The sequence below is a fragment of the Grus americana genome, chromosome Z, assembly GCF_028858705.1.
Source record: "Grus americana isolate bGruAme1 chromosome Z, bGruAme1.mat, whole genome shotgun sequence".
Lineage (NCBI taxonomy): Eukaryota > Metazoa > Chordata > Aves > Gruiformes > Gruidae > Grus > Grus americana.
The window spans coordinates 44,228,482-44,300,570 of NC_072891.1; the positions used below are offsets into that span (position 1 = coordinate 44,228,482).

The 72,089-nt window shown below is 38.8% G+C and overlaps 1 long non-coding RNA gene across 3 annotated transcripts; it reads right to left on the minus strand.

The window, feature by feature from the left end:
* Positions 1-29,218: 29,218 nt before the first annotated feature.
* Positions 29,219-51,517, minus strand: LOC129199426 (uncharacterized). Of its 3 annotated transcripts, none has more exons than XR_008574663.1 (6): positions 51,391-51,517; positions 48,257-48,451; positions 45,800-45,856; positions 42,451-45,025; positions 41,645-41,713; positions 29,219-29,713 (listed from the first exon to the last, which is right to left on the minus strand). It is a non-coding gene; the product is annotated as an uncharacterized LOC129199426 (long non-coding RNA). The 3 variants fall into 3 exon arrangements; XR_008574664.1 differs by lacking the exon at positions 29,219-29,713 and adding an exon at positions 31,192-34,590; XR_008574665.1 differs by lacking the exon at positions 29,219-29,713 and adding an exon at positions 38,262-39,381.
* Between the last annotated feature and the right edge of the window lie 20,572 nt (positions 51,518-72,089).

Sequence of the window (72,089 nt, forward strand, 5' to 3'; positions counted from 1 at the left end):
TTTATGAAAAGCGTATTTAGAGAACAGAAAACTTGTGTGAAATGTCTCACAAAGCAGCCTTGGCTCTCTTGTGTCTGTGTACTTTTCCATTCAGTCATATGATCATTTGTTTAAAATATTGCTGATTCTATTACATTTCTTTTTTAAAAATTTAATCTTATGTTTTATTGAAGCAATAACTCCAGTATGAAGTTAAACAGGGAGCCTAGATGAGGTCTGATAAAAATAATAAGATTGAACATCCCTCTGCCAAAAAAAGGAGTTTCTAATCTTTTGCATTTAATGAATTTAGTCTTACAAAGCTGAAGTAAGAGAAGGCCATCCACCTTTTGTAAAATAATTCTGATTCATATCTCTATGCCCAATTAGAGATTGGATGCTCTTTATTTTACACCACATATCAAGCAAATTGGGTTAACATAGCTTTCCCTTCTGAATCTACTGACTTTAACAAAAAATATTAATAGCAACAACACTTCTTGACCACTTTTGCCCTATCAGCTGTAGAGTACACAACAAGCAGTAGCTGGGCAGTATTATTTTCTATCCATCACAGTGCAAAAAGCTCTGATAAATTGCAACAATAAAGGCTTCAAGCATTACAATCAATACTTAATGGAATAATGTAAATCCAGCTTGTGTATGACTTGGGGATTGTGTTCTCTTGCAAAGAGCAAAAGATTGATGCACAGCAGCAGAAGTGCATCTTTTTTTCCCCGCAGTCAGAGCTATAAGAGAGACACAAAAATGTGCTAAAGTTGCTTTGCTTGTATTGTGGAGTTATTACTATTTTTTTTTTCAGTCTGGTTTAAAAGGAGCCGGAGAGACATTGTGTCTCCCAGGGCTCTGTAAAAACCAAGTTAATGGTATTCTCAGTCTTTAGACACATTTACACATCCTCCATCTGCCTGGGAAGAAAAAAAAAAAACAGATTTCAATAACAAAAATTGTACAGATCTGCCTTCAGGCAACAGAAAATGCATGTGATAAGGGAATAGCCATGAAGTGCAAAGGAGTATTTAGGTCTTAGCGCTTATTGACTGGAGACTGTAAAGGAGATATGAAGGATGTGTGAAAAATCCTAAATAAAAGAGCTAGAATAACATATAATGTGGATAAGAAAATGTGCTTGAAAGGAATGCAACTGTCACTAAAGAATATGGTAAGAGGAGGAGGTGGGATGGGAGAAATGAATGACAAGAATGAAGATAAGCAGTATTCTGCATCCAGAGTTTGGTTCAGGAAACATACTGTACTCTGCAATTCAGTCACTTGGGTACATTACATCAATTCAAACAACACTCAAAATGCAGAAATTCTACTTTCCTCTCTCCTTCTCTTTGTCTCTATTGAGTTGCATTTTCACTTCAGATGAGGTCAGGCCCACAATCAGTTTGAAAAGATAAAGAGAAGGAACATTCAAACTCAAGGGGCAGTGGAAATGTCAGAAATAGCAAATAGAAATCATATTTTTAATATCCACTCTACTCATTCAAAGAACATTACTAATTAGAAAACCCATTTGACAAATATTGCATCTGCAGAGCACACAGCATTTGTTTTCAAAATTAAACAATGCAGCAGGAAGGAGAAACACACTAACAAAGACTCAGTCTTAACCTGTATTTTTGGATGCACATAGATTTACTGGAAATATGTTCAGCCATATATGATCATATATCAGGCCCAAAGCCTCTTGGAAGGTTTGGGCAAAGTTGCTGCTTCTTTTTTTTTTTTTTTCTCCTTTTGCTGTTCAAATTATGAGAAATGTCATTTTTCCACTTAGATGTATAGAGACAATTGTAGAGGGATCTTATGTAAGGTCTAGTTTCCTGCTCCCACAGGAAACATTAGAATAATACCTTTCTTCAACTTCTAAAGTACATGGTGAAAACAGATTTTTTTTTTTTTTTGTCCTCACTATCGCCACAGGTAACTTGATAACATTAACCTTAGCAGCCACCTAATTCCTTGCATACAATTTATTCACTGACTGCTTATACTAATTAGTTTTTATGCCAATGAAGACCTTTAGCTGACCTTTAGCTTAGTGGGAGTTTCCTCCTAGGTGTTTGCCCTCAAAATGTTTTTATGGGTAGTGATCATGCCCATTTTAAGCTAAACAAGTCAGAGCATTCAAGTTTCCTTTCCAAAGGCACTATCTTTATTCTAGAAGTCTTTCTATATACCCATTTCTGTACAAGTCATCTTTCTGGAAGAGCGAGCTAAAACTGTCACTCCCATATTCCAGACAATATGGTCAGAAATTCTGCACTGGGATATTAAAAGAGAAAAGAAAAAAAAAGTCAGAACACCCTGGAAACTTCTGTTCTTTGCTGATTCATAGATCCAAGTCTTAACTGTGCGTCAAAGAATAAATTAAATTTTGTAACTTAAACCCAGAAAGCCCTAAAGTCGGAGTTTTATTTGAGCTGAGTGCTGCTACTCAGGAATGAGATCTAGGAGAAAAATCAATACTTCCATGAAAATTTTAGTTCAGTCCTCAGTAGCAGGAAAAAAGTAAATAAAATGTTAGGAATTATTAAAAAAGTGGTAAGGAAATAACAAAACACAACAAAACAAAAAAAACCCCACCAGAACACAAAATTGACCCACTGTATAAATCCATGGCATGTCTGCCTCTTGAATACCATGGGGTACTAAACTTTCCATCTCAAAAAGTGAATAGAAGAACTGGAAAAGGTTCAAAGGCAGCAACAGAGCTAATCAAAGCCTGCAGCACTGAAGAACAATTAAGTAGGCTTATACTCGTCAGCCTGAAAAAGATGCATATGAGAAAGGCTGTGGTAAATTTTTATAAAAACATGGGTGGCAGAAAGACAATGGAGATGGAACCACTGGTAAAGCAACAGGGGTAAAATTTCCTTCTGCCTGGAAGGCTGGAGAAAGGTCACGTCCTGCAGGGGATATAACATACATACACCACTCCACGCTACGCGTTTCTCCCCTTCCCCTGGATGTGTGGCTATGTGTAAAGTGAAATAGGATACAGCAAAGCAATCCAGAGTCTGTAGAGACAAAGTTATGCAAAATCATTCTTTTACTACCAATGCCATAAGCAGCCAAGGCATTAGCTGCAGGTCAGCCCCTTCCTCCTGATCACACATACACACCGCTACAGGAGCTTCACGGAGATGAACTTAATTCTGCCCACAGACATCTGTCTAGTATGTTTCCAATGTCTGAAAACAACAGTGCGGTTAACATAGTCATAGAAAATAAATTTTAAAATATCTCATAAATATCTGACAAGAAGTATCTCAGAGAGTCCTATGGCCTAAGATCTCTTGTCATATTTGTCCTTTCTTCCCAGAAAAGGTTGAAGAAAAGATCATTTTCAAGTGTTAACCCTGCCATATTATTCAGCAATGGTGTTGACACATGGCCTCCTCCAGTTGCTGACCTAATTTAACAAAGAGTCATCTCATGGGACAGCCTTTTAGTGGCTCTGAGGACAGAGCATAAGAAAGAGATGAGGGACAAAAATCTGCCATATGCTGTAACATATGTACAATAACATCCAATACTTGCACTGCAATGAATTTATGTCAACATCACGCTCTCCAATTTAAGCATACCATGATAAATCCCAAACTAAGTTTTACCCAAAGAACAGCCACATTTAAATAAAATAAAAACAGGAGAGTTGTCCAATACTATTATTCTTCATAAAACCTAGCAACACACCTAAGTATCATATTTTAAATTTAAACTCTGACTGTTTTCTGTTACAAATGACATTAACAATGTTATAACATCTGACAGAATAAACTACACCAGGTAACATGCCCCATATCTCTTTGTATGACTTTTGGACAGGGTAAAGGGCCTAAATTATTATTATTTACCACTTGTACTCAAAGACTTCTTCTAGCCTGGAGATACATTGCTTTCTTTATGTTATAAATAGCAGGCAAATTATGTTCCTACACAAAAGAATTTACAATCTTTGACTATTCAAAGACTTTACATGTGCTTAAAATAAAGTTCAAGAGGTTCAACTGACTTCACTAAAACTGCAGATGTTCTCAATGTTAAGTTTCTAAAAAGATCTTTGTGGGAGTAGGGCCTAAGATCTCGGTCCTGCACTGATCTTCTGGGTTTGTGTCTTTAGATCATTAATCACTCTACAAAATCATGCTACAAATGTGTACAGCATGAAGTGAGAATATATTTTAACCTATCTGGAAATGAAATGACATCTTTTATATGTTTTATGGAAATACTTTAAAAGGAAATTTCTGAAACTGCTCCTTGTAGCTGAGTTTTTGTCAGGATTTTGAGAACTCTTAGAAGTCAACAGTCTTGCTTTGTAACAATACAAAATAAAATCAAACAAAAAGCCCAGTATACCAATTTAAAAAACAAACAAACAAACAAACAAACAAACAACTTTCTCAATTTGATGTGTTCAATGATCAGGGTAAAAGAAAGGTAAATACAGCAGCCAAGAATTCAATGGAAAACAGTTCCAGAAGGCTGAGTTTTATTTATATAGCCATGACTATTAGTACCATATGAAGTCATACTGAAATTGTAGTAGGCTAGCCATTTATTAGAGATCAATCTCCATAAGTAGGTGTTACTCAGAGAGGATTTAGAATAATGTAACTTTCAAGATTAGGCAACTGGGTTGAGGCACGTGTACGAGCACAACATCAGAGTGGAAGGTGTGGGATGGAGAGTGATAAGAGGAGTGAGAAGCTGATTGCTTCTTTATGCCCCTGTTGATGATTATTATTTTTCCTGCCATATCCCTTCATTTCATTCCTCAAATACAGCATGAGTGTAGTTATACCAATATAAATGTGATTTCACCAATGCTACACCAGGTAGCAACCTGCAGAAATAAGAGCAAAATCTGTCCTTCAACATCTAACTTAGAGCAACTCACACTTATTTTTCCGGCTATAACGTACGCCTTCTTACCACTGAATTTGTACTGCTGTTTGTTGTATCTCATAAAATAAAATACATATTTCTTTGCATTTCTACATATTTGAGAAACTGCTGACAGTTCTATTTCTTTGTCACCACAAATGTGCAACAAAAATCATTTTGTGCATAATGTACAGAGATGTGTACACATTTCAAAGCCTGCTGCATATATAGCAAATTGAAAAGTAGTGGCACGTGCTACAAAACAGAGAAAAGAGCAGGGGCTCCAATATCTTAATTACCAAGCCTAGTGTAGCTCTATGCTCACTCTGTGCCTCATTGTCCCTAACTGTAGGCTGCATTTTCTTTTATATTTACATTATATAAGTATATAATAATATAAATTATATATTTTAAAATGTATATATAATATACATCATATGTTTATATTAATATTTATAAAACCTCTGGTTTGGTGAGGATTAGTTAATTCTTTCACAATGTTATGAAAGTGCTGAGTACTCTTACTAAGGGTTCTTGATAGGATAATGCAACACATTTGTCCATCAGGGTCTTCTCCTTCACATGGATGTAACATAGTGTAAACTACCCATATGTTATAGCATATGGCAGAATTCCAGAATCTCTTCATATACCTTATTCTTCATTCTCAATGTAAACAAATGGCTCTTTCACAGGGGAATACTGAGTTAAATTGGGCCACAGACTGAATGATTTTGGTTTTTGCTAGAGCAGATTAATGAGAGTCAACTGAAAAACCAAGATGGACTACAACTTCTTTTTCAACCCTAAAGGAAAAAAAAGATAACAATTTAAAATACAGTCATGCTATAGAGGGTATATGCATTTAGGTGTTTTTTAGTAGATTTTTCGAGATTTTCTCCGTCTTCTTCCTATCAAACCAATAACATTCACTGAGCTGTAGACGGTAAATTCTTTCTTATTCTAGCTTTTTTTTTTTTTTTTTCCCCCTCAAATCCTTTTAGGAACTGGGCTTTATGGCGCATTCTAGAATGTTCAGTTTCAAAATTACCTTCAAAATTACCTTAGATTTACCAAATAAACCTCTGTGCCCAGCATTAGAAATGCATTCAAACTTTCAAGTTCAGCTTCATCCCATTTTAAAGGAAAACCAGAAATGCTTCATCCTAGGTAGCTTGTGCTCCTGTATACTGCTGCACCATAAAATCACAGAAATATACCAAAAACTCTATTACTATTTCATAAAGAGAAATACTGGAGACTGGAAAAACTATGAGAGCAAATGAAAGTTAAATCTTGATTTGTGGTAGGGAATTACCTGGCTGCTGTCACAATGGCATCTAATATTTTCATACTTGTCATAAAGGGTGGGCAGTAAAATCTTGATTGTATTTTTATATGAAGTGAGAATAGCACACAGGTCAGATGAAGAACTGATTTAAGTAATAGCAAGCCTTGATTTATACACAGTGCATAGTTTTGAATTCCCAGACATACAATCCTATGGAAACTACAAATTCAGTAGGCTGCTCTCCTGACCAGATGTCTATTCTACAATCAGTTGTACATCTTTACGGCAAATGGTAGAGTTCTGGTTCAAGAAAAAATGTGCAGACAATGTGAGCAACACCTGTACAGAGAGAAATCAAAAGCTCTGCTCATTTTGCTGACCTGTTTAGGCCAGCTCTTCGTGCTAAAGTTAGTGTAGTTAAAGAACAGCTAAAACATTTACACCAGGCTGCAGGTCCTCCAGGGAGCTAAAATTCAAACAAAAATTGGAAATGGCATCACAGAAAAAGGACTTTTTTATAGTTTTAATTTATTTTTGCTTCAGCTGTACGTCAACAAATTTGATGACACAACTCCAGTGGATCAAGTGAGATTTCAGAATGTGATAGGACAGAGCAGGGCAAAAGCACTCAGGTTAACAAATAAAGATACTATAAACTTGAAAAGATTAAATACTTGGATTAACTTAAGTAAGCTTAAGTATAATTGACTTTTATATATAAAATAACTTTCAAGCCATGTGAGACCATTTTACAGTGCACTTGTAACCAGTAATACCTCCTTCAAGCTAAATAATGTGTGATACAATTGTACTATTTCTTTCAGAAAGCTATCGTGTCTTAATTTCAGACCAGAAAGAATCCACTAGAAGAATGCTGTTTTATTATTCAAAAAATCATTACACTTATTGAAAATTCACACCTCACATCCGGTGTGGTTCTGTTTAGTATTTTCTTCCATTTATTAGACTCATTATGGCCACTTTCTGAAAGAAGGTAGAGGAGTTACATTACCTTATACCTTTCTCCATGTAAGTAATTAGAAACTATTATTAAATTACCTCTCAGTTGTCATTTGATTAATTAAAACATAGAACTGTATAATACTTTCTGTTGTTGTTCCTTGCATCTTTCTTGTGATTTTGTGCTAAATCATTTCAAAGTTTCCATATCCTTTCCTTAGCATGATTAAAAAAAAAAAAAAAAAGTCAAATTCCAGTTACTTTAGCCTCTGAAAAACACAGTATCAGGCACCACAGTGTATCACAGTAGTAAATTATTATAGAAAATAGGTTCATGATAATCTAGTCATGTGCATCCTCATTTTACTGTAGATTTTACTTTATTGTATGTATACAGTAAGAGTGTAACCAATATACTGCTTACGGAATGGAGCCATTACTAAGTGCTTGGTGTACCAAGAATGCACCAATCACGTTTTCTTTCATGTTACTCTGGACTAAATACTTGAGGTATTTACTTTTTTTTTTTTTTTTTTTAAAAAAAAGCTGTGTTATAACAGCTTAAGATCTTCTTAAGCTGTCACTGAAAAGAGTTTTCCACTGCTGAAAGTAAGTTAATCGGAGTTTATCTCCAGGTGTGAAAAAGTGTCCCAGAAATTAAGTATTTAACAAGTTGGAAGACCTAAAGCAATGCAAACCTAACTATAAACTTTTCAATAGTGACTTGCTCTGATTGACAGCCACTGTCAAAACCAGCAGCATAATCATAGCCTAAATCTTCAGGAGTCAGACTTGGAGAGTACATAGAATGAAAAACAAAGACATGTTTGTAATAGGTTTATATATAGCTAGGTATGCCTGTGATTTACTCAGCCACTGACATGTTTGATTTGAGTTAGGCAGATGAATTGGGATGAAACAACTGAGGCTTTCCCCCATGCTTCAGTCAGATTGAAGCAAAGTTAAATCTTCCTCAAATGCAAAATAGTTCATTAACTCTTTTGTTCAGTTTGCATTACAACTTCCCAAATAAACTACTACTGAAATATTATGAGGACAGCCAACAGCAGCCTAATTCTCATTAGCATCAAAAGTTCCGCCCCTGCCCAAGCCTTTTTGATCTGCACAGTTAAGCTGGAAATCTTGAGAAAAACTTTACTTGTAGATATCCATGTCTCCACAGCCAAGCAGAAAAAAAAACAACAAAAAACCCCCAAAAAACCCACAACACCAAAATGAACAAAATAAAACAAAAAGAAAAACAAAAACCAAAAAAAAACCCCACAGGTAAAACTGAAAGAAACTAGCAGCTCAACAGTATCTTTCAAAACTGATGGTTTGAGATTCACTGTGTAAAGATCTGAGCTCCTCTCACTACTAGGGGACAGTGCATTTGACGCTTGTAGCTTTCCACATAAAATCCAAGTCAAAATGGTGTATTTCATGCACACACGCACACAGATGATTCTTTGTGGCTTGCACAAATGCAATTTTACTGCACAGGTGACATACATCCCAGATTCATGATGCAAGCCACGTAGAGTCCTATTAGTATGTCCACCTAACCTGAGTGTTTTGCACAAGCAACTTATGTTCTGCATCTACAGAGCAAGCCCACCTTGACTGGTTTGGTGCCTGTGCATCCCAGCATGCTGAGGTGACTTTGTATTTTATACAGAACAGCACCAATTTCGGAATCAAGCTCCAAAGAAGATCATAAACATCTCTTCCTAAAGAACCGTTTTCTACTATCACGTCTACATTCCTGTCTATGGATAATATAAAAGCTGCATCCCGAGAAGCTGCAAAGACTGCAGAGAAGTTCAAAAGTTTTCATGGCATCACGAAAAATACATCCCAGGAAGAGCAGTGGGGATAAAAAAGTCATAAGGAAAATATAACTACATTCCAGATGTAATATGATGAGCATCTAAAAGAGACTACATGAAGTGACTGCTCACAATAGCAGATTAATATTCTAGGAGCTCCCTTTAGCTCCCATTTAAATGACTTTTACCTTAATTTAGTCAGGTAAAAGGGACAAGTGCAAGTACAACATCTATTGGGTGGCCTCTTTCTGAGTTTTAAGATCACTAGTTTTTCTGCCTGAGATGCATGCAGGCTAGCAGCTAGGTAAGGGTGCATTTTTTGTGCTCCATTTTGCAGACATCTCTCTGGAAGCAGTGCCACCTCTTTAGAGTTTGACGAATGTGCTAAAACGAGCTTACGTTTCTCCCTATTTGGGGCATGGTGGGGGAGACTGTGGGTTTGTGTATGCATGTTGGAGGGGAATCTTTGGTTTGTGGGTTTGTGTATGCATGTTGGAGGGGAATCTTTGCTTGTTTGTTTTTTTCCAGTAAAAAGGAATACATTTCAATTACATTATTGTATAGTGCAATATTTATTCTATCACAAATAGTTCCTTCATGTAAAAGAGAAATGGCAGGCAAACGCTAAGTCTTAAAGCCACTACAGGGAGTCTCTCTGTGTATCTTTCTGATGTGATAGAAGCAGCAGGAAATATCCTTTCTGATTTAGTGTTTGACAGACTAGTGTCTCTGTCTGTAGTCTGAAGGCACTAAATGCCTGTTTGGAAAATGCATCATGACTTAAAGGTTCTATTTACCCATGAGCTGAAAGCTACTTCTGAGAAATCTAACAGTTACCAAAAAAAAAAAAAAAAAAAAATCAAGAGTGAGACAATAGTCACTAGTCTAATTCAACAATTTCAGAAAATAACACAGCAACAATCATGAAGATTAATTTCAATAACAGAATAATAACCCACTCTTTTTTTGTGTACCAGCAAACAAAATGCCATGAACTAAGACTCCTTCTGTGTAATCTGAAGAATAAGGAAAGCCTAAGCTCCGGCATGAAATGATGTGGAAGCATCCTTTACTCAGATTCAGTGGGCAGCATTGCCAAGTGAGGAATCAAGTGAAAGTTTTTTTGTGCTTCTTTTACATGTTAATTTATGGAAAGGTCAAGTTTACCTCACAACACAAAACTAAGTGGTTGGGCCAGGTTTGACTGTGGATTGAGTTCTGGACTGTGCAACGGATGTGCAACATCGAGAAAAGTATTTAAGCACAGGATCAAGGGTAGCTCAGGTTTCAGCAGTTACACATCTCAGTTTCATGCTTCTGGACTGTTTGTCACCCACAAAATATTTTTATGACTGATCCATGGAAAATGTGCTCTGGAACTTATTATTAATAAGAATTACTTTGGTGATGTAATGACAACAGGGCCTGCTTCTGCTCCTGCTTCATCGCTGTGGTGGAGAATCAGACTTTTCATTTATGCTTTTTAAGAATAGCTTTTCTATGCTTTTCTATGCTTTTCTAATTTTTTATTGCACTTGAAAGTCCTTTGGTATTGCTGAATCTGCCCAAGAGAGACTACTGATAGGCATTTGGGCTGCTGTACTTCACTGCCTACAAACCCAAACCATCCTCTGTAACTTAATAGCTTAAATATTTTTCCTTAAATACCTCTGTCTCATCTAGCACCAAGCACCTCCTTACTGGTTAAAATGTCAAGACCGGAAAATTCATTAGTCATTTCTAAAATGGGCTGCAAAATACAAGCTGCAATTTATGACTTTCAGTGTGTTAGCAGAGGCTTTAGATTTTATTTTCTGCCTTTTTATCCCTGCAAATTTTGGATGTTCCCTGCCTCTCTACTGAGCGAATCTTTTTCCTCTTCCATTCACACTGCCAGCATCTCTGTTTTGACCATTCATCATTTCACATGTCCAACAAACCTTCGCTGATCTACCATTATGCAAAACTCTGGAAATTATTATCAACTTTTAAGGGAAAAGTTAAGCTGATTATGCATATGTATATATTTAACTCAAGAAGAAAAGACTATGCCCCTTTAACAATGAATAAGCTTTTAATTTTTCAGTTTTAAACTAGCAATCGGTTTCTATGATAAGGGCTAGCTTATTCCTTTGACGTTGGCTAGTGAGGATCCTTGGAACATAAATACATGCAAAAAGCCAATAATTCTGCCTGCCTTTCTGCTGCTCTTGAGGGTACCTCAGTTCTGGCAAACGACGGGTAATGGGAATTAGAAGGAGGGGAAAAAAACAGCAATAAAAATATAAATCACAAAAGGAAGGAAATCCATTTGGTCCTTGGCAGCAAAGACACCGCTCAGCTAATCCATGCTGAGTGCAATCCAATACTCCTTTATATAATCCTGTTCTTGTGGAAGAAAATTAAAGTTTAATGCAATAACGGCTGACACAAATCACTTTTGTTGCCCAGAAGCAGATTAAAGAATAGTTAAAATCATACAAATCTAATTTCTTTTCTGTTGTTGTTGTTTTATTTTATCCAGTGACATCTTTATTCTTTAATCCACAGCATCAGGTTTTGATTATTAAGCATATATTCCCAATGTAAGAGAGATTTTGTGATGGAGAGAAGGGGAAAGAAAATAGTGACAGCCAAGAAATGATTAGTTCTTAAATGGTACATGTTAAAGCTCTTTCAAAAATCCATAAATTTTTCATAAGTTCATATGGGTCCTTGCCTTTAATCAATCTGTGTCAAGGGGACTTTAAAATAAGCATAAAGGCAGTAGAATACTATCAGTCATAATTGGAGCTGTAAAGGTCACTCCCATTAGATATCACTCTTGTGTACATATGCATTTGTTGTTCTGCAATACATTTGAGATTTGCCAACAATGGAACAAACTGCGAATTTCTGCAAGAGAAACAACAATGTAAGAGAGAGAGTGGTGATCTTGATCTTCCATTTTATTGCTCCATTCATCAGCCTCAACCTGCTTTTCATCAGCAAATTGGACTTAAAAAAAAAAACAACAACACCCCCCCCCCAAAAAAAAAAAAAAAAACAAAACCAAAAACAAACCAAAATAAGGTGAAAGCTGATCCTGGGCATATTATGCTCCACACAAGAAGTTCCTTGATGACAGAAAAGGTTACAATTTATCTGAAATTTTGATCGGACTTATAACTGTGTTGAAATAGGATCAGGTTTTTCATTTTCTTTACCTTTGTCCCCAACTGCAACATATTCTCTCTTACAAATTCATTTGGGAAACTTCCCTGCCTACACTTCATATTGGTGATAGAACATAACTGCAGACGTATGTGGAGAGAATGCAGGAGTCAGTGTACTGTTATCGTTTTTCCCAACAGAGCTATCAAAGAATTACCCAAGGCACTTGAGAAGTTTGTGAAATACAATATGGAAGCGGAAAGGTTGCATCATTTCTCCAGTATATCTCTTCTCCACACATATTTTTGCAGCAATATCTCTGCAGGTATATGACCCATGCTTAGAGAAGGAAAGGGCTACTGCCGAAAAGAACTGGGGTTAAAAACATATCTTAAAAACATGCAAATATCTCTCTCATTTTTGTTACATTGTACTCCTCTCTTTCAGACTGTAGATAAGGAGAAGGCAACATCTTGTGGGAGTTCAAGGCCTCTTTAGTTAGATTTAAGGGATACTCCAGAGCAGGTTTCTGACCAAGCTATTTGCCCCAAAAAGTGCCACTTTTGCAGGAACAACAGAAAGAATATAAATCACAAAAACCTACAAAATCTGACACCCTGTGAGGACTCCATGGAAAGAAAATAAAATTAGTAGGATTTTATTGTGCCTCAGTGACACCCAGCTAACTCCTTGACGGAAGCTATTTCATATCATCTTGACATCTGTTCTTAGCTACGGTAAGAGATCAGCCCATGGTCAGTTGCACCACCAAAGCTAAAGTAAAAAAGCAACTTAAGAACCATCTCTTTCCTGAATTTCAGCATGCATGCCTATTTGAAAGTGAGGGTTTCTCTCACTGCTTTATTAGTACTTGGTTTTTTCACTCCTTTTCTAAAAGGACATCACTTGCAACTGGGCACATAAAGCACTGATTCTCATTATTGGCACATGAAAGCAAGTCTATAGAGAGTATATGACAAGATTTGTATACAGTTATGAGGAAATGGCCCCAGTAATCGAGTTTTAGTTAGAGGCAGTGTATTTAAAAAAGACCAGAATATTTCCGGTAGAGAAAATGTAAGGGCTTCATTTTCCCTCTTTACCTCTTCCATATTTACACGAAGAACACCGCAACAGCATATTTTATTACCCCGCAATATTGTGATCTACTCTAATTATATGGGATCAGTCAGCAGTGGCAAAACTCAATCACTGGTCTCTGGAGTGCCATTTGATCTGTAGGTCAAGTCCTACTTTGCCAGACTGCTTGTGTTGGCTTCCTGTGCATGCTGGAAAACGTATTAAACACGGTGCGGGAGCAGGGGATGTGTGGAGGGCGTGTGTGAGTGTGTACACGCGCGCGCATGGTTTTTAATTCCTTTGCAGCCTGCCAGGCTGAAACTGCAAATGTCATCACCATGAAGGCAGTAGTTGAATCCAACAGGTGGGGTAATAAACCATGACATTTCCAGCAGGTTTAATTGTACTGGGTGTGCTGGGATACCTTTCAGTACAAACATGGTTTCACTTGATGTCAGTGACAAGACCACAGACTTAGTTTTTACTCCGTGTCCACATGAACTAGGGTGTAAAGTTCCCACCTCCAGTACACTTTATGACCTTTCAGGTGGCGAAACCTCTGACCTATATCATTCCCATCTTTGCTGGTTCAGCTGCTGGGTGGTGACAACCTGCTAGACTCTGTGTCTGGTCTAACGGTGATTTACTGCATAATAGAATTAAAGCATTAGCATGGTATTCCTGTCCACCCAACCCTAAAGGGCTTTTTGGTGGTTGTAGGAGAGGCTCTCTGGAGGAAATTGCAACATACAGGGATTTGCTGTGAGCCTATTGCCGCCTAGTGCCAAGACAGTTCATAAATTTAAGTGAAGCATGACATCTATGCTCCAACCTTTTTTTTTCATTACAGCTCTTCCTTATGACAATTTAGTAGCTGCATTCCTCAATAAAAATCTAGCCTGCTACTCCAAGAGCAAGACACAGCCTTCATTCTACTTACGATTTTTCCTGATTTTAAAGTGTAAATATTCTAGCTGGGAAAACAGATCTAATTAAAAGACCAAGTATAGTTTTAAGTCTCCAAATTAGCATCTCATTTACATGACAATTTCTCTATTGATGTCAATTAATCTATTTTGCATCCATACGAAATTAAGAAAAAAGAGACCAAAATGTGCCTGATTTCTTTCAAATTAATAATAATACGAGTAATAAGTCTTTATCCTATAAAATGGAAAGTTTATAAAAGCTTAGTCTGTTAAATAATCAAGTACTGAGGGTTAGCTTCTTTGAAAACAACCTTCTTTCATTCTAAGATATGATCATTAATATTGCTTCAATATAGGATGACTATCAAAATGACATTAGTATTTGCACGTAAGGCAGCAAAAGACAAAGCTGATAAGCTCTATTTCAAGACAGCTTTTTCTCAACACTGCAAATATCAAAATGATGAATTTGGAGAAACAAGGGAGTAGAAAAGGATTTAAACCACAGATTAAGAAAGAACAATAAAATTAACATGCAAATCTGTCAGAATAGATTTCTAGTAACTTACGTTGGATGAAATATTTTTCTCTTCTAATTAGATATGAACAGCAGTAATTTCAGTGTATGCTAAGGATTCTATCTTCTTTTCTTTTTGCTGCTACAGTCTCAGGGCGGGGGGTGTTTGGGTTTTTTGGTGGGTTTTTTTGTGTTCTATTGTTGGGGGTTTTTTTTCCTGGAATCTTACTTGGAATGCCTCTTTGAATACATGTGTTATTTTAAAATAAAACTTTACATATGTGTTTGCTACCGAAGCTAGAAGCCAGTTCTTAATTATGAAATAAGTTAAATTTCTTTTAGCTTACTGCATTTTGCAAGCCTCCTAGTGTATGAAAGCATCCTTTTAAGTAAATCAGGTATCCTCACCTGGCAAAATTAATGCCTTTTTTCCTTTGGGCAAGTTACTTATGGCTTTAAATCTTCTGTCTTGCCAAGATATTACAGTGGGTTCCCCTGGAACAAATTAAACACTTCCTTGCCAAAAATCATATTAAATTAAAAATAAAACCCATGTTCAGGCAAGTTTAACTATCATTTCCACTGATGTCAGTAGCAAAGTTTTTGCTGAAATTGTAAAAAAAAAAAAAAAAAATCATACCCATAGAGTGAAAATTATCTCAGTACTACCAATCTTTCCCTTTGGTAAGGAAAAACTCTTACAAAATCAGAATCAGCAGAAAAATAACAGAAAACTCCCCATGAAACTTAATAAATCAACGCAGCACTTACTTACATTATGTCAAGCTACCTGCAGAACCCTCACTTGCTTTCAGTTAATCAGCTTTAAAATAGGCGTTAAGTTTCTGTCTGTGTGGTATTTGACTGCAGTGACATCGACTTCAGTGGTATCAGTGTTGTTTGACTGTGCTTGCAGAGAAAAACTCTGGAAATTATATGTCAAGCTTGAACTGAAGGGGGTGTCTTCTCCAGTCTGCTGGCAGCCTGGGACATGGTTCTAAGTGATGTGAAAGGTTTCGGGTGTGAGACCCAAAAAGTATCTGTTATTCCAGATGCTATGCTCCTGAATTCACTTCCTCCCTCTTTTCCATAGCTCAAGCACAAAGTCCTAACCAAGTCCCTGACTCCCTGCTGACAAATCTAAAATGGATTTGTGTGTTGCTATTTGAGACGTCTGCAGGACAATCAAGAGCTGAAAGTGTAGGCGCATCACAAATACAGTGAATGTTTTGTAAAACCCAGTAATAACTAATACAGTAACAACATTAATTGATTTCCATTCATGCGTTTGTTTAAATAAGTGAGCACAGGCTGGTAGCAGGTCACAAAGAATATATGGTCAGAGTACTAGATCCTACTCTTAGTTCTGAGTGACTTCTCATGTCTCTGTCCCTCTGGTCTCCTCCTATACCTGCAGCCCTGAGCAGCTCATCCCACACCAGGTCACACCTGTCCCAAATTCAGTGTTCCCCTGACAGTAAGTGTGCAGAGTCATCCACTTATCAACATGATGAGCCCACCACAACACAGCAACATGAGTAGTGACTTCCCCTCTCCCGAGAATTTTAGGGGAGGTGTCTCTTACACCCACACATGCATAATCAATACCAGCAGAAACCCTGTATAATAAAGCTAAGTTTTAAGATTTAACACCAGTGACAGCTTAAAATGCCATCTGTGCTCTCACAGGACCTTATAGTACTCAGAAGTAAAAGCTTTAAACAGCCCCTCTGATCTCAGACACACAGTGGAGCATGGCTTGCTGTTAGAGACCACGGGAGCATGGCAGCACCTGCTGTTTAGGCTTACTCAAGTGTGTTATAAAATTGGCTGTTTCTCACAGGCAGTTTTGCTGACTAATCCCATGCCAAAAACGTATTTTAACTAAGAGGTAAAATATTAACTGGTAAGGGACATCGGGGAGAATGCAGAGAAAGAACATTGTTTTATGTCTGTTGTACTGCATGATTTCTACTCTAGTTGCACTGTGTCCTTGTTTTACAGCACAAACATCTATTATACACTCACCGAATTCTGTTCAGTCATTCTTGGGGTTATCCTGAAATCTCTATTGGTTTTAATAGTTTGGCCCCTGCCAAGCAGAATGAAGTTGGTACATCTGTGGTATAAATCTAAAACAATAGCTATTGCCAGCTTTTTTATTTTTTAATGAAGATATCACACAGTACTTTTTTCTTGGTTATTTCAACTATGCCACTAGCACCAGCTCAGGTATATTGTCACAGTCAGGCACTAGCGATACCTCCCTATAGTGCAAAGGCAAAAACAGAGAAAAATATTCTTTGAGTGTTTTGTTTGAAATGATAGAGACATCACCAACTGCAATATAATGAGTGGAGTCCATCAGTTCCGCTAGGTGAACAAGAGAGGAATTTTTAACGTAAAAATTAGCTGCTGTTGCTTTCTCTTCAAATCTTAGTTTTTCACAAAATCCAGTAGATTTTCTGGTCTGCCTTTCTGAAAATTTGTGTGTTCAGTTGCAATACAGATATATGGACAACAGACACAAATCTCCATCAGTCACACTGTGTTCCTTAACCACAGCCATAAAATAAACAGTCTCTGAAAGCTTGAGCATTAATAGGAACAATCCTTGTTTGGCTGCTTACCTACAGTGACACCAGCAAGTCCTCAAGATGGATGAAACTGACATGAGCAACACTACGCACTTTCTTGCTGCAGTGTATTCCAGTTGTAGATACTCTTCTCCAACAGGCCAAAAACCCAACACTGGTAACTGATACTGCTAATATGACTGCATCTTCTGGGCTTTTGCTGGTACAGCAGGGCTAGTCATACATTTCACCTTACTACACCCACGATCAACACAGCTATATTGACAAGAGTTTATGGTACACGCATAGACTTTAGTTTCTAGTCCAGATTGGCAGCTTTTAGCTCTGCTGAGACTGTCAACTTGACTCCCAGACAAGATGAGACTGATTAGAGAGTTTCCAGCAGGACATCAAAAATAAACCAAGAGAAAACTCTCAGATGGTTAAACCAATCTGCCATGAAAATGTGGCTGGTATAATCCCAGTAGTACTGGTGACCTGAATTCTACTTTTAAAATGTGTGTACAAGTACTGCAATATTTGTTAGTTTTCTTTACTGCATGTTTATATTGACCCAACTATGACTATTTAGACTCTAATGCTCTAAAAAATGACAATAAAATAAAAATATTTTTTTAAAATCTAAATTGCTTTAATATGTCTTTCAGAGAGAAATAGCACGTAATATACTGAGTTATGAATACCTGGCCAGATTCATACAGGCTATTAACCAAATAGATTACCAAGAAAGAGACGAGGAGAAACAAAGCCCCAACCCTGAAACAAAAAGTATTCTGCAATTGAAAAATTAGATGTTACATAGACTGTCAAGTATAGGGGTGCTATGAGGCATTTTAAACAAAGAACTTGACTTCAGCTCCCAGTTAAACTTCTCAGGAAATTTTATTCTTGTCCATTGGTTTCTGCGCACACAATGCATATTGCTTTGAACAGCACTTTTAGAGTGAGATTGACAGGTCAGGACATGTCTTCCTTGTTATTACATAAATGGGCCACAAGGCCATTTCAAACAATCTCTGCGTAGCAGGGCACTCTAGCACAGCTCAGCTTAGTGAACCCCTGTTCACAGAAGAGAGAGCAAGACGATAGACATTACAAACCCATATAATTTAAGCAAAAGCTGTCATTAGTTCAACTTGTAGATGGGATTTGACCAGGAAATAATTCAACATAAGAGGACAATTTTTTTTAACAGCATAGTATGCAGAAAGCAAGAAAACAGTAGCTTACTGTTCTCATATTATTTAAAATGCATTATTATACAGTATCACGTGCACTGCTCTGCCTCTGAACTGCAAAACTTCAGGAAATGGCTTTTCTACTCAATGGATGCAAATACAAGCATATCCTTTGGGTCAAATGTATTCAGACTACGTCTGTGGAAAGACATTGACTTTATTAGGTACTGAACAATCTTTCTAATGGCAGGATTTCAGCCAAGAGCCTCGCTCATAACCTGATGTGATAAGGCAAAGGAGCAATAACATTACAGACAATAGTAAGACAATTTTTTAAAGTGCTGGTGAAACCCTGTGGTAACCAAATGAACATATTACAACAAAAGGGGACAATGATAATATGCTGCTGATTCATTACAGTAAGCTTTGCTACATTTCTAAGAATGTGTCACCTGTGACATGCCATTGTTGAATTTCGATTTGAAATAATAATCTAAACTGTAATAAAAATCCTTGTTCATTTTAGTCCACAAAGTGTTCCACAAAACCACCCTATCCCAATGAACTGCATAATTATCATTAATCCCTAATTTATAAACAGAGGTATGTAAATAGAAAAGTTAAGAAACGTGATGAAGACCACAGAAAAATCTGCTGCCAGAGCTAGTGTAAGAATGTAACCACTTGGCATGGGTTTAACTCTGTGGCTGCTGCTGAAGTCAGTGGAAAAACTGGATTTTAAAAATCCCATCCAGGAGTTCATGGCTTGCAAGCCCTTATAACTTAGCCTCCTGTAAAACACTTCCAAAATCAAACACATATCCAAATTAAAAAAAAAAAAAAAAAAGGAGAAAAATCACGTGCCAGAGAACGCTGAAATACTACAGGGCTCTGGAACTGTATGCTTCTTCCAAGCTGATGGTGTATAATCAAACTACAAGGTATTAAGGACTCTTTTAGCTTATCTGCTTGATCATCTTGCCAGCACAGGACGAGGAACAGCCATGAATAACAACTATATACAGACAGGTATCCAGGGCCTCTTTTTAAATGACTGAATTGATAGAACCTTTACACTCCTAATTCAGAGTCTAATAAACATCTGTCATAGAAAAATATACTCCAAGTAATCTAGAATGAGGAGGCAAGCCAGATTGCAACGAGCAAATACACTTCAGGCACAAGGAACCCCCACTTCCTTTCTTAGCCTTGTTAAAACATTGAAGTCATAAAGCTGGGAAGGAAGGTTATTCTGTTTTTCTAGGCTACGAAATCTCCACGTTAGTTCTTTCAAAGGGAAACAATTTCTGATCGTGACATAAGCTTAACCTGCCATCTATTGTGCAATGGTGTATGAAGCATGAACTTGGATTTCGGATTCTGTAAATGCTAACACATGTTATACCAACAAATCTGTACTAACTCTGGGCCAAATTTTGTAGTTCTCACCCAGACAAAACACAATCAAAGCTGAAGTGAACAACACCTAAGTAAAGGCTACAGGGTTTGGCAATTTTAGCCTTACTTTCTTTTCCCCTTGAAAAGCCAAGGCAAACAGGTTTTATTTCATTTTCTGCATGCCATGGAGAGGTGTGGAGCAAAAGGGAGAGGGACAAGGAAAGACCTGGGAAGGGAAGAGCCTGAGTTTTAGAGAATTATCCTTCCTCCATAGGCCCTCACTACACAAAAACCCATACGGCCAAGGGATCAGTGGGGAGGGTGTAGGCGCAGCTCCTGGGAGACTTCAGGAGACTTGTGGGGTCAGTAGATTTCTTATTAAATTCATTCCTTACGCACTACAGTGACGAAACGGGAGTCTCACAGGTCCTTGTTCAATAGCACCGTAAGGCACAAGCCCTCAGCGCGCATGTCCCAAGGCACAGCCAAGCTTCCCTGCGCCCACGGGGCAAGAGTATGAGCTTAAGACTACACAATGCTGCTAAACAAAGTGAAAGTCATGTTATTAGTCTGCCACTGCCACTCTATTGATCTTCAGTATTAAAATAAAATTAAGATCTTTCTTTCAAATGAGTTGCAAGGAAGAGGATTTTGTTGTAGGTTTTCTGGACGTAAAATAGCTAATCAAGCAGAAAATGTGTTTAGTAGTTTATAAAATGGTAAGTTTCACTGTAAGACACATAAGAGCAGTGATTTATTAAGTAATATTATTCTCATGATTGTACTGCTATATTATTCTTTCATTGTCAGGCAATCTGTAGAAATTTGTTCTGCTTCAGGCAATCCTTACCCTTGCTATACAACTGTTGTTACGTACGTTTTTCTCATTATGATAAGTACTTTGATCTCTCAGCAAATGTTCAGCATCTTATAAACTGTAACATAAAACCCACATAGAGCAAAGCGATGACTAAAAAGATCATAACAATCACAACTGTCGTTCTCAGATAACCCTAAAGTACACAACGGAAAAATAAGGGGGAGGGGAGAAGAAATGCTTTGATTGTCAGTAGACATTTAAACTCTTTTAAGCATCAGATTATTTTCTTTTTCAGTGATGTACCTTGGAGATCCGACTTTTACAGTCATCAAAAACCAGGTTCACGAAAAATACCTCCCTTGTGACAAAAAAGCAGCCTTTACAATTCAGAACTCCTTTTCTAAAGAGCACTAACCACAACCCACATGAATGAGAATACACCTAGCCAAGCATAGGTATGAATGCATCAAGCCTTTACTTCAGTGTCTTTAACATTACGTTCTGCAGACAGTTATCAATTTGAAATGCAGTTTGGCAAGGTATATTGTTAGCTGTAGGTAAGCCTTTTCTATTAATACAGTAGATGTGTCTTCTCATAGCGAAGGAGCTCACAGTGTGGCCAAGACATGGATGTGTGAGGTCCTTTAAATAATTAGAAAGCAGTCCAGTAGCTCAGTCATTCTTCCATTATTTCATTCATTCATTTTCTTTCTGAGAAAAAAAAAAAAAAAAGACATTATTCCCCGTGGCATGGGGGATTGGCCCAGCTTGAACAGGAATCTCAGAATTAAAGTGGTTTTCAAAAAAGTAAAGCTTGTAGTAAGGTGGCAATCAGCTCCACTGTCATGCAGAAAAGCTTTGACTATCGAAAAGACAGGATTTCTCCAGGCTTGTAGGCTAGCACAGTCTGGGCTTGCTAGAGACATTGTCTCATTTTTCCTTTGGAAAGATATTCCTTTCCTTCCCTTCTTCCAGCTTCCTGACTTTTCCCTCCCTTTTGATGTCCCTCGTCATTTCACCAGCAGTAGGTAAATCAGAGCCCTGTGCTTCACACAAAGCCTTTCTATGCAAAGAGGCTCAGGGAAGACCTATAAGCATTGTGAAAAGAAACTTAACAAACACCAGGAAGGAGAAAACACTAAAAGATAAAGAGGAAGCAAGTAAAAATCTGTGTCTTAAAAGGGAACAATAAATAACCTTTCAAAAGAGGGGAGTGCATGAGTTTTATCATTTCACCTATAATGCTTTGCAGCTGGAGACAGTCTGCTGACACAGGCTAGCAAAGGCAGAAAATAATCTAACAAGCTTAAAACCTAGAAAGGAAATCACTTTCATCAGAAGTTATAATGTTCAAAAGCAACCCGTCTAGCTTTACAAATTGCTGTTTGCAGGGGCACTATGGTGAATCACTTTGTTTCTAGCAGGAGTTGCGCTGTCGCAGCTCAACTCTCTCAAAGGCACTCATGAAAACAAACTGCAAATCCAGTATTTACCACCAAGTGACCTAGGCTGAACAACTTCAGACCTGAACTGTCACTTCTGAGGTATTTGGAAATGCCATTTCAGCTGAGCACCAGCTCTGTGACTGTGTTTGGAAGATCTGCTGCTTTAAGTATTTCTTTATGCTTTTGCTGCCATAATTACAGAGTAGTGCTCATCACACCAGACTTGACTGCTGAATACAAGACACTACTTGGGTTAACACAGAAAACTTCATTGGTGACACATTTTGCCCGTTGTTCTACACTGACTTCAGCACAATGTTCAGCATCTACATGTGAAAACAAACTACAGATTTTTAATTCTGTTGGGCAAAATTAAAATTTGACTTACAAAAGTGCTGATTTGTACCAATCTGCTGTATTCTTAAGTGTGCTGATTTTCTTATAGAAAGGCTAAGAGTTTGTCAGATTCACTATTTTTTGTTTTAAATTAGTGGATTTATGGACCATACTAGGAATATGGCTAATACTGAGGATCTTATACATTTAACGAAAGATGAACAGATTAGTTTCAAGGGCAAGCACTGAGCAAAAGAAGATGTGTCAACATTTGCAGAATATTACCCAGGCACCTACTCCTCAATGTGACTGCAAAATGCTCAATATTTAATGGCATTGTAACATATTTACTTAATAAATATTTTGTTTTTCAAATCAGAATCAGTGTAATTCCATTCCATAAATGGAATGCAAATCTGTTCTTCCATAAACTGGAGGACGACATATATGGAGAGGCATGAAAATAATATTTAGCAGGTTGTCAAAATGGTTTTGCATACAACACTGCATATACTTACTGGAAGGACTTCCCTCAGTCCAGAATCTGTCTTCATTATCATAATCCTCTTACTGTACATGTCATTGGTGTTATCTTCATTCTCTAATCTCTCAAAAGACCTGCAGTGACCCTCTGTGATCTCTGGTTTTGGGTTGGTTTGTTTGCTAAACTGTGCTAAAAATACTCCTAGTTACTACTATTAAAAGTCAACTTTTGCCAGCAGACATGACAACTTCCATCTTGTTAAGAACAGGAAAAGACAACAAAATTTCAAGTAACTACTATCTGGCTGTAAACTAATGAGTTTGTATTGACAACCACTCCCAAATGCCTCACCGGGGAAAAGGGATAAATTTCCTTTAATGTTTGGAGAATAATTTGAACGCCTTAATAATGGGCATTACACACACACACAGAGTAGCTATGAAGGATTTTCATCTATTCTAAATACTTCATCGTATATATCTGTATTTGGTTACATTTCATTTCTAGCCCTCTTCTCTATTAAAAAAGTGATTAAACTAAAAAGAGGTGAACCCAGTTCTGGAAGCTTTGAGGGTTTGGTTTTTTGGGTTTTTTTGGAAAATGGAATTATAGGCTTCCTGCAAGCATAGCAAGTGGGTATAAATAATATTTTATGGAATTAAATTTAACATAAAAAAGAGAAAAGAAACTTGCTTCATGGAGCAAAAGGAAGAAAACTTTCTACTTATCCAGTGGACCAAGGAAACAAATGACAGTGCAAGTTTCTCACCCAGCCCATACGTCTCCATTATGGACACATCTATGCAGCAATTTACAGGCAGGCATGAACTTGCTCTGCCTATATCCCAGTCACCTCAAGGCTGCAAGACACAGTACTGCAGATACAACCTAAAATATGAGCTTCACCAGAGTGCCTACTAGGTCCGATATGGGTCTGTGCTAACACAATTCCTAGCTGGTTTGGAGCACAGACAAAACAAGCTCATGTCTGCCTGAGAATGGCCAGCAGAGTGGCCTTCAGAAAAGGTACCTCTCATTCTGGAGGACTGCTTGGGCCTCTTCGGCATGGCACAGTCAACTAAGATAGTGCATTGGCAATGAACTGACCATCGTATTTGAAAAAGGCAATAAAGGAGCTGAAAGCAACAGTCTGGTAACTTGTTAATCTGTTCCGGATCACAATGACTATCAAATTATTTATATTAAAGTCAGCGAGCTACACATCTTTCAACAAATTAAACCACCCCCGTTTCCTCAGATGTCATTCTGCCCAGTCACCACGCCCTAGTGTGGGATTATAGTTAATCACAGAGAGATTATCTATCCCTGCCATCACCTTGCTGAACCTCTTAGCTCTTGAGAGATGAACTAGAGATTGTAAAAATGGTATTATAGAATCATAGAATCATAGAATGGTTTGGGTTGGAAGGGACCTTGTTGTGGTTCAGCCCCAGCTGGCAACTGAGCACCACAGGGTGCTCACTCACTCCTGCCCCGGTGGGATAGGGAGGAGAACAGGAAGACAAAGGCAAACCTCATGCCTTGGGATAAGGATGGTATACTAGAATAGTGAAGGGAGAGGGAAATAACAACAATAGTACTTAGAATATACACAACGGGTGATAACAAAAGGCAATTTACTGACCCAATGACCGACTGCATACTCAGCCCACACTAAGACCATCCCGGAGCCGCTCAGAGCCATGCCACCCCTCCCCGACTAGCCCCCTTTTATTTTGAGAATGATGTCATATGATATGGAATATCCCCTTGGCCAGTTTGGATCACCTGTCCTGGCTGTGTCAGGTCCCAGCTTCCTGTGAAAATTATCTCTATCCTAGTCGAAACCGGGACAGACATTAAAGATCATCTAGTTCCAACCCCCCTGCCATGGGCAGGGACAGCCTCCACTAGTCCACGTTGCCCAAAGCCTCATCCAGCCTGGCCTTGAACACTTCCAGGGAGGGGGCATCCACAGCTTCTCTGGGCAACCTGTTCCAATACCTCACCACCCTCACAGTAAAGAATTTCTTTCTAATATCTAATCTAAATCGACCCTCCTTCAGCTTAAACCCATTACCCCTTGTCCTGTCACTACACTCCCTGATAAACAGTCCCTCACCAGCTTTCCTGTAGGCCCCTTCAGGTACTGGAACGCCACAACTAGATCTCCCTGGAGCATTCTTTTCTCCAGGCTGAACAACCCCAACTCTCTCAGCCCGTCCTCATAGGAGAGGTGCTCCAGCCCTCTGATCAGCTTTGTGGCCCTCCTCTGCCCTCACTCCAACAGCTCCATGTCTCTCCTGTACTGGGTCCTGCAGACCTGGACGCAGTACTCCAAGGGGGGTCTCCCAAGAGCGGAGTAGAGGGGCAGGATCACTTCCCTTGACCTGCTGGTCACGCCTCTCTTGATGCAGCCCAGGACACAGTTTGCTTTCTGGGCTGCAAGCGCACACTGCCGGCTCATGCTGAGCTTCTCATCAATCAATAGCCCCAAGTCCTTCTCCTCAGGGCTGCTCTCAATCCATTCCTCACCCAGCCTATAGTTGTGCTTAGGATTGCGCTGACCCACGTGCAGGACCTTGCACTTGGCCTTGTTGAACTTCATGAGGTTCGCACGGGCCCACCTCTCCAGCCTGTCAAGGTCCCTCTGGAGAGCATCCCTTCCCCCCAGCATGTCGACCACACCACGCAGCTTGGTGTCGTCAGCAAACTTGCTGAGGGTGCACTCGATCCCACTGTCCATGTCGCTGACAAAGATGTTGAACAGTGCCGGTCCCAGTACCGACCCCTGAGGAACGCCACTCGTCACCATTCTCCACTTGGACATTGAGCCATTGACCACAACTCTTTCAGTGCGACCATCTAGCCAATTCCTTACCCACTGAGTCGTCCATCCATCAAATCCATGTCTATCCACTTTAGAGACAAGGATGTCGTGCAGGACAGTATCAAATACTTTGAACAAGTCCAGGTAAATGATGTCAGTTGCTCTTTCCATAGCCATCAATGCTGTAACCTTGTTGTAGAACGCCACCAAACTTTTCAGGCATGATTTACCCTTAGTGAAGCCGTGTTGGCTGTCATCAATCACCTCCTTATTTTTCCATGTGCCTGAGCATAGTCTCCAGGAGGATCTGCTCCATAATCTTGCCAGGCACGGAGGTGAGACTGACCGGCCTGTAGTTCCCTGGATCTTCCTTTTTTCCCTTCTTAAAAATGGGGGTTGTTTCCCCTCTTCCAGTTGGTGGGAACTTTGCCAGACTGCCAGGACTTCTCAAATATGATGGCGAGTGGCCTGGCCACTTCATCCACCAGTTCCATCAGGACCCACGGATGCCTCTCATCAGGTCTGATGGACTTGTGCATCTTCAGGTTCCTTAGATATTCTCGAACCTGATCTTCTCCTACAGTAGGCGGGTCTGCATCCTCCCAGTCCCTGCCTTTGCTTTCTGTGACCTGGGCAGTGTGGCTCAAGCATTTGCCAGTGAAGACTGAGGCAAAGAAGTCATTGAGTACCTCAGCCTTCTCCACATCCTGGGTAACCAGGTCACCCGTTTCATTCCGGAGGGGACCCACATTTTCCCTCATCCTCCTTTTATCACTAACATACCTATAGAAGCTTTTCTTGTTGTCCTTGACATCCCTGGCCAGACTAATTTCTATCAGGGCTTTGGTTTTCCTAACCTGATCCCTGGCTGCTCGGACAGTTTCTCTGTATTGCTCCCAGGCTACCTGCCCTTGCTTCCACCCTCTGTAGGCTTCCTTTTTTTGTTTGACTTTGCCCAGGAGCTCCTTGTTCATCGATGGGGGCCTCTTGGTGTTTTTGCTTGACTTCCTCTTTGTTGGGATGCATTGCTCAGTTTGGAGGAGGTGACCCTTGAATATTAGCCAGCTGTCTTGGGCCCCTCTTCCTTCCAGGGCTTTGTCCGATGGTATTCTAGCAAGCATATCCCCGAAGAGGCCAAAGCCTGCTCTCCTGAAGTCCAGGGTATTGAGCTTGCTGCACACCTTCCTTGCTGCCCTGAGGATCCTGAATTCCACCATTTCATGGTCACTGCAGCCAAGGCTACCCTTGGGCTTGACATCCCCTACCAGGCCCTCCTTATTGGTGAGAATAAAGTCCAGCATGGAACCTCTCCTCATTGGCTCCTCTGTCACTTGGAGGAGAAAGTTGTCATCGACACATTCCAGGAACTTCCTGGATTGCTTGTGCTCAGCTGCATTGTCCCTCCAGCAGATGTCGGGGTGGTTGAAGTCCCCCCATAAGGACCAGAGCTTGTGAGCGTGAGGCTGCTCCTATCTGCCTATAGAGGGCTTCATCTGCTTGGTCCCCCTGGTCAGGTGGCCTGTAACAGACCCCTCTATGACGTCTCCTGCCCCAGCCCTCCCTTTAATCCTGACCCACAGGCTCTCGGTCGGCTCCTCATCCATCCCTAGGTGGAGCTGAGCTCCATGCACTCCAGCTGGTCATTGACATAGAGGGTGACGCCCCCTCCTCGTCTGCCCTGCCTGTCCTTCCTAAAGAGCCTGTACCCTTCCATCCCAACACTCCAGTCATAGGAGCTGTCCCACCACATCTCTGTAATGCCAATAATGTCATAGCCTTGCAGGCACACACACTTCTCCAGCTCCTCTTGTTTATTCCCCAATTAATGAGACCCAGTCCCAGATCACCTATTCATCCATGTTGCCCAAATGGTAGAAAGCCAGTGAAGTCAACCCTATGTCATCCCTTCCCAGCTCACCTGGCGAGCACAGAGGACATGCTGCAGAGAAGAAGAGGCAGGTCCTCCATGTCTTGTGAACTGCAATCCTCGACTGACAGGTCCGCCAGCGGGACTGTTTAGCAGGGTGGGAAGTGGCTTAGTGTCCTACTGTTTCTACCGTCCACTCCCATGTTAAAAGCAGCGCGATCTGGCCAGTTGATTTGATCTGTGATTTTTAAGCCCCATTGTGACACTCTGGAATGACCTCTGGGCCAGAAGAGTTAACCGGTAAAATAGCACTTTGTGAATTAAACCTGGCATAAGTTCACTGTGCTTTCCTTCTACGGGATTAGATCTTTACTATGCAAATTCTGACTGCAGACAGGCAAATGAATGTATTGGTATAAATCACACTTCAGCACTTAACATTGCTATGAACAGTAAGAGAATATAATAGACCAAGCAGATTTATATTCTGTTGGGTAATCCTCCAGGCTTGCCCTTGCTGAAAAGTCAGACCCAGTTTATGTCAGAAGCAGTCAATAATACAGAAAACTAATACATGGAATTGAGTGAGCGTCAACGGCTTAATTCATGCAGAGGGAAGGTAGCTTTTCTTTAGTAACCCCTCCTCCCTGAGAAGGTGCTGCAATATTTTCGCAGCAGCAGAGTAACAGAAATTTTACGTTTTAGAGATACATGTTATCTAACTAAGCAAGTATTATTGAAGCAAAACAAAAACAATGGCAACAAATGTCTGACAAGGCTGGCTTGTGTATGAAACAAGGTGGGGTCCCTCTCTGAACCTTGAATAGAAACATTATTTTTTCCTCCACGAGAAGCCATCATCACTCTTTCACCAAAAGGAAGGTCACACCATCTTTCACAAAAGATTTGCCTGCTCGTAATTACTGCCTGCAGTGTACAGACAAACGCAATCTTTTAAAATGCTAACTGTGTTATACTTGTACCCGAGGGATCCAATGGTACAAATGTAATGTGGCCTAACCAGTTTGTCTTAGCAAGACCTTACAGTGCTGATTTGAAACAGCTGAACTAAATCAACAGCTACCTTGAGCCAGAGGCCTTTGGAGAGCAATTAGAGTCAAAGCTTGGGTTTTGAACCCAATATGCCCTGTCAGTCTCAATGATTTGTGTTTGTTGTACTCAGCCTCATTTCCTGCATGAAATACGAGGCTGTATAAAGAGGAAAAATTCCCAAGATTAAAAAATATTTGACCTCAGTGCATTTGCGAGCATGAAAGTACACATGTCTAAATGACCATTTTGGTTTGTAGAACAAAGTTCTATTGATGTTGGCAGGCTGAGCTTCCCTGTCTCAAAGCCACATGAATGGTTTCAAGTTTCAGCCAAAAAATGTTTTCCACATGCTTTAGTGTGGGCCAATTTACACAGCAGATTTTGCGGAGACTGTGGCCAAGTCCTTCATAAAGGGCTGCCTTCTTTGGGATCAGGGAAACCACAACAGACACATTGCTAATGCAATCTAATTATCTGCTTGAATATTTTTCCAGATGTATCCAATGTCTAAAAATACTGCAATAAAAAAGGTATTATTTGGCTCCTTCGACTGAAACAGTGGCATAAAGAACCTGCTTGTCTACAGTGAAAGTTATAACAATGTAATTCTGCAACTGCCTTTAAATCAGTCAGACAAAACTGAACACCCTGAAGGTAGGCTATTTGATGCCTTATGTGTGGAATTAGCCTCCCAAAGAAAAACATGAATAAAGGGGTGCTTTTTTGTCAAAAAGTGCATCTCCTTCTTACAAGGTAATTTCCTTCATTTGCAGATCACAATTTGATATTGGATAGGTTGATCTAATACATAACAAAACATCTTTTCACTGAAATGAAAGATGAAGACTCTGAGCATCGGTATGTGGATAGTTGCGTCATGAGTTATTTTTTGTTTTATTATTAAATTTCACTACAGGTGGATCACTCAGTACCCCAATTTCAGACAAGTGTAAAAAAACAATGCGGCTTTTTTCCCCACCAGGTCTTCTGAAATTCCCTGCTTACTGTCAGTGAGGACTGGTTCCTTTCTTCCTGCTAATGTGTCTAAAAATCACAAATTGACATAGGTTATTCAAACAGGAATTGACCATTCAATAGATTTTTCTGCAGTTCTACATCTTGATAAAGCAATATAAATAATATACATGTCACAGTTTCTATCAGGAACAATAGCAGTTTGCATAACCTGCAGTTCCAGAAACACAGACCAATTTGTTCAAATGCTTTTTCTTTTGTATTTTACGAAGGATTTACATTAATGACTTTTATAAAGGAGATCTGTCAATAACAAGATTTCTTAATCCTTACAAGAATGTTTTATTTTAGGATATAATGAAAAGACATGTTTAATTTTTTCATTTTAATATTTAACTTTTCCTCAGTGTATCACCTGTTGGGAAAGTAGCAAAGGTAAATCAGTAATTCGTCATTTCTTTTCTGACTATTCTCAATCACAACCACAAAACCCCAGTACGAAAAACGTCCCTGATTTCCACCAAGAACTGCACCAGCACACTGGTGCCAAGGTCATGTGGCCCTAAACAGACTGGAGATGTGGCTGCTGAATCTGGACATAATATGAGAAGAATGCTGAAAACCACATGGGAGATAATGACCAAGCAGAATCTACTTTGGTATTTTTGGCATTTCTGTGTGGCACTTGAATTATTTGAGCTATTTCCATGCAATGATGTTTGTCAGATGTGATTTACACAAGGCTGCGGTTTTGTGTGTACCCTTAAATACACGCATCAGAGACAGCATTTGCCAGTCCTATGACTTGGCTTATTGGATAAGGAGTGGCAACTGTGGGATAGAGAGTTCAGTCCAAAACCATAGCTGCCTAGAGACGTTCCTAGTGGTTTAAATCACTGTTTGTATATTTAAAAAGAAAAACAAACTTCGTCACCCTGCCTGCCTTCTTTCATCACGTTGACTTGCCACAGCTCAGCATGCTTACTTTTATTTTTATAGACCAAATTTATGGCTTTGCAAAAATATTCCAAGAATTTGAGAAATAGCACAATATGGAATCTATACTTTGCACAAATATTTGCAGTACAATGGCATATTAAATAATATAGAACAAGTTTTACTGGACGCATATAAGCATATTTGAATCCATCACGCCAGTCGAAAGCAATTCGCTGTTGTCAAGTTGTTAGTCAGTGTGTTGGGTTTGTGTGGCAAGGTTTTGGTAGCGGGGCTGGGGGGGGCGGTCTACAGGGGTGGCTTCTGTGAGAAGCTGCTAGAAGCTCCCCCTGTGTCTGATAGAGCCAATGCCAGCCGGTTCCAAGACGGACCCAGCCAATCAGCGCCTCTGTGATAACATATTTAAGAAGGAAAAAAACAGTTAGGTAGAGCTTTTGCAGCCGGAGAGAGGAGTGAGAAGATGTAAGAAACTCTGCAGACACCAAGGTCAGTGCAGAAGGAGGGGGAGAAGGAGCTCCAGGCGCCGGAGCAGAGATCCCCCTGCAGCCTGTGGTGAAGACCATGGTGAAGCAGGCTGTCCCCCTGCAGCAGCCCATGGAGGAAGGATGAGGGGGGTGTAGAGATTCCACCTGCAGCCCGTGGAGGACCCCACGCCGGAGCAGGTGGAGGCACCTGAAGGAGGCTGTGACCCCATGGGAAGCCCATGCTGGAGCAAGCTCCTGGCAGGACCTGTGGCCCCATGGAGAGAGGAGCCCACACCGGAGCAGGTTTGCTGGCAGGACTTGTGACCCCGTGGGGGACCCCACGCTGGAGCAGTTTGCTCCTGAAGGTCTGCACCCCATGGAAGAGACCATGCTGGAGCAGTTCGTGAAGGACTGTCTCCCATGAGAGGGACTCCATGTTGGAGCAGGGGAACAATGAGAGGAGTCCTCCTCCTGAGGATGAAGAAGCAGCAGAGACAACGTGTGATGAACTGACCCCTTCCCCGTCCCCCTCTGACGCTGAGCAGGGAGGAGGTTGAAGCCAGGAGTGAAGTTGAGCCCAGAAAGATGGGAGGGGTGGGGGGAGGTGTTTTAAGATTTGATTTTATTTCTCATTGCTCTACTCTGTTTTGCTTGGTAATAAATTAGATGAATTCCCTCTCTAAGTTTGGTGTGTTTTGCTCGTGACAACAATTAGTGAGTGATCTCTCCCTGTCCTTATCTCGACCTGCAAGCATTTCGTTATGCCCTTTCTCCCCTGTCTAGTGAATGAGGGGAGTGAGAGAGCGGCTCTGGTGGGCACCTGGCCTCCAGCCAGGGTCAACCCACCACAGTCAGTATTAAAAATATGAATGTTTTAAACAGATTATATATGTTGCAAATATCTTCAATCAGCAGTGTAGCTGAAGATAACTGATTGAGAAAAAAAATAATAATCTGTAACTCCCCCTAACTAAAATGAGGTTTCAAAAGTTCTGCTAGGGACACACTCCCTTGACAATATAGTTTTTAAGTCAGTCATGCTGTAGCACTTTTTGGTCCTTTTTCCCCACACTATAACTGACCCACCAAGGCAAATAGACAGTTTTGCAAGTAATATATCATGCCTATAGCCAAGCTATACATGAGGATTGAATCACCGAATTTCAAGTGTCATGTGCATAAAATGTTGAGAAAAAATAATGTATTTCTTGTTTCTTTCTCTCTCATGCAAGAATAGCATGCTCTTTTAACAATGTTTTCATCTAAGTAAGAAACATCTTAAGGAGCAGTTGCCCATGACATATTTCTCTAGTAAGGAGAGACTACAGGACGCATTTCACTGATGAGTATTCCTTGGTAGATAAGAAAGCAGGAGCAATGCACAGATTCTGTGAAAAGACTCAACTATCAAGGAAGTGGTAACCAAGATAAAAGGTGTCCCAGTGTCCCAGTCCACTGAGGTCAGGTGAGTCTTCATAAACATCAGAAAGCTTTGATCATATACAGTATGAGATGAGCTCCCACCCTTCTCATACTTAGCAGACTATCCAAAAGAACAGTATGCTAAGTGACCTTGACAAATGTCCACTAAAGAAAGTCATCTTTCTATCACTTTCTAAAGTGATAAATCAGCAAGGAGCTCAAGACTGATATGTGCGTTTTAAGTAACACCACACTATGCTGTATGTACCACATTAGTCTAAAGCACTAGCTTTCAGCTATTTTCAAAACTACGCAGGAGTACATTTTGCAATTATTCTACACTAGGTTTCCAGCAAAATACTAAAAATACTAAAAGCTAACCTATGTAAAAAATGTTGGTTTCACTGCAGCTAAGCTTGGTTAGAGGTCACTGCCCATAACCGCATGTGAAGGATGCTGTTTCCTGAGATCTGATGGATAACCGCATATAAAAATTTCTTTCTAGACTGTATCTGTCAAAATGACCCAGATTTTAAAAACACAATTATTTTAAGTGTTTAAACTAACCTAGACCATACTGATACAATAAGGAGGAGTGACTTCACAGATAGTTATGCCAGCGGCTCCAGTAGTGAGGTTCATGGGGAGTAACCTCTTAACCTTTCAGTCTGCATTTTCTTCTTCTTCGTTACATGGCCTCATATCCTTTTTTCTTCCTTTCATCACATGTCCTCCTGTTCCCAAAAAACATACCTGCCAGGCTTTCAAAGACAATACAGCTTTGCTGCTGCAAGCCATGGGTGAAATGAGGAATTCTCTCTCACTGTTTCATGAGAGAAGAAAGGGATGGAAGGAGGAAAGGACAACTGAGAGGTCTGAGGAGGCAACAAGGGCAAGTGGGAGATCAGTCTGCAGAAACAATGGGGTAGCGTCTCTATGGGAAGTGCACGGCACAACCGGGGTCTGTGAGTATTACCATAATGTAAACATTACCCTATTGTTAATAATGTTGGCAGTGATGAATTATCATCTCCTTTTTAGAATTCTCTTTTTTTTCTCTAATCTTTTTACTGATATCCCTTCCTTGTTTTGTGGTTTGGATTTTTTGTTGTTTTGTTTTTGTTGTTGTGCTTGGGGTTTTTATTTTTGGTTTTTTTAGCTGGGTTTTGTTGGGTTATTTTTCAGGGGAGGAAGTTGTCTCAGCCTCTTGTTATCTTTCCCTCCCTTGACCTTTCCATTTACCAACTCCTTTCTTTCAGACTCTCTCTTTTGCTTTCTCCCATTTCCAGAAATTACACTGTTACTAAAGGCCAATGGATTTCCACACAACAGCAAGGAGCCAGAAAGCAAGAGCTCAGTGGCAAAGGCCACAAGGGAGTGTGCAGAATGCACATTTCTGCCCTTATGTGTTATTACTAGATGAGGAAATACATTTTCCATGAAGCTGATGAAAAATTACTACTGTTTTCTTTGGAGAAAGGAAGATAGGCTGTTAAATAGTTTTTGGGGAGCTAGGTTTTGTTTTTCTCTCTAGACAAATAATATTTCCGTAAATACAGATGCAAGCTCTGGGCTGTCTGGTTAATTGCAAATTCTAATGAAACTGAAAAGTTCCCATACAGCACAATACCAGGAAGACTTATGTCAGTACCACTGTGTATTAAATACTGCTGTGGGAAGGCATTTACCTTTGTTCCTTTCCACAAAGAGTAACCTGTAAACAACGATTATCATATGCAAGTATGGGTTTGGTTTTTAACATGAAAAAAAAAAGGTGCTTTGGGAAATTAAGAAAAATAGAGAATAATTCCAAGCAGAGTTGCAAAAAATTACACAGGACATAAAATTAGTCAGTCTGTTAACTTTTCACACTAACTTCCCTGAAGCTGCAAATGTTTCACCTTATGCTGCTATATTCGCGGGTGCCACTGAACATAATACCGCAGCCCACAAAAGTTCTTGCAAATAAGTGGAGAAAACCTTAGAGCAAACATCGTGTTAAATATCCCCACCCTGGTATCTTGTAGAATTTCCTTTCAGACAACAGGCTGTCAGTCTCTTATTAGAAGAAGATTTGACATGATGCACATAGTTCCGAAAAACCTGTCAAAGAGGAGATGAACACTTTAAAGCACAACAGAGAACGGCAGAAAGATCTTCAGACTCTTCAAGCTCTTTCTGAGGTAGCGCTTGCTGACGCAGGCACTCACGTTCCATCTACACAGACGTATATGCAACAAGCGTTATAGAGGGGTTTGACCTTCGTCAGGCTTTTTTTCCTCCCCCTCCCCCCATTCAAAGAAAGCTAGTCAAAGAACGTGATGTATTATGTCACAAGTAATTCATAGTAATAGTACATAATGATATTTGGAACTCGCTCGCTCTGGAGAAAGTTACCAAGTTCACAGCATTTACTTGCATCTTAGTAGAGTACATCTGTCATTTCATTCAAGAGCAGGCCTATGGGTAATCATTTAATCAAAACCACTGCTGTGATTGCTACTCGTACAGAAAATTACAAAGCAGCAGCAGCTTCAAAGCCAGGATTACAAAGATTAAATAGGAGCTGCTTTTTGCTAAGTGTTGGGTACGAATAAATTATACTGTCCTTAAATTTGAAGGAAATTAGAGAGGGAGAATTATTCATTTGGCCTTACCAGTATTTCCTAATTTTCATTTCCTCTCTTCATACTTACAGTAAATTACAAAATTGAGAATTCATGAAAGACTGCTTAGTGAGAAAGAGATAAAGTCTAATTTTGATACATGGTCATATAAGAAGACACTTTGGCCTAACTTCACAACTTTTCTTTCAATAATGGAGATGTTTTATTTTAATGTTGATTTTTTTTCTTTTTAAATATGAAACAGACAGTCTCCCCCTCATACTCACAGTGCACCATAAGGACTGAGGTTTGAAAAAGTACAAGTTTACGTACTTTCTTCTTAAAAGATACGGCCCTGTACACAGTACATAGATACATACCGGCAGGTCCAGGTGTAGGGGGAGAGGAGGCTAAGAAACTGAGCAGACTGGACTCCTGACTCATAAACATGCTTATAGGGAAGTAAAGAAAATCTGAAAAGACCTGCAAGCAACTTGTTTCATTTAAACATATGAAGAACTTTGCCTAATGTCACATTCATTTTGAAACAGCACACTTTGATACAATTAATACAACATCTATTTACCAAAATAATGGGCCTCATATTGATAAAGACACTTTTATTTATATCATCTCTTGTCATCTTGTGTATTACCCCATGATCTTAATCATTATACAGTCATGTCATTCCAGTGACCTCCCAAATACGGTGCCCAAAGTTTAGGAATGCAAAGACAGGGTCAGGATGGGACACTGAGGCAACAGAAAAGCATCATACCTGAAGGGTAGCAGCACAGGGATGGCAGAGGAGGACACTGCTGCACTACAGAGATATTTTTTCAGCCAACTACTTTTCATATTTAGGCTTCTTCTCCCAAAAGTCTGTTTTATCTGGCTACATGTAGCTCCTATTCTAGCGCTGGGTGAAACAGCTGTGATTGCAAAATATGTTTCATTACTCTTAGTCTTTTATGTTAAAGCTAACATAAGTATGTAGCAGAACATCTAGGCTGGGTCTAAACATAAGTTCAAATTTTACCTTTTATGATCATTCCTTCCTTTCCCTACACCTCGTTTTTATCATCTTACTGAAATCGTTTGAAGAGACAGATTTAAGAAAAGGAAAAAGACATCAAGAAGCAGTACTAAGGACAAAATGTGCAACAGAGAATGTTACTAAGGTTTACTTTGCACAAGAGACATACCCAGGTGTATTTTGTTAATAAACCCACCGTAATGTAGATAAGCTGTAGAGAGTCTATGGCAGTTTTGGGAACTAGAAAAAAGTAAGCAATAGCACTTTCATGCCTCAACAACTATTTCCATGCCTGACCTTCTATTGATAGTAAAATATGGAGAAAAAAATAATCCAACAGTTATGTAGTCTTAATCCTCCCTATTCTATCGGCTACAATTCCTTAAGGGTAAACCAGTTCCTGCGGCCTAAAATAATCTTGAACCTTATTTCATATAGAGACTGTACAGTCAGACTGCTCCACTCATTTCAGTAAATCCTAATTTCCTTAGAGCTCATACTATGCACCCAATGCTCAGGAAAGAATTTCTAGTCTAAGTGGAATGTGACTTGCATCACGACAATGAAATATTCATTCAGTGTACTTTACTTGAATACCCGCTAATTTCAGAGTAAGGCTCTTGCTTTAAATTCATGATTACATTTTCTTGTAACACACAAGTTCAAGTATGACTAGCTCAGGATTACACTAAAGTAGGAAACCAGTGAATTTGCCTTTATCCTAAAACCCCATAAGGAGGCTTCAACATCAAAAGAAATGCCTAAGTTGATTTGATGCTTGTCATCAACATTTCTCCACAGGATCAAACTAATTTTAAGTGGGTTAAATAATACTGACCTCTAATACCCCTTAATCTTTTTGATTTTCCTCCTACACATTAAGGAGTTTACATATAAAGTAACATAAAATATGCCTGTATGTAAGTCCATTTGTATTCTTAATTTTTAATAGCCAAGGGGAAAAAGAAATGCCATACAATAAGCCACTGGTGATAGGGTTGTGGGTTTGTTTTTTTTTTTACCGTGGCTGTTTTCAGCACACAAATAATGGGGTTAAAAATAATTTACATCTAGAATTCCCATTTTAAAATGCTTATGAATTTAAAGCTATAAAATCTGCTCAAACTTGTTTAATATTCAGGTTGCAAGCAATTGCTGCTTTATTGTTCCCTTAGCCAAGCATAAAAGCATCAATTCAGATGATGTTATATTGACATAATATGAAATAATGCAATGGTGACCATGGTGCAATACACTTATCAATATTAAGTAAGCAGTCAAGCACATCAAGAGGTGTTCTTTCTATATACATTACCTATTCTGTGTACTTAACATATTTTGTAATATGTTAAGTATACAAAGATAGGCCAAGGTACTATTCACATATCAACTTGATTTACCTTTAACAGCCACGGTATTCAACATTTCACTTATTTACAACAACATTTCTGAGCTAGCTAGCAAGGGAAGACTTTAAAGGTCTGGGCATGTGAAATACTAGCCCCACTTTCAAATATGAGGAAATAGGTCTGCTAACAACAGTGCTTAAAGAAGTGTAAACAGGTTCCTTTGGACTCTCCTCATCACAACAGCAATCTACTCAACTCAGCACTACAACACCAACAGCCTCTTAATTTCCAACATCCCTGAATGGACAGACACTGATGCATCCTAAAAGCTGCCATTGTCCCTTCAATCAAACGGGTTTCTACTATTACATGAGCCACCAAAGGGCATGCACAGTTTAAGTAGCCACCCTCTACTTGTCCCTCCTCCTAACAGCAACAGTGCTGCCCTGGGCTGAAGTCACTGCTGGGAAAAGGCAAGAGAAGGAGATGCCACCACTCACTCTCAGCACTGACTAAGCAGCCATTCCCTGTTACATCTGGGAGGAGGCAGAAAGTTAGATCACACACCATAGATCATCTCCATTCAGTGCAACATACCCCAAAGAGTTTTATCTTCTCCGACTTGTAAGGGTACTGCACTTCCAGAAGGCCAAGAATTCACAAAAGTAGACGCTGTTGGATAGGTAAGGCAACACTCATGACAGGGTTTTTTTCACATATTCTGTATATGTGAAAGGGAGAAACATTTTTGCTTCTCCAAAGAACGATTTACCCTGTAAGAACAAGAAAAAATCTTTAGATAACCAGAGACCTGATCCAAAGTTCAGATGCTCGATTCTTGGTGCACAAAGTTTCCAAAACATTGTGGATGGATACTATCCTGCTGCGAGTTCACCAACAAATTCAGCTGTATCCCTCTTTCACTTTTCCTTGGCAGATACCATGACTTCACTGTTCAGAAGAGTAACTTGTTTTTAACACATGGCGTTAACAATACGCTGCAATTGCATTTTTGGGGCCAGGCTCTACAGCTGGTCCACTTCTTTGTCCTGTTCTACTATAGACACTGCCAAAAAGATAGGGAAAATATTACGAAGTTTGAAGAAGGACTAAAGGAAGACAAGTGTTGTGATGTGAGGCTCAGATCTCAATTTATTTAGCCCTCAGAATACGAACTGAGAAGTGTGTTGATGACTGTGTACTGGAACTCACAAATGGAAAAGATAATTGATGCTGGGAAGCTTTTTTAACCTTACTGCCTATGGTGTAATAAGAATCAATGGCTGGATAGTGAAGTTAGATAAATCCAATCTTAAAATAACGCATAATTTTCTAACTGTGAGGGGAATTGAACAGAGAAACAGCTAACTATGAAAAGTCAACATGACTTGGAATGTTCTGAGATAAAATTAAATAGCTTCTAAAAAATGTCTTAATTTAGCTCTGGAAGAATTTTTACATTTAGAAAGAATAAATCAGATAACGTAATTGTTGGATCTTATGGCTGTCCAACTGCTTTTCTAACCCAGGAATCAATGACTCAAGAGTAAATCCTTCACATTCTTGTGAAAAACAGTTTTTCTTAAACTGTCTTCATCATATTATGATAATTTCAATTGTTTAAAGTCCTGGATCTCTAATAGTTTCCCAGTGAAAGAGCAAACTGCATTGATAGGTTGCTGCACAGCATATGTGACCTAAAAAAATTTTGCTCACCACCCTATTCAGAGTCTTTAGAAATAACCCATCGTGAAAGCCATTGCCACAACACTCACTGATCAATACTAAACAATCATCATTATGAAACTTGAAGTGGCCACCTGTAGCACCACAGGCTTGCAATGTTCTGGGTCATTTGGGGTTTTTCTTCCTCTTCATTTTCTTCAGTCATATAACCCTGAAGCTGTAGGAGACATTAGAATAAAGGGAGTGAGCAGCATCTGTGAGAGGGTACAAATGATCCTTTTTCTGAGATACTTGAATATCAGTGCTGCTTGTACCACAGAGTCAGCTCTGGGGTTGAAGCGGAATGTTTCCCATGTTACAAGAAATCTGGATGTCTCTCCTTCCTTCTCAACTGGGAGGATGGTCAGACTCCTGGTATCACCTGCACCTACCTCACTTCCCTTTGCAAGGCTCTTAGGCACCAACAACACGAAGATGTTTCCTGCTCACTGTCAGGGGCATGCAGGAAATGTGAGAAAAAACATGTACTGTGGCCTTTCCACCATTATGTGACCTGACACATATGGGAGTCTGACGCTGGGGCACTGCCTTCTAGGAGGGGGGTTTTTTTTGTGTACAGGCACTGACTAACACCCTCCTTGTGAAAAAAAGCAATATTGTGCTCTTTCTTAGTCTTTGCGACCCTACAAGCTGCTTCAGAAAGTCATAGATCAAGCCAGCAAGATGGATCTAGTATAAAGCAGAACCAGCCACAAAGATGCCACCATTCATGTCTTACGAAGGTGCTCAGCCACAGTGTAGAGCTGAAGAGAGAAAGTAAAGGCTAAGCTGTAAAAAAATATGAAGCCATTGATAACTCCTGCACCTGATAAGCTCAGTATCATAACTATATTTGTTTTGGCAAATGGTACAGCTATAACCAACACAATTTCATTTCCAAAGTAGTTAGACAAAAATTGTTAGGTCTACCAGCTGATGTAGCTTTTATATGATTATACTTATTATTAGTTAAATTAACAAATATCATAGCTGAAATCTGGGCTCCATGGAAACAACAGGTCAAATCCCAAAGCCAGTTGATGCTTCTGACCAAAAATCCCACTGAGTTTCCATTCTGCTTATTGTCTTTTGAAAAGGAAATTACAGCATGAGATCTCACTACAGAGGAATTAAATACACAAAGCAGCTTTCCTAAAAGCAAATGCTTATGCTCATGTTCTCATTAAACTACTACTAAATTAATTAAAATTCCATTGACCTGAACTACTCTCTATTCTGACTTTGGAAAGAGTTTACAATGAGCCATAAAATGCTGTTGCTTCTAATCGTTGATAAATATCATATTGATAAATACTAGTTGTGCTCCTATTGCATTTCAGTGATGGATGGGTAATGGCTATATTAGTTTTCAAAGTTGTAATGAAAAACAAATAGAAATATCAGCTTGTGGTAAAATCAGCAAGACTGATTTCAAGAAGCAAACTATTCAATTTCATATTATGTTTTCTAATATAGGGATGAATTTGTCATTATTTTGGTACAAGCACGAAGAATCCATTCTGGTCCATCATGTAACTCCTCTCTATTAAATAGCTCATGTCCTTCATGTCCTTCATGGGCAATCATTTTTTGCACAAAGTTCTGACAGGCTCAGAAACTTTGTCCACAAGCGGCCCAAGTGTTTTGATGCCTTTGTGAACAACCTGTAAAACTAAAACCTTAAGGTAATCCATCTATCTGATATATCAATGCTCAGATACCCCAATAAAGTTCTATTGTTACTATCTTATTTTCACAGGAGGGAAGGAAAATATGAACAAGCTTTCTGGGCTAAACTAAGTGGCATTAGATTAATTTTGTGATATTTCTGCTTCCTTAATATGACCTGAATAAGACACACCGAGTTTAGGACACTCCAGCCATGGTGTCCTGGTTTGCCCAGTGGTAGAATCTATGCATAATGGAAAATGAAAATATTTTATAACCAACTCTGCACCATGTCCCCATTTCCTTCCTTCCTGAAGACTTTCTCACAGCAGGATCAAAAGAATAGGCCCAGGCTTTCTCACTCTGAAACTGCTAATTATAACTTCCACTGAAACATATCAGTGATGTGCAATGGCCCATCTTGGCAAATACCATCTTTGCTCTTACGCAAAAGCATGCGCAAGAACAAATAAAGAATGAACAAAACTTATACTGTGAACAAACAATACTGCATAATTTTTTTCTTCAGGCTCTCCATTAAGACCACTGCAATGCACTGTCTAATTTGTTTGGCTTCAAATGCCATCTTATCCTACCACAGTGAATACCGTTACCAGATAGTTTATTCAAAATAGTGAAAGTGCATATATTCAGAGGAGGAATCGATTCACTTTGCATTCTTCTGAAGGAAATTTTCCATGTAACAGATAGAAGCTTTCAAAATAATTGGAATACAATGTGTAAGGGAGAGATCTGCTGAAGTTATTACTTACTTTCAGAGAGAACACTATCATCATGATGTATCCCGTGTGTGTCAGGTAACATACGCCAGCTTTTGGTGACTGTAAAAAGGGAACAGTTTTATTCAGCAATGCTTGTTTAAAAAATTCCATAGGCACAAATTCTACATTCATTTGGTACCCAACCAAACATGGAATATGCTGTTTATTGCAGGAAACACAGATCTTCACTACTGCCGATCAACCCACAAGCAATTTATGTAATGCCTGTCACATCACTATTTTGCTCAAACCACCCTGACAGGTCTCCTCATGACAAAGCAATAAGTCTACAACGCTTAACGGGAACATAAGGTGTTGGAAGGCTGTCATGTCTGTTTACTATTTCAACATGACACTTAGCTACAGACACTTTCTTGAATCAGGTCACATATCAGATTCCCTGTCCTTAAACTTTTTTACCATTCTGTCAGGTGTTTGAGTAGCTTCAGAAAAACAGATTACATTTCTGCCTGTTCTTGCAGTGGGCATTGCTGTCTGGACTTTGGGAAAAAAAAAAAAAGTAGGTACAGGGAGTATTTTACCTTCTTCCCTCATTCCTCAAGCTCAGCAGTCTAGAAGCCTCCACACAAACTGTAACAGCTTTCCCTTGATTATTAACCACCACAAGGTGCAGGATAAGAGCAGGAATATTAGCAATATGATAAAAAACAACAAAAAAAAGTATCCTAAAATATCGTTATGGTCAAAGCAGAGACCTGAAAGCAAGCTATTCAACATGCTTCACAGTGAGGCAAACTCATTGACATGAATAACCACATTAAGAAGGCTTCCAGTACCTGAGCTAGGTCAAATATCACAGCGCACAGCACTGCACAACCACATAGGCTCCCCTGTTCATAACTTGCAGACAAGTGTGTCCATTGTTACGCTCTGAATTCTCAGAGCTGCACAACACTTCCTTTCACAGCTTCTGACTTCACAGCAAACATGTGGCTAAAGACATAACAGCTTTTTGAAACTGTAGCAGTTAGCCAAACAAACAAGAAAAGAATCAGGAGCTTTAGGTCTCTCCGTGACAAGCTATAAACATGAAGTTCCTTTCAAAATCACTCCCAATTCGTGCCATTCGGCATAAAGGATTTCCTACTGAGTAATCTGCCAGGGTTTTTTTCATGGTATGTTGATGCCAGCTGCCAATCATTACTGGACATATGCCTCCCCGCATCATCAGCAAGTATATAAGAAAAAAAAAAAAAAGAAAGTGAACAAGTGAACCATTTGTTTATATAAAAAATAAACAACACAATTGCATTTATTTTCTGGAGAAGAGAAAGCACATGTCATGTTTTTATATCATCCAAAACCCCACATCAACCTCTTAAAGGGGCACATAAACATATTCTAAATAACAGGTTTCCAGTTTGAGATATGCAACTATAGGGGAAAGAAGGAAAGTAAGGAAAGTACCTTAGAACATCAAGCATTTCTTTTAAATTCTATTGCTATGTTTCCTTTTTCCCTCACCTCTGGAGTAAAAGAAAAAGAAATATTTACCATTAAATTTTCCCTCTTGCAAATTTCCAGTAGTCATTTTTATATGGTACAACTATGGTCATTATAGTTACCCATCCATCTTATAATTTCAACTAAATCGAGCAATGAAAATTTTATAGTGCATCCCTAATTGTGCACCAGACTGGAACTGTTCATACAAATTCCAAGCAATTATAAGGCTTTCTGGGAAACACTGGCAGCAAACACAGGATTAAATGCCTGTAACAGCAAGCCAGATGGGAAACACAGATAAAGAAAATCTCATGGAACTTGATTCTTTTTCCAAAACTCTGGTATTATTTAAATTAACCTGGGACTCAAGCACACTCACAACAGATTCAAAATGAGGTCAGTTAGGTGTAATAACTAGATTGTAAGTATTCCAAACATTCCCTAAACACACACACTCGCCTCGAATAAGTATTATACGCTCTTTAAGAATTAACATAGATACAACAAGACAACCACGTATACTGTCTGTAAAGGTAAAATACCATAATTCCATGTCTTAATGTTATAACAGCAAAAATATAATATTGTGGGTTTAAATGGATGATACTTCCTTCCTGCAGCATCAGTAATGAAATGTAATAGGAAGGGTATCAACCCTTTGAACATAACAGAAAAAGACCTTGCAGCCCTTTCTGACTTCCTAGCACACAGTATTGCTTTATCCTCAAGCCACTGCATTCTGCAGACCAACAGACAGGAGAAGCTGTCCGGGTGGTGCTGGTGGGTACCACAACTTGAATCTGGACTCAGGGAGGGGACCACCCAGCACAGGGGCTTCCATTGTCTCATCTCTCCAGCCTAGTGCTGGTGAGAAGAAAGGCTAGGGGTAGGTTGTCTGGGAAAGACTCATTCCTCTCTAGCCAATTCAAGGTCCCTCTGGACGGCAGACCAACCCTCTGGCATATCAGCCACTCCTCTCAGGTTTGTATTGTCTGCAAGCTCGCTGATGGTGCACTCTGTCTCAGTGCAGAGTTCATTAATAAAGATGTTAAACAGTAATGGCTTCGATATCATTCCCTGAGGTAAACCACTAATGACTGGCCTCCAACTGGACTTTGTGCCTCTGATCACAACCCTTTCAGACCAGCCACTGAGCAAGTTTTCAGTCTACCTGCCTGTCTATCTAATCTGTACCTTTTTAGCTTGTCTATGAAGGTGTTATGGAAGATAGTGTCAAAGGCCTTACTAAAGTCAAGGGAAACAACATCAACTTTTCTCATCCACCAAGCTAGTCACTTCATTGTAGAAAGCTATCGGATTTGTTAAGCATGACTTACCTTTTATAAATATATGCTCACTACTCGTGATCATTTTTTGTCCTTCATGTGTTTGGAAATGTTTGCCGAGAGTATATTCTCTATCACCTTCCCAGGTACTGACGTGATGCCAAGTGGCCTGTGGTTCCCCAGATCATCCTTTTTTAAGATAGGAGTGACATTTATTCTCTTCCAGGTTTCAGAAACCTATCCCAATTGCCGTAACCTTTTAAAGGTAACTAAGAATGTCTTTGCAATGGCATCAGTCAGCTTCCTCAGTATTCATGGGTGCAGCCCACCAGGCCCAACAGACTTACTTATGTCCAGCTTGTTCAAGTGCTCTCTAGGTTGGTCCTCCTCCACTGACGGTAAGTATTCCTTGCTCCAAACCTTCCGTTTGGTCTCAGGGGCCTGGGCTTTGTGAAGGTCTGTCTTAGCAGTGACAAATGAAACAAAAAAGACCAAGGTACCTTGGTCTTTTCTGTGTCATTCTTCATCAGTTCCTTACCCTATTCAGCAGTGGCCTCATGTTTTCCCTAGTCTTCCTATGGGAAGTTTGCCTTGAAAGCTACAGGCATATCAACAGCAACTGCAAAGAATTAGAATTTTGATTACACTCTAAGTTCTGCATACACAATTAAGAAAGTTAAAGTCATCTAAAAGTTAAAGACAAGATTACACAAAGCTTGGTACAAAGAGCTACAATGCTAATTGAAGGCTGTGTTAGAAATCCACACAGTGACTATTCAGAAACTTTTGAAAGAAATATACAGATTTGCATCTTTAGCAATTTTCTTCAAGTCATAACCCAGAAAAATAACTGGCTGTTCATAGAACATCAGTATTGCTGTTGTATTCTCCAGTATTCTTAAACAGAGAGTTAAATTCTGTCCCAATTAGCACCAAACTGTTATGTAATTCAATGAGGCTGCACCTGTTAGTTGACATATGTGAAAATCTCATTACAATACACACTTTATTTGGAGAAATTTCACCTATTTTCATAAAACTCGATAAACAACGTATCTTTTTCTACTGAAGACTTGTGATTTCCCAGCTCTGAATTTCACATGCACCTTTTTTCCTCTGAACAGGCCATGTTTATGCTGCAGGGTGAGATCATTTCCTCAGTTCAATAATATCTTTACAAATTCAATGATGTGATCCAAAAGAACTAAAGTGACATCAGTTTTGTGCTTAAAAAGTGCCCCTTTCATATTTCTCAACTTAGCAAACTATTTATTTCAGCTTGACAGTATCACAAGTTTTTTCAATACTGAGCAAAACAAGAAAACTAAGAACACTTGCTCAGTCTATCTGGTATCTTCTAATTCTTTGTTATCGCAGTTAACAAACATCTCACCTTGACAGAATATTGCCGCAGCTTTCCTGAATCATCATCAGCGTGTGGGAAAACATCCTTCAGACAGAGGACCAATTTCATTATCATATATAACTTACTTATTTTAATAAAGCAAATGAATCAGGGGCTCCAACATAAATTCAGATAAAAATGGTTAGCTGTCCTCCTCTTCAGAATTATACATTTGATATGAAGGGTGACAATACATTTTCACACACTGAAATTACAAACTAATTTTTTTCCAGAACTTTTTTTTTTCTTTTTAATTGTCTAAAAAAATATTTAAAAGTTTATTTTTACAGCATTTTACTGTGTTTGTACAGTCGGGGACCTCACTAGTAAAGCATCTGCTATACAGTCACCTTTATCAAATCCAATGTCAAATCTCATTAATGTTGTTGAGTTATTTCTGTTTTCAAGTACAACCTATTATAAATTATTGCATTTCATTAAAATCTCCAATGACAATGAAAAAGTTCTTGATGTTTCTCTTAGTTACTAAGTTAGTAAACAGAAGCTTTTAAGATTGTACTTGTCCTCTCTAATCTTCCATGGAAAAATGAAAGATAACTAAAACATTAATTTTCACAATCTCTACATCCACTAAATTTCACAGTACTCAATCATTTGGGATAAAAGTCCCTTGAAACTAAAATGATGAATTTTATCTATCCTTAGTCACTTGGTTTACAACATCCTTGAGGACATGCAGCCAGGATGGTTTAGGATTCTTCAGTATTCAACGTTTGTAGCTCTATGGCTTCTGCTTTGGAAAGACATTGGAAAGAAGAACGTTTCATGTGAAAATTCCTACATTAAGTGTTCCAAGGAAGATAAAAGCACAAGCAGTAGCTTACGTCCTACCCCTGGAATCATGCTTCTGCCAACATTACATAACCCTTCATTATAATTTCAAGAGATTTTTCTCCCTGAATTAGATTAGTGTCTATTCAACCATATCCAGCATTGACGGGGTGTTCCATCCAACCCCAAAATGTCACAAGGCTTCAAGGTTAAGCTTCTCCTCCAAACAGGTTTCCTTTCCTGCAGATCCTGGAGAACATTTTCAATTGCTGAAATGCTTTTCTGTTGGCAAGCCTGTCCTGAACATCTTTTTCAGCTATTACTGCTTCTGCTGGCTTTGAGATATAAGATGTTCCATATAACAGCCTGCAGCTATGCCGGAGACTGCTTCTCACTCTCTGATTTGCCATATGATTAGTACTCATTAGCAATGCTTAACTGTTCCAAAGGTGATGCTGTTCCCAACTTCATCTTTGAGATTTACTGCCATCCAGAATCTGTCTGAGCTACATCCTGCACACATATAAGAGCTGATATAAAAACATCCCACTAATGTGAACATTAACTTTGAGTTCCAATGCTCCTAATGTTCAGAAAACTGGGACAGGGTGTTTTCCTTACCTGCACCCTGTAAATTTGTAGAACCGCAGAATTTGGTGGGGGGTGGGGGTGGGGGGAGGGGGTGGGAGTGGGGTGGGAAGGATGTCATCCCTGAAGATTCTTGTTTGTAAACTAAATAAAGCAAAGTAGAATCAGATCCTAGAGTGATAATCTCTGGATGTATATCATCAATAAATTAAAAGTGTGGGACTAATATGGAAATTTAAAATTATGCAGAAACATTGCATACCTCTTTAAAAGGATTAAACCACTAATAAAACAGTTCTTAACATTTTAGTGGTTTTATTGTGTCATGAACATGTTACTGATACAGTACTTTTCTAAAGGACACAGGGCAAAGGGCTACTTCATTTTAAGCTGCAGAATGACTTTCAAACAAGCTACAGATAAAGTTGCTGACTTACAAAAGCTTTTATCAGACTTATGATGGATTTTACAGAAGTGGAACTCTATATGACCCATGTGATTTGTTTTCATTTACAAAGGTGGAGAGGCTTTGAATTTAAAAATGGAACTTTTTCTTCTTGTGCCAAATGTAAACAATTTAACATCCATTTCCCATCCAGAGATTTCAACAGTTCAAAAGACTTTATACGAATCTTATCTGTATTATATTTCCTGCTGATTGGCAGTGCCTCCCGCTTCAAATTGAAAGCCAAAAATGTGTTGGCTCTGAACAGAGACAGGAAACAAATAACAAAGAAAACTGGGAAATAAACATAATGAGTAGTTATGAAGTGTTGAAAACTATACTTGGTGCTTGAGTTCTTGTTAGTTCTTGAGATTCAAATGCTGCCATATTGATTTATGTCTGGGAAGCCTTGTTTAGAAAAAAAGCATAAACAAAAGCCTTTGAGTATTTTGTCAACAAGAAAACATAGTTTATATTATCTTCAAAGCTCACATGTATCTCTTCCTGACTTGACTGATTCTATATTCCTTACTGTGGAGCACTTTGTTATTTCCGGGAGAGGTGCACATTGCACACAGTAATTACTGTTCCCGGGGGAAGCGCATGGATCTATTACTCACAGTCAGCCAAACGATTCAATAAGACCAATGCTCAGCTCAGTTGAAGGAACCTGTCCTGTATGTCATCACGGCTGGAAACAGAGCTGATGTGCTCTTCTACAGCAGACATTGCAGATGTTGGAACAAAGATAAAATTCATTGCCTCTGAAGAAATTTCTTTGGATTCTTCTTTGAAAGCCATGCAGTCCCAGGTATCTAAAAAAGGTGATTTATGGGGGAAAAAAAAATTTAAAAAAATGATAGAGCAGAGACTAAACAGTTACTTTATAAAAAAGGATCTAGCAATTGCTCCATACGTTGCAACTGAGTTTTGTATCATTTCTATAATTTAATAACATCATGACTCAGATATAAAACACAGAAAACACAGTATGGCAATACTCACCTACCATTAGTACAGCATTGAATCACAGAACAGAGTCATAGAATCATAGAATCGTTTAGGTTGGAAAAGACCTTTAAGATCATCAAGTCCAACCATTAACCTAACGCTACCCAGTCCACCACTAAACCATGTCCCTAAGCACCACATCTACACGTCCTTTAAATACATCCAGGGATGGTGACTCAACCACTCCCCTGGGCAGCCTGTTCCAATGCTTAATAACCCTTTCCGTGAAGAAAAGTTTCCTAATATCCAATTTAAACCTCCCCTGGTGCAACTTGAGGCCATTTCCTCTTGTTCTGTCGCTTGTTACTTGGGAGAAGAGACCGACACCCACCTGGCTACAACCTCCTTTCAGGTAGGTGTAGAGAGCGAGAAGGTCTCCCCTCAGCCTCCTTTTCTCCAGGCTAAACAACCCCAGTTCCCTCAGCTGCTCCTGATAAGACTTGTGCTCTAGATTCTTCACCAGCTTTGTTGCCCTTCTTTGGACACGCACCAGCACCTCAATGTCTTTCTTGTAGCGAGGGGCCCAAAAACTGAACACTAACGTTAACTAGCATCAACGAACACTGAGCATGGAAACCTTCTTTCAATACTCATGAACACTACTGCTTCCTGCAACACAGAGGAGACAGACTTTTCTGTCTTTATGACAGCCATGGAAACTTAGTTCCTCGTAAATACAGAAGGCTTACCTTCAGCAGCAGTTTACAGCCTTTGGTTCTAATTCAGCAACATCATCACATGATGAATGCTGCACCAAATTCCTAATGTAGATAGAAGAATTACCCACACAACTGAGTCCCCTTTTATCTTATCAACATTAGCTTCACTACAGCCAAAACCAATGTGACTATAAGCTATGAGATGTTACACAAGTTAAAATTAACTTTTTCTTCTTTTTCAGTACTCTTTTGCCCCTACCAGTTCTAAAAGCTTCACTTTGCTTTTACATTACCTGCATTTTTTCTCCCTTAGTCCTGTGAATCTAATCCAATAGTCACCTTCACAATGTCAAATTACAAGCCATCCTGACTTTGCATCCTGCTAAGCAGAAGTCCAATTATCCCTTTTGAGATAAATCTATCAGGCTTTGTGCAAGAAGGAAAAGAGAAAGAGTGCTTCTTCAGCTGTAAAAGGTTCCCATACCATTAATCAACGTTTTATTTTCTCCAAATACTGGAGATTCCTGTACTTGGCCCTTTAACTGGAGTGAGGCTGAGGCTGGTGGCACTTTCATTCTCCCAGCAGCTAGATAGTCTACTTCTCTGAGAACTTAAATTGTAAAAAATTCATTTGCAAACACAAACAGCATGTAAAATGTTAAGGCATCAGTATAAACAGGTTCAAGGACTGTCATTGCCACGAGACAAAAACTAGAACTAGTGCAAAGACAGCAACAATACCCTACACCCAGAGGGAGGCGACAGGCAGAAAGCCCATGGATGGGAAGGCATGTAGCAGAGGAGGGTCTCCCCCTCCAGATGTCCTCCTTTCTGCCATGTGCTTTGATACAGGAGCATGTGGGAAGGAATCAGGTGTTTTCTGTTGGAGAATGATGCCAGTCCTTCATTTGCAGCTCTAAAACAGTTAGAGTACCACTAGGGACTGGGAAGGATTAGAGTACCACTGAGGATTCAGCCATCCTTCCCAACACAAGCTCCTTGAAATGTCCTTCAGTCTACAGCAAGAAAGGAAAATGTAACAGCCCAAATGCTTACTGGCTGTTAAGTATTACTACCATGTAAAGGTCATAATGGTTACATTTAATCCTGTGCTGAACAGGTCTCAAGCAGCTTTCATATGTGAATTACATTTAAGTCCTACAATTCTAATTATATCAATGGATATCTCATGACATAATAGAAAAGGATATGACTGTCAAGAACAGAACAGGGAGAGAAGTGCAGATAAGCATCCTCTGTAAGGTTTCTCTCTTTTTTTTTTTTTTGGCCATACCTTCTCCTCAAATAACCTGAATTTAGAGTCTGAGCGGTTTGTATGCTTAAATATTTGTACAAGTTATATCACTGTACTCATACCAGGAAACTTGAAATGGTGCACCATCACCTCCACCATCATATTCCTACTTCCAGCAGGGACAGTGTTTTTGTAGAACAGGAGTTCCACAAAGGCACAAGTGAACAGGTTTCATGCCTATAGAATTGCTTCTACTTTAGGAGTTTTTCACATATATATATATATTTATCCATTTCAGCTTAAACAAAAACAGTTGTACTCAGTTTTAGGCATACAGGAATACAGCAGTTATTGAAGAGTTTAGTTAACGTTAGGGATGCATACGTTAAGAAATGTACATTAAAAATATATTTAGGACATCAGTGAGTAATCAACAGTATTTGCTGAAAAACCTCAGTCAATACAGAATTGTTCAATTCATTGAAAATTTCTGTACTGTAATAGTTCATAAGGTTTCCATATTATACACTGTGCAATGAGAACAGTGTCCAGGTAAATATCAGGCCTATTTAATATCTAAACTCAGTAACATACTTTCCATAGAAACCTATACTGAATGACCTCTGGAATTTCAGTTCAGTCTCAAGGATTTCAACATTTTGCTGTTAAAGTTCGCAATCACCACTTACATCTCCAGGGTCTACTGGAGAATTGTGAATTACAATTCACAACTGACATCCTTGCAGAACAGTGGCAACGTTAGCTCTCTAAGAGGAGAAAAAAGCTGTGGTTTTTGCGACACAACACTGAAGATCTACACATCTCTTACCTTGTCTCCTCAGAGTCTCAAGCCCGGGTGAACTTTTCCCAAGCAACACCAACTGCTGCTTAAATTTATGAGAGCGTGAACTCAGTTTAAAGATACGATAAACAGCAAATAACTGTTCTGTCTTCCTGCAGAGGCCTTTCACTGTGGAACAGGCCACTGTTTGTAATAACATTATGTACTGATAGGTGTTTGTTTTAGCCTAAGAAAACTTTCTCCTTTGTACTGCACACATTTCATTTCAGAAAGTCATGTCATGCAATTGTCCTATACTAGAAATTTTTACACATTTTTGGGGGAAAAGTCATACCCTCAGTCTTCTATCATATTTCAGAGAGAATCACAAGTTTTCATCTTAGTAAGTGGAAACCCCAAGGTAAGAAACAGTTGCTCTAATAACGTTTTTGAACAGATCAGCATGTTTGCAGAAAGCAAGCTCTGAGTGACCTAACCTCTGTCACTGAACTTTAGGCAATTATGTACTCTCCTGATCTGACTAGTAAACAGAGATTTAGCCAGATAAACTGTTGTAGTTATAAAGCAAACACTCATATGCAATGAATCCAAAGAATTACTTGACTAGAGACCAGCAAATAACTTCTCATTTTAACCCTGTAATTTGAAATGTGAATTTTAAAATGTCAGTGTTCAGCTCCTTGGTTTCTAACAGAATTATGAGCCTTGCCATTTTAAAAATGCTGAAATAAACAATAGAGTATATCTGATTCTCACAGATAAAGTGCTTAGTTCAAAAACATGTTATTAACTGACAACTAATAACATGTTCACAACCCAAATAAACTAGCAAAATTTCAACCAAACACTAGACTTCACAACAGAGCTTCTCCTCCTCCTATGGGTTCAACTTCTTCAAAAGTAGAATTTTGAGTCAGTGTGATCTTTTCCACTGACAACCTGTGTACACTGATTATAAAATTTCAACATTCCACAATTCTGAATTTTTTACAAGATTTATTAGAAATATTAGTTGGCATCATCTTAGAAACAAGACTTAGATTATTTCTTTCTGAACTTCTCCATTCCAATTCTTTTATTGGCATGATGCACACTTCACCCATCATTACAACAGGTAATATTTAATTAGTCACATTCACTCCAGTAATTTAGCTCCTTCCTTTTGCAGTGTCCCAAAATTATGGGGGCAGGCACATGTGTCAACTCTGTGCTGCACACGTATCAGCCCATATCATATAAATGAAAATACATAAATTCTGCTTAAATACCATACCTCAGCTTTTTTACCTGAGAATACACACTTAGCACATCACTCTACTTGCATTCTTTATTTGGACATAAGAAGAGCAAATACACTGAAAAAGAATTACCACCTTTCTGCAGTCAGGTCTTCAATAAATGGGTTCTTCCTGGATTGTTCACTTTTTCATGCCTAAGTATAATCCAGGTAGCTATATTAAAGAAACGAGACCTTCTACGAAGAAACTAAATGTTTTTTGTCTGTCATGAATTTTCTCAGGTAGATCTGTCCATCTTTTTTAAGGCCAGACTAGAAGAGGTCTTGCTATGGTTGAAAGGTGAAGACAGCTGACATCCATCTTTTGTTCTTCACAGACTAGAATGTGTAAGAGGATCCTGTTGCCTGTTAGTTTAATATTCTGGGGACTGCCTTCTAGGAGGGCATGGTAGTTCTTATAAGACTCAGTAACTTGAACAGACTCATGGATTTTTATTTAGGTGTCATTTCTGTGATTGAGACACATGCAACCTTTCGTTCTACTGAGCTATGCCCAGCACAGGATTGGCACAAAATCCTTCACATGCTCATGTTATGACACAAGAGTTGCTGCAGGCAGACCCTACCATCCTTTGCATTCTGAAGACAACGTGAGCTTTAAGAGTCAATTCCCTGGCTCCAAACAAGGGGTCACATAGGCCCGTATTCTCTCTTGAACAGCATCCAAAATAGATACTCAGAGAAGAGCAAGAACAAGGCAAGCATACGCAATGTTTCCACCCTAGTCTCCAACTATTTTCAAGTTGGGGGATTTCCTGAACTTGATGCAAGTCATGCATTTTGTAATCCCCAAGGGATCTCTTGTTCAAGTGCTTGGCCACTCTCCCTTTGAATGTATGTAAACTCCTTCACTTGTATCTAAATGTTAACTTGGATATTCCAGAAAGATGAAATTTTAACCCCAGCACAGAAGTAGGAAGAACTTAGCAATACTAATAGAAGCCTGATACATGTCTTTAACCTATTTTCACACAGTAATTTGCTACAGTTAAACAAACCAACAAAACTCTCAGTGAAATAAATTATCTTATTTCAAGACCAAGAACTTAGCCAGTACTGGCCAGATTTTTTTCAAAACATCCCATCTCTCCCATCTCCTGCCACTTCTGGCCATCTTGCCCAAGGTCAGCAGTCCAACTTTCATTTACTTGCAAAGACCTGATGAAGAAGTGAAATCATGCCTTGATTTTTGTTAAAGTATCCAACATACTAAAACATCCAGCATTTTCTAAACTCCTTGATGGATTGTGTCCTCAATTTTTTTTGATGTAGTGCTGTTTTAGCAATAGTCCTTCTACATCACTACTGCACAATGCTGACTCCAGCAAAGAATTCTGAAGATGAATCTCAACTCAGATTACAGTTACATTACCTTTGGGGTGATGTAACTGCTAAACAAAATACTCTGTAAGCCAGTCATTTGGAAAAAGACATACTTCAATTAAAAAACAAATATTGCATGCTGACGATTCTGCTGTTGTACAAAAGAAGCAAAAAAATGGGGAAAAAAACCAACAGCAAAAGCTCAGAAACTTTAGGAGGCTTTTCAGTATTTGCTTTGTTTCTCTCCCTCAGAGAAATGAATAAACCAGACATTCAGAAAAGCCATTACTTCTGACCCCCTATTTAATTTTCTTCCATAGCTCAGGATTGTTTAGATTTGTGCTGAATGGTACTATCAGATACAGCTCCAACTGAATACAGAACTCTCCATTACACCTCACCCCATTATACATTCCATTCTTCACAGGATTTTATTTCTAGAATGTACATTACGGAGGAGAGAGCGCCTTTAGGGTACAGTACATTTCAAAACACAATTAAAATAAACTCTTCAAGTGGAAATGTGAAATGTATTTGTATTCTCTTAAAGCCTTTGGCCTTATCAGCCACAGTGCACTATATAACAAGGTCATTAGTAACAAGCCACATACAAAGGAGAACATACATCAGCAGTAGAAAAACAAACATGAGTCCAAAACATCACAATAACTTCCTGTACCTGTTCTTGTTTGCTTGCTGAGCTCTCAAACATTGTGAGTCTCTGAAATACATAAAAGCGTAACAGCTTGAGTCAATATTTGCCAACCAAAGTGAACGATTTTATTTAGCGTGATGACTGGACCCCTTGAGCAAACACATCTTGTAGGCAGCATAACAACTGCAGGCCAGCCTGCAAAACGACCCGAAGTGTACAACCATTCAAAACATACATTGCGTCTGGGGAAAGCTCAGCGGCTGATCCAAGCTTTTCCTCACAAATAAAAGATAAGATGATTCATTTAGTTTTCCATCGAAATACATTATGGAATACAAACCAGAATGATTTTATAATAAATTTGTGGTTTCTTCACTCTTGCTTTGAAATGGTTTATTCTAGTTTGAATTTCAGAGAATGAAACATTTCTGATTCCTCTTCATGTAAAACCCTTCCAAGAGTTTCAGTATCCTTTGGACTACAGGGTCTGTCTATTTAAACAAGTTCATTTGGGATGTGGGCTGAGAGGTACATAAAAAAATATTGATTTCATACCAATTACTACAGGAACCAAATTGTGGTGAATGGGGAACTGCATCTGAAAATCAATACAAGGAAATGTCCCTTTTGCTCATGGAAGTGCTGCCAAATGAAGTAATGTCTTAATTCAGTCTTTCATTTCAATAAATACATTCCGTAATTATGATATGGACCAGGTGATGATTAGTCCTTTTTTTTTTTTTTTTTTTTGTTCTGTGCTGCCATTATGTAGGATTATAAAAAACATTTTTTTTTCCTGTATCAAGAAAATTCTACTTCCTTTCCGTTTTTTCCGTTTTTTAAGATAAATATTTGGGTCAAAAAACCTCACACCATATAAAATAGTGATACACAAAAATGCCTCTCAGTCTGGACAAAGATATTTTCCTCCTTCATCAACATACGTCACAGATGTGCAGCTTCCCAAATGCAGAAGAATCGATGAAGATAACCTGGGGAGGGTCATGGGGTGGGTGAGCAAGGTTTGAGGACCAAGCTTTTGTCTGGCTGTCATACAAAGAGCTGCGTGCTGGGACTACTAAGTTAACGGTTCTTCTTGCTTCTCTGCAGGAGGACAAGGTTTCCACTTCATCCATTAACCTGTGTCAGAGGCCACTCTTCATCCATGCAGACCAAAGGCCAGAACAGGAACATTCCCCTCAGCCTCCTTGAAAATCCAAATGTTCTTGTTCAGGATCAAGCATGGACAAGCAGTATGAGGTCATATTTACTACAGAGCTGGATTTTAAAAAAGGGGAAATTTCCCGTATTATGTACCCATTATACATGGTATAAGGAATCTCTAAAACTGAGCAAGAACAAAGCCAAGAACAATCTAAGGGTACAGGTGGTTATCTTAAGGATAATGTGGTATGAGGAGACTTCTAACAAAAATCGTAAGTCAGAACTGATGCTTTTTATGGTGCCTAACGTGTAACACAGGACAGAAAGGGTTTTAAAAACTGTATGATATTATCAATATATTTCATACATTAGCTCGATGAAAACCTCCAGGGTTTTAACACTTAGTACAGAACTACTGCCTCAAAGTATTATGTAAAAAAATCCAGCTTTCAGGCCGAATGTATGGGTTCATGCCTCTGAAAGGAAGGCTGGCCCTGCATTGCCATCAACAGTCATTCTCTCCATTTTCACTGAGGCTAGAAAATGTGAATACTGTTTTTCATCTGATAAATAGTGAGTTGGTTCACTTGAATGTTCCAGTGGCAAGTTAAATAGAAAGACAGACTATTCTTGTTTCAGAGACAGAAAACACAGCTTCGTGCATTATACAAAATATGAGGAGGCTTTTGGTGTTTGGTGACAGAAGCACATTCCTGTGAAAAGAGAGAGGCCCACACACTTTGTCAACTCAGGCATGCTATCCAGGCTGCAGCTTGCCACAGCTAAACAGTCAACTTCAATTTCTTCATCTATACAGGTGTATTTGCACTGGGCTTTTTACTGCTTTTGCAGTTGTTTTATCCAATTAATATTTCTGTAGTGAAAGAAATTAGGAGTGGAGAACTATTATTTCATGATTACTGGTCTGCATACAATCAGTTAAATATGAGAAACCAATGGAAAGGGCTAAATAAAGATGCCTAAGCTATTTCTACAAGTTCATGCAGTCAAATGAGATAAAAACACAGACCAAGAGTGCTCATTACTTAATTCCTAGATAGTAGAGGCAATATGGGCATTTCTATGAGAGTAGTTGAAAGGTCCTCATGACATTCAGTATAACATCCTTTAGTGCTTGTTAACTTATATACAGCAAAGAGGCTAGGATTAAACAAAAGTGATCACAAATTTGCAAAAGTATCCTAACCCCATACAGTAGGGGAAGGGAGAGGACTTATACGAAAAGCACGGCATAAGCCCTAAGAAAAGGCTGTATTGTTTATTTACACATAGCTCCATTTCCTCAAACAGCAACAGCCAAATCCTTCTGTTTAGCAGTTGACCACTGATTTGTCAATAGACAGACCAACACAGACAGCAATTAAAACACAAATAATTCATAAGATCTGTTTATGCTTCTGTGTAAAGATACACTAAACTTTCAATCTCGTAGAGCCTTTAATTTTTAAAATTTTCCAAAGCAACACTTAAATATAGATTACGTGGTTAAAAAAAAAAAAGTTTCCTTAGGCACAAGTATTTAAAACACAAAAGTAGAATTATTCTCCTTAAAAATTGCAACATGACTACGTGTTCATAGGACTACTTCAATCTGAGAAGCTGATGGTATTTTAAAAGTGCTATACATGTTGCAATAATAAACTTGAAAATCGTAGTCTTGAAGCCTCCTTGTTTGGTGGGAATGAGCTATTTATTATTCTTTGAAAACTTCTGATTACAGTAAAATTTTTATTTTACAGTTATCTTTTACATTTTAAAATTATGAGCGTGTATCCATTATCAGGACAGACACTGAGAAAAGGCCTCAGCCCAGCAAAGTATTTATGGGCACTTTTTAAAGCAGCATTTGACACATTTAAGATAAACTTAAGCACGATACTTCAAAGTACTGAGGTTTCAGTTAGGAAATATCACCGTCACGCTGAGAACACAAGTCATTATCACGCTATGTAATGGATAAGCATTGTTCTTCTCCTAACTATGTCTATCTCCAAAGCCATCTGCCTAGGTCAAATAATTTCACACAAACACTTATATATAGAAGTTGTGCATATTTATGTCATAGGAGTCATAAATATTCCTCCTTTTACTATGTTAAAGTAAAATTACATTTTTTTCTCTGTTGCAATAACGTCAACTCATCAAAAGTTTTACTCTCTTCAAAACTCATTACTCCCCTACTTCCCAAGAGTTCTTAATTTTCCGTTACTGTCATCTCAAGCCATTCTAGTCCTGAAGAGTGGCATGCAGAAGAGAATACATACATTATATATTACCTCTGATGAGTGAGCTCTGTTACAACATTTATCTTCATATGTGAAGAGAAATGGAGTAGCTCAGGAGTGGTATAGCAGCCACTGCTGTTCATGAGTTATCCACTCTTGTCCCAGTATGTGAAGACAAAGGGCACAACAGAGATAAGACATCACACAATATATTGTTTATATACAATATTAAGGTTGTGGCTTTGGAAATGTGCAGGATCTGATTAGGGTAGTCTGTATAATACAGTAAAATCCTGATTTGGCAAATAAACTCTTTGTAGAAAAGACAAAGTAGGTTCCTACATAAAACAAGAATGTGAAATGATCAAAATTTGAATCATGTCCAAATATATGGAAAAAAAAGTGATCTTTTTGCAGGTAACACTATGTTGTTTCTAGGTTTGAAAAAATTATTTATTCTTTTGTCTGTTAAAAAATTTTGGAAAAATGTGCAATAAGAAGAAAAGGTATCTCATACAATAGAACTATAGATACCTTCATTGACTAAGCCGTAAAGTGAATGGAGGCAGGAGTGAATAAATAATGAAGTAACCATCACGCACATTTAAGGATCCCAAAGTCAATTCCCTATTTTCTGTAATTTTAGTATTAGTTGCCTAAGAAGATTCTGACACTTGCAAGTATTTACATCTGCTGTGTGACAGATTACGAAACCCTCAGCATTTTTAATATGAAGATGTATTAGTTAAAAATTCATCCACAGTAGATTTAGACATGAACGCATGCAGTTAATCAATAAGAAAAACATTTTGTAATTGTTAATTTCATTCCAATAGATCAACTGTGTTTATTATTATCGCTTTTGACCTCCTGTATATCTTCATAGGGACGTCCCTATGCAAAATGTCCCCTTGGCTGAAATACAACTGCGTATCGATGAGGCCCTCGCTATCTGGTGAAAGGAAAGATAAGCACCTGAACTTCCTCGCGCTCTGCTGCACCTGTAAACGTCTCCGGTACTCTTTGCAGTGTGTCTGCCTACCGCACCTCAAGCACCAAGCTCCGGCACTCGGAAGGCACCCCTATGGGGAGGGCACTCCCCACAAAAGGAGGCAGCTGCCTGCAACAGCCCCAGCGGCAAGAGGAGGCAGAAGGGCAGGAGAAGCCCAAGCGCCAGCTCCCCCAGCATGGCGCAGCTGGCAGCTCTGCCAGGTGGCATCAGCTGGAGGAAGAACAGGAGGAGGAGGAGGAGGAGGAGGCATGCCAGCTGGCGGGGCGGCACAGTGGGCAGGAGGGGAGGCAGGCAGAGGAGGAGCAGCAGAGTCAGACAAGGAGAGCCATTTCAAGCATGCCACTCCAGCGCACATCAGGCTGAAAGACAGAAGAATAATGGGAGGGAGGCAGGCTGAATTTTTGGGCCTGCTGGGGTGATTCAGCCGGGCTTGTTTGGCAGCATTGTCTAAAGAGACAGCTTTATCTATTTGCTTCACACATACCATTATCACAAGTGTAAGCACATCAATTCCCTATTCTTAGAGCTCACGCACGTCATTCTGTCTATCTTTGGCCTCTCTCTACCTCCCACCTTCTTTTCTTTATCTCTTCTTGATTTGCACTGCAGGAAAATACTCAGCAATTGAAGCTCAACATTTTGATTGCCTCTAACCGAAGGTTCAATTCCCCACAGGACAGTACTGTATTTTGTCCTCCCAGTGCAGATTTAGCTCTCTGCCATTTAGCGAACAAGAGCTTCTTACAAAAGACCTCAAGAAAAATATTCAAAAATCGTATTTGTTATGCATAAATCCTAAAGATCTGGGGGAGTGGGGCTGGGAAGAGGGGGAGTTAAGACTAGACTTGCTTCAGTCTCCATATTCTGTATAACAGTCCAAGCTAGTACATATGTGGCCTTCATGGTGCAGCTCAGGCAATACTTTGACTGAAATGAAGTGCCTCAAAACTGCGCATCTCCACACATTCCCAGTCTGGGAATCAAAACCATGGAAGCTTAATACCACAACTTCTTTGCATCACACTAAAATTAATCAAAACAATTCTAAAATATGTCAAGTATTTATATTTTACTGAGTAGTGAAGTTTGTGAACAATATTCAATTCTGTGTGCCTTTCAACATCACTTGGGTTCCCAAGTTTTCCATAAGGTAGTAGCACCGCTGCTGCCACGCGAAGTCACAAGGCCTCTCCTTTTGGCAGGTCATTAGCTCTTGTCCTGTTCTTGCCAGAGACAGACTCAAGCAAAGACTGCCTGTATGCCCACGCACATATTCTGCCTCCCACCCAGGACCTGCAGAAATGCTTCTCCTTCCCAATATCCCTCCATCGGGAATGAGTTCATGACACTAATGGGCAACTCACTTGAAGCATCACTAATATTTGTGGTCAGTCATTTCCACCACCATTTTCTCTGTATGTATGAATTTCTGTTTTAGAACTCCCTTCTAATACCTATCTGTCGGTGTACAGAACTAATTTTATTTAGTTAGCTTTAACCTAGAGGTTTATGTGCTAGGCTATGCTTATGTTGTCAGTCTTGATGTATACATGCACATCAAGCGTGGAGGATTTTTAGCTATAGGCTAGCAAGTCTTTCTACCCAGATCCTCTCCACCATTTTTCCCCAAATAAAAGCATCTACATAAATGATGCTCCAAAACTAACATCAGTTATTCCAATACTAGAAAAATTACTACTCGTAAGACTTGAAAAAACCCAAATAAAAAAACAAGCCCCACAGTGCCCTCCCAATGAGATGGTAAAAGTGGTCACTCATTTACTTCACTTTGTTAATGGACCCTCTGCAATCACAGCAATGTAGTCGGCATAGAAAAATCTTTGGCACTAACAACAGCTTCCAAAATAAGAGCACCTTCCTGAGGGGGAACAATTCTGCCATTTTACATATTCAGTTATCTTTGGTCCAAACACAAACAAAAGTGTTGTTTAACCAATGATAAACTGTTTTTCAAAAAATGACCTGGTCTATATCGCTGTTTTTTCTGACCACTAAGAGTGACAATAACCATGCTGGCATTCTGTGGCTCAGTCTGGTTCTCATCTCTATCGAGTACAGCAGTGCTGAAATCTCTATATCCCCTACAAGTATGATGCCACTTGCATTATCGCCCTGTGACACCAATGCTTACATCTTTCTAACGCAGCAAAAGGTACTATTTTCCCCAGTCATATTACATCTTTCCCATACGCTCTTCAACTTTTAATTTTTCCTTTTCGTTAACATAATCTCACTATAGTAAGCCATATATTTCTTCCCTTTTACTTATCCATCCTTTACTTTTAAAAGTAGCATTTTATTCTGGCAAAATTAGATTGTTCTAGTTAAGTTTCACCATCATTTTCTTCTTCAAAGAAGCCCATTGCTAGAAAGAAAAATTAATCTGAGCACTGTCATTCTCTTTCTATAGTGAGACTGACTTCCTTAGCGTTGAAGGATGTTAGTAGTAATATAACTATTCCACAATCTTCCTCCATATTCCCAGGGCAGTTTTGACTTTCAGTGATTATCATAGAGCACTCCAAGTGCAGATTTAGCTTGACTTTGAGATCTACATGCTTTATTGCCTTGGATCTCCTGGATCTGCAGGCTTCCATCAATACACATCCCACACAAAGTTAATCTGGCTGGGCTGACTCATGGGATGACTGGAAAATTCAAAGGCTTGGCTCTGACTCTTCCAGCAGTCTCTCCTTGAGTTTTTTGTGCCTGATCAGAGAGCAAATCATTAGAGGGATGTGAACTCAGTTAGCTTCTCCCAAACTGGGGTTAGGTTGCTTAAGCCAATCAAAACCCCTTCTCTAATTTCTAAATTCAAGTACAAACCACCTTCTAATAAATTTGTTACAGGAGGTGCTGCATACTCAGATTCTGCTAACCATCTCATAGTTCTGGAGGGTTTTGTTTGGGTTTTTTTGGTTTGGTTTGGGGTTTTGTTGTGGATTTTTTTTTTTTTACTAGTCAAGTTTTAGTTCATTGAGCATGTCAGGACATAAGATTGTGAGAAAAAGCAACTTTCAGTTCACCTTTCTTTTCTATGGTATCTCTTTCTTACAGATGCAAAAAGAAATGCTGTGTGTATCTCTTTCAAGATATCTCAAGAGAATGTTAGCTTTGATGAAGGTTTTAGTTATTTTATCCTTCTGTTTGTTCGGTGGTTTTTTTGCAATCTGCTGACTTCCACTTCTGTCAGGGATTGCTCTCAAGAAAGGTTAGTGGAGAAGAGCCTCTTTACTCATTTCCCAGCCTTTTATATGTAATATTGCATGTGCTGCTGTGGTAGCCTGGCTTCCAAAGGCCTGGTATCTACCAAACCAAAACACTCAGGAATGCAAATCCCACTACCACACTTTGCAGCACAGAATCCAGGACTCTGGCACATATACATAACTTCAGTCTGAGAATCAAAGTAGATACAAGGCCGCAACAAAGCTCCCTATATCCATAAAATCCTCACTAAAAAGGTAATATTGTCACACCTAAATACAAATTGTTTAAGCTGGCTCTCAAAGCAACTAAGATTTTCTTAGTTTGTTGTGACTGCAGTGTATAGGATTTATAAAAAATTTAAAAGTGAGCTACTTCACCTGAGTGACCTTTGAGCTTTAGTTCAGTGAACTAAAAAGGTTCAGTTTGGTGGTTTAGTACTGCACTGCTGGTTTGATCAGTTGAACTGGATTTTTTTTGAGACTGTGCTTTGGTTAGAATATAAGAAACAAACCAGTTCAAAAACAATTATTTAAGACTGAATTCAAACCATTATGTTTGAGCCAATAAGGACCCTAACATACTGACAGTTGTCCAAGTGGATTCTGCATCTGAGAGAAAAAAGAGATCTGCCTACAAGTCATCCTCCACAAGCAAGTCTAAAGTAAAAGTAAGGGTCAGTAAATATTCTGACCCAATAAAACATTTGGTTCACAAATGTAAATGCAATATTATAATGTTTTTCTTTAATATTATCCGTTTATCATAAGAAGAAAGACTCATTTTTGCAAGGGGCTTTATAAATCTTCATGTACCAGATGAAAATGAAGGATTTATTCTACCCAATCTTTTAATTTTACTCAGCAATCTGTGAATTATTCTTACAGCTGGCATTTCAAATGTATTAGTAAAATTTATCACTCAAAGCCTTATGCAAGGACTAAATTACACTAATGAATTGACTATGAATTTGAAGCCTAACATGAGGCCAAATATTTTCTGGCTTCATTTCTGTATCTCAGCAAACTGCTTAATTTTCTCCCTACTTATCCATTACTGCTAAATTGTCTTGCTATTATTGTAGAAAATTGCAGCAAACATTGGCTTGCCCTTAGGCCTATACTGAACAAAGCAGAAATCAGGATGCCTGCAGTGATACTGGCAAGGTATGAAACCCATCCTCCACTAATTTTGCTGAACTGAAAGAGCAAGTGGAAGATAACGTTCAACTCCTCTTTTTCGATTGTATTAAATAGCTGGTGAATTATTTCTATAGTTGGCATTTCAAATGTATAATAGAGTTTCTCACTTAAAGGCTTACACAAAGCTAAACTAGATTAATGAAGCAACTACATATTTGCTGATATGTAAGAGAGTAAGAGGAAGCCAAATATACTCCAGATTTTATTTGTTTTGTTGGGGGTGGGGGGTGGGGTATCTCTCCATTTCTTTTTGTTTCATTTTTGGTGGGATTTTTTTTTTCCTTGTGGGAGGAAGGAATATAAATCCACACAGAGCTTAATCTTACTCTTACTTAAGCATGATTCTGATGCCTGACAGCAACACTATAGTTAAAAGCCTTTATTTTTGTTATTAAAAAAGGGGTAGGATGTTTTATCTAGAGATGTTAAAAATGCATTAAGAACTACTATTCAAGATCTGTTTCTTTGAGCTAAATTTTTCTCATTAATTGATGCAAATTAATTTTGTCCACCTATAAACCATAGGCAAGTAAATTTTGCAGTGTTCTTCCAAAAAGCTGAGACTTTGCACATATTACATTGTTAGCTTGTCCATTCAGCAGGCAAAGAGGCAATTCAAGGTGATGATCTGTCTATCTATCTATCTATCTATCATCTATCTATCCATCCATCTTTCTATCTATCTTAGGTCCGAAGTCAAAGCTCTTGTCTAGCCCTTCAAAATTCTAAAACACTGGCTGCATATATCCTAAATCTGGGAAAATAATCTAGCACACAAATATTTTAAATTTACCAACTTCTTCATATGGGTAACTCTATTAATGGCACAACAATTTTATGTCAGTGCATACCTTCACTCATTCTCTTGTTGTTTGTAATTGTCCCCACCAGAATCACGCCTATATGTGACACAACTAGGGTCCTCCACAACTGTTGGCCATGAGACTCTGGGCTGAGGCTTTGAAAACTGAGTATCAGACAGAAATATATCTGACAATATCTGCTTTTCCTGACAGAATAGTTTATAAAAGGATTAAATGCAACCTCTAGTAAAGGAATTCACTTTTGAAATAGAAGTCTTTACTACATCAAAAATCACTCGTTAAAGAAGTCCAGGCAACCATTTACCTCAGGAAGGCACAATCCTTACATTTACAAATTCTAAAAGGCATCTCTCATGTTCTTAAATCTCAAGCATTTGAATCAACTTATTAATTTCCTTTCCATTCTTTTCTTACTAGCATTTGAGGCCTACAACTTCTTTCTCTGTCTCTTGACAAATGGTCCCAATAGTCTTTGAAATCATTGTGTGAGTTGGACACATCGCACTAGATGTCGTCATCTATTTTAGATCAAAATGTTTCATTTTATTTTGCATGTATGCAAAGAGGCCCTTAACAATATTGAGGTCTTGGCATCATACAAATACAGACAAAAGTGGATTCTGTCATGAACAATATTGGATTGATGTAGCTTACTTTAAAAAAAAAAATACTGTTTTACTATTAGTTATAAATAATTTTATTTTATTGCATTGGCTTTGCACATGTATTGAAGATCGTAAGTACTATCTCAGAGAGGTGATCACACCATATTGAGGGGGCAATTCTCCCCTTTTACACTAATTCCTCATAAAGTTAACCATCATCTGGACTCTTTTTTTGTTGTTGTTTACAATAAGAAATTTAAAATAGCATATTTCTAAATCAGGCACTGATAACAAACAAATAATTCTGTAGTCAAACCTACCATTTATTATCCCATACTTTTCCAAAATGAATACAAAATGCTGCTAACTCAGAAGAGGAATCGTTCACACCCATTTTGTACATTTTTTACTCCACTAAAATGACTACGTGCACATGCCTACTCTGCAGTAACTGCCATAAATAAAATGTCTGGACACAGTGCTCTTTAAACTAACACTGGTTGCTCTGATGCTTCTAGATCAAGAACCAGCCATTGTCAGGTATCCTTGGATGCCTGCAAATCACAGGCAACTCGTTCCAAGTTGTAGGTCTAAACTAGTACAAAAACAGGGGGTGGTTTTCATAGCATTGTGTTGTGTTCTAAGGATACATTACATGGTATTAAATAATTTGTCCTTCACCCATTTATAAATACAGACTATAGTGGGTTTACATTCACAGCCAAGTAGGAAATAGACTGTTCCAATGCTAATGGAAAGCATCACCAGGGAAAATTATCACAGGCACTGAGCACTGCTATTGTGAATCACAATACATTGCGTTAGATCAAAGTAATGGATATATTTAAATCAGAAAAAGATTGCAAGTGGAAACTATTAATGATAAACTCTTTTGCAGTGTTGTCTATTTGTCCTACCTTTAAAAAAAATTAAATTGCACCCAGTGATGCACAATCATGACACTCAATCCATGATCCACAGGCCTTGCTTGTATCTTCGGGAGTTCTTGGAGAGAATAATGGATAAATATTAACTTTCTGAAAAACAAGACTTTTTTTTAACATCATATCCAAAACAGCAGCAGAGACATAGAGCCTCACAGTACCAGCACACATCTGCTAAAGCATCACCATCACCTGCCATTCAGGCAGTTTTCAGAACTGCCTTCCTTTCAGTACGTGTCAGAGAAGATTCTAGGATTTTTTTATTACAGCTGTGTATGGTAGCTCAGAAGAAGCAAGTTGCAGGCTCAGGGAAAGTGAAGTGGGCTGTATTAGCAAGACCATAGCCAGCGTGTCAATGGAGGTGACTATTTCTGTCTTCTCAGTACTTGTGAGAATACATCTGAGCACTGTGCGCAATTTTGGCACCCCAGCACAAGACAGGCATGGAAATCCAGAAGCAAGTCCAGTTACCAAGGGGATTAGGTGGTTGAAACAAAAGGAGAGCCTCAGAGAGTGGGGTTTTGTTCAGCCTTGGGAAGAGAAGGCTCAGAAGGCATCTAATTGCTGTCTGCAACTACCTAATCAGAGCACAATGAGATGTTAATAGAAGGTGCATAGTCACAAAATAAAACCCAGTAGCCAGAAGTAGGAAAATAGTGATTTTCCATATAAGCAAAAGTTTTGCAGCATAAGAACAAACACTGGACCATGTGCCCAAAGAAGTTGTAGAATCTCCATACTTGGAGATGGTCAAAGCTCATCTAAACACAATCATGAGCAACCTGCTCTAACTGGACCTGCTTCAAGCAGGAGGTTGGACTAGATGATGCCCAGAGGTCCCATCCAACCTAAATTATTCTGTGATAGTGCCAACTGACTGCAAAAGAAAAAACTGAGCCAAATCACCTGTTAGCTTATAACTTAGATTCAGCATTGCTAGAAAGCTGAAATCACTACCAACTGTACCATTATAACAGTCACATAGTGCAATTGACTGACAAGTGCTCGGTACAATTTAGGTAGCTGGGTTTATTTCAAAAAGCATCCCTTTGATCACCTTTGTTTCTATCCACATTTTTTAAGTATTGTGTCATTCCTTAAGGGACACCTCTCACCTCTCTTTTCACAGTTTATCTCCTGAATAACCTGATTCATTATTTGATGCAACTTACTATGCCAGTAAAACCTAAGAAAATTATTAATTTTTTCCCTTTTTCATCAGACCCTCATAAACTAACTTTTAGGACAGTTTAAAGAATAGTTCAGTAAGCTTCCTAAAACTTTCCTATGATGAGATTCACTAGTAAGCTGTCACCTAGAATGCATAGATCTTAGACTAACTGCTTCTGTACTTTTTCAGCTTAAAAACCTTTTGTATCTTACAGTGTTCAATTACTGAGGTATGCCCCAATATAGTATCCCTCACAATTTGGCATCATTCATCAGAAAATTTTTTTAAAGACCCCCTAGAACAATATTGTCACTGCTCAGTGTTTTAACTGAACCCAGTATGTGCAACAATTTGTTGTGATTTGTAAAAAGCTACTGCGCTTCCCAGATGACTGGATTAGGGAGTTCATAAGAGACTGATGGCCCTGCAAGACTGAAAAGGGCTGTTACTGGACTTCCAGCTCACATACAGTAACATGAAGTTGACTGAGAAAACTCAGAAGTTCTGAAAACTTGTTCATAAATTGTGCTAGGGGAAAAAAAAAGGTTTTATATACATTAGAAAAGGCCTATGTAAAGGAAGCATTGACTGGGGATCCACCTCCATTACATATTTCTTGTGAATCTGTGGACACACTTTGAAAATCCATGTCTTGGCTTTCCATCTTGTAACAGAAAATAAATTTTTCCTTGTTTTCAGTCATGTCTTCACCCTGTGATCTCTTATGCGGAGATACTTTTATCTTCGTAGACAGATGTGTGCTTATGACATAGGAAGTGGAGTTCCCTACTTCACCTGAAATGTAAGTATTCTACAGCCTAAACAAAAACCAGGGCCTGGGCCTGATTTGCAGATACCTTCCTTTCATTCTCAACATCAGTTTTCAATGCACACAGAACAGGACATACAACGCATGTTATCAAGAGCATAAAATAGTTTGGTTTTAAATGTATGAACCAACTATTGTAATTAAGTGTGTCAGCCATTTTCTTGTGCTCTGTACATCCTTTACCTCTTTTGGGTACCAGGGATAACAGAAAAAAACCTTCAAAGGGGTAAGATCTCAAATAAAGTATCATGTACTCTCTAATTTTTAGAATTATGGAACTGTTAATTTAAGATACGTGTCAATGCCAGACTAACATGTAGCCTTATTCTGAAGCAAATCAACAATAAAGAATTAACTGATTCAAAAGGAAGCTATGTTCAATTTTACATTAATTTTGGGGTAGGGAATGAGGGAATACTACAGTGCACCAAAAAGCAGAAGCAATATGTTATTCTACGTTCAACTGCTAAAGTCATTTTCTTTGCTCTGTAGGTAAATCTAGTCTCAGTTCTTTTCACTCACCTACATGTGAGTAACCTTAAACAACCTGGGGATATTATCCAAGTCATGTTTTCCCCTCCTGTTCTGTGTTTCTTACTTCCAGAAAATACAGGTATCAGATAAGAATTAACTGAAGTCCTCTAAACTCCTGAAATGACACCTATAATGTGAGATTAAAGCCCCTCCTTTGCAATGCCAGTAAAGTTTTCCTCTGAACAATGATATGCATTTACAGATGCAGAGAATTCCTCATACTGTTAAAGTCATAACTTGCTAATTTAACTGACGTAAGTGAAGTTTTACTGCTTTCCACTCCTGTTCGATCAACCATCAGACAGCCAATACAACAGGAGTGAGAAAGCCAGTCTGCATTCAAGGATAAGGAATGCCGGTGCTTTGTGTGGCACCAGGAAATTATCATCAGCCTTGTTCCAGTCACTTATAGCTATGCAACCCACCAAAAGCTGCGTAGCTGGATGGGTGTTAACGACAGGGTACTCAAGGACTGGATCTAATACGACCTGCAGAATTTTTATTACTTCTAGCGATGAACAAGATCAAAGAACCCTTCTTGCTCTCCAAGGTTGAGGTGGTTGCACAAGCTAGAAGCAGGAGGGGAAAAAATAGTCTATTATGTATTTGCTTGCTGCATTTACTTGGTTTAGAAAGCATTTCATAGCAAATGCTGTACCTCATGGAAAGATTTTTATAATGCTATTTTTTCAGACCGGCATTGCAGTTTAAACTTTTCTGGACAAAACAAACAATACAGAAAGCTCTTCTGTTTTTCTTCATCACTTTAGCAAACGATTGTGATAGAAAAATTTTGCTCCAAACCTATTAATCTCTGTGTACAACCAATATCAAGCCCAGACGTAGTATTCCTTCAAATAATCTTGATGTTTTTTCAATTTCTTTCTTGTTTAAACACCGTGTGCTAAGGGTACAGTGCAAAGAACATGGCTGTTAGAGCTGAACATCATCTGAAATGTTATTAAGACATGAGACTTGCTGCCTTTACATGCTCAGTAAGTGTTTCCACCAGTGTGAAACAAGTTCTGTGTTATCCTTCCCAAAGGCCCTTCTACGTCCTCTGCTGCTTGCTACTGCCAGTGCCGTCGACTAACAATAAGTATTGGGGTTGAATCACTTATAAAAAGAAGGTTTATCTGAGGGTCTGTAATGCTTGGTATCACCTAGGTAAAGTACCCTCACAACAGAAGCCCTTCTAATGAGACCTGAGTGTGTGCATGTGGATGTGTAGAAGACATTTCAGTCCTCAACAAACTGTTTACTGTTCAAACATTAAATAAATGTAGAACTGTTTTAATCAGCTGAACAAATATTTAATGTACACTCCAGTGTAAGAGCTACGTTTAAAAATATCGCTTGTGCAGCTAAGACATAGGGAATTTATGGAAACTAATGCTTTGAAAGGTAAAACAAACACTGTCTAAACAAAACTTGCACATAAAACCAAAAGTCATATCTTGTCAACCTCTACCTAATGTAATCTTCATTATTGACACTATCAGTCTTTAACGTTGAAGTGTTAGCAGGATAGGCTTACTAAGGAAAATGCTCTGGTTTTCAAGAAGTCATAATTGCTCTGAGAAATAGGATTAGTTTCTAATAAACCAACTGAGGAGTGTAATGCACAGTAATGTTAATGTTATATTCACAGCAGGGCTTCCTCTGTAGAGTAAATGTTTCTTTACTCTCTGGGATCCAAACACTGAAGGTCATTCATTGCAGGAGTAGCTGGATTTCCGTCTACAGCTGTTAGAAAGGATTTGTAAAAAATCTGACAGGAAATTGCAACTTCTTTGAAAACACATGTGCCTGAATAGTTTCTGTGTAAATAGAGTACAATGCTGGCAGAAAGCACATTTTTTTTTAGAGATAATCTCTTAAAAACACATACATGTGCTCCACCTTGGCTCCATCTATTTTCATACAGTTTGTAGCTGTCTTCTTGTCTTTTCTTGGAGTGAATGTATGTCAGCAGGAAGTTTTTCAAATGATTATGTAGTGACAGAGAGGTTTTTGTTCCCATTGACCTCACAGCTTGGAACACATTACAACTTTAGCACCTCTATACTCTACTCACGTGCATTTTGCAAATAAAAAGCATTAGAACCTGTTGCAAACACTTCACATCAAATGCTTGCTTTATTGTATAGAGACACAAATGAAGAACTAGGCAGAATACCTTTATATTACTTTTAAAGAGTACAAGTTGGCATTCAAATATGACACAAGTTCTAGAAACTTAAATTTAAATGCCTAGTAGAACAAGAAACAAACAGGCAGAAACATACTTACTTCAATTAAACGTGAATTGAGCTCACTCTGCCCCTTGTGTGAAGTACTCAGCACAAATTATTTTGCTGTTAGAGCACAAGGGATCATGTTGAGGTCACTCAAACCTTTGTTTTCCAAAATACCACTACCTTCAGGTGCTGGTTACTTCAGGTCAGGACCAGAAGGTTGTAATCATCAAAAGCAAGATAAATCTGCAACTCAGTAGGACTTCAATAAAAGTTATGATGTCTAGATACAAGTGTATAGACAGTTGTATAGTTTATGGCTCCTCGCATCCTCAGAGGATGTGGTGAAATCCACCTGAAGGATGCTGGCCATTTCAAGGAGGATTAATTCTGTTTTGAGCTCTAAACTGTTGGTGACTGAATTCCTCACTCCAAACCATTTTTTTTTTTTTTATATCTATGATGATTGCTGTAGGAGTCAGAACTACTAGCACTTGTGTCAGGAGAGAGGCACTATGCTTGACAAGAAATCCAGAGATGTATTTTAACTATACTTTTAATTGCTTCTGACTCCCTCAAAGATTGTGTGATATAAATTTTGAGTTCAATATTACATGACATTACTCTAGCATCATTTAACATATTTACTGTAAGAGCTTCACTTTTGCAACACAATTCTATTTTTAAGCAATTTTCTCAGATGCAATAGCACTAATGTAAATATTATGGATAAAATAGGAGTCTAGACAAGTTTATTCTTAGAGAAACAAAGAATTGGTCCATTCCACACACACTTGACCAAGATATATCTGGAAAACAGAGAAATCCAAGATCTTCATCAACAGGGTTTTGGAGATTTTTCTCCCTCAGAGGCTACCTGGAGTTTCTCTGTGCTGAAGTGCACAGACATGCAGAAGGAAATATTCCTCCCACCAGCACAGCCCTTCTCTCCCTTCCCTGTGCCTAGCTGATGCAGTGGTAGGAGCAGCACTGTGCAACATGGCACATAGCCATGGTAAGAGGTGTTAAGCTCTATTTCCTGGAATGTCAGCAGGCCAGGTGGAAGCATCTTGGGTACCAAATGTGGCTGTCCAGCTACCACTTGGATCACACACTGAAAAAAAACCCAAAGATTAGGAGCTAATACAGCACTAGCTGCCAGTAAAAGATAGCTAATTGCCTTCTTAGCCTGGTTCCCTTTGTTGTGCTTGTTTCTGTCTGGATTCTTACCTAAACAGGAGGCACTCCATGAGGAATAATCTCCATAAATGAAAGGTAGCAGAGTAGTTGCATTCAAATTACACACCTTTCTCTGTTTTACAAAGCCTGCTCAAATGCTGTGTGTCCCTAAGCCAAGAGGGTGTGTTTGCATGGCAATGAGCAAAGACAGATATTTAATTTCATGGCACATGTGAGCAGTATCACAGGAACAAGAAAAGACAAAGGGCTACAAAA